At 42.9% G+C, this 59,924-nt stretch overlaps 2 protein-coding genes across 8 annotated transcripts in view; one reads left to right on the forward strand and one right to left on the reverse strand.

Moving 5' to 3' along the window:
- Positions 1-877: 877 nt before the first annotated feature.
- On the reverse strand, positions 878-31,204 carry Syap1 (synapse associated protein 1). 2 transcript variants are annotated; one of them, XM_006973219.4, is made up of 9 exons: positions 30,777-31,204; positions 30,263-30,381; positions 29,974-30,040; positions 26,251-26,324; positions 14,134-14,273; positions 6,251-6,396; positions 3,634-3,692; positions 3,063-3,210; positions 878-1,092 (listed from the first exon to the last, which is right to left on the reverse strand). In XM_006973219.4, exons 1-9 carry the CDS (start codon positions 30,967-30,969, stop codon positions 965-967), a joined length of 1,074 nt encoding a protein of 357 aa, XP_006973281.1. In that variant the 5' UTR covers positions 30,970-31,204; the 3' UTR covers positions 878-964. The 2 variants fall into 2 exon arrangements, with proteins under 2 accessions (XP_006973281.1, XP_042124809.1); XM_042268875.2 differs by lacking the exons at positions 3,063-3,210; positions 3,634-3,692 and having other exon boundaries at positions 30,777-31,162.
- An 8,178-nt stretch (positions 31,205-39,382) lies between these two features.
- Positions 39,383-59,924, forward strand: part of Ctps2 (CTP synthase 2) — a 125,660-nt gene continuing 105,118 nt past the window's right edge. Inside the window, exons 1-4 of one of the 6 annotated variants that reach the window (XM_042268977.2) lie at positions 39,383-39,516; positions 54,165-54,369; positions 54,917-55,087; positions 58,542-58,642. In XM_042268977.2, the coding sequence (XP_042124911.1) occupies positions 39,514-39,516; positions 54,165-54,369; positions 54,917-55,087; positions 58,542-58,642 (480 nt within the window). In that variant the 5' untranslated portion in view covers positions 39,383-39,513. Of the gene's footprint in view, positions 39,517-48,297; positions 48,428-48,522; positions 48,892-49,125; positions 49,605-54,164; positions 54,370-54,916; positions 55,088-58,541; positions 58,643-59,924 lie in introns of those variants that run through there. The other 5 variants (XM_042268980.2, XM_042268978.2, XM_042268979.2 and 2 more) reach the window with 5 other exon arrangements.

Below are 59,924 nucleotides of genomic sequence, written 5' to 3' on the forward strand. Positions count from 1 at the left end.
CCTGTCTACCTTTTGCCTCAGGGCTTTTATCTTTCTCTATTCCTGTATACCTTTTCTTTCCTTCTTACTGCATGTCTGGCTGTTACGTCCTCCTCCTTTCTCTCTTGTTCTCTGATCTTTCTCTTGCTCCTCCCAGATTTCTCCTTTTATTTATTCTCTCTGCCTGCCAGCCCTGCCTATCCTTTCTCTTGTCTTTCTATTGGCTGTACAGTTCTTTATTAGACCATCAGATGTTTCAGACAGGCAAAGTAACACAGCTTCACAGAGTAAAACAAATGCAACATAAAAGAATGCAGCACATCTTTGAATCATTAAACAAATATTCCAGAGCATAAACAAATGTAACACACCTTTACATATAGAAAAGTATATATTCTACAACAGGCAAGTGCCTACCATATCCCTAATCTTGCACAGTGTTTCTTAACATCAAATTGGGTGATGTTTATGTCATTCAAGTGAACTTAATTATCTCAGCTTTTGGCTTTCAGACAGAATTTTAGAAAATATCTGGCAAGAAAATAGTTTTGAAAGTGCTTTCTCTTGTGTTCTTTGGTATAATTTGGTCATTCTGATAGTAATTAAGCCATTAAGTAAGTACTTTAACCATGTAACAACAAAAAGGCAATGAGTATATATGCTTAGAAAATCATGGCTAAAGAAAAATTATGTTGCAACCTTGTGGAAAACAAACTCTCTAGTATTTTACTTGTGTTTCTGTGGCATAGCTAGCTTTGCTGCCTATAACAACATTGCTAATTTGATTTATATGAAATGTTACATACAATATCCTGTTATTTTTGATTATTACAACAGCTGTTCTGCATACTTTAGAAGAGGCAAGTTTTAGCTTGAAAAAGAATAATTTCAAACTGCATAAAGTTAATTATTTATTTTTTTGTGCCTTCTGATTCAGCGAGCATCGACATGTAATGTCAGCACAATGTTAAGAATTGGTTTGGGACTAATTTTCCTCCTGCAGCATCTTTTCAATTTCTTTATCCCAGTTTTCATCTCGCTTCTCAGACTCTGCTACCACTTCATACTCCTGAAGTTCCTGTTGTAGTTCCTTTTCCCAATCGGCAGAATCTTCTACAGAAAACAAAGGGAGAAGCAAAGAAAGGTAGGTGCTCTTTGAACTCGTAATACTTGTGGTAACAATTCACTCAACTGTAATACTTGACACAAGGCCTAGCCATATTTTTTCTTTGTAGTTCCAGGCATGGGAACCTAGGGCCTCAAGCTACATTTCCAGCCCCCATTTCCTCCTCATTTTAAAACTTGTGTGTGTGTGTGTGTGTAAGCACAGGTATACAAGTGTCACAAGGTTATGTGTGGAGGTCAGAGGATATTTTCCAGGATTTGGTTCTCTCTTCCTACTATGTGGATCCTAAGAATCTAACTCAGGTCATCAGGCTTGGCAGTGAGCATGGTTACCTCCTGAGCCATCTCTGGCCCTTGTCTTTGAGACAGAGCATCGTGTATCCCAGGCTGGCTTCCAATGCAATACTGGCTGAGGATGATCCTGAATTTCTAATCCTCCTGCTTCTACTACCTTAGTGTTGAGATTACAGGTGTGGCCACCATGCCCAGTTTTATCATGTGCCTGGTATTGAACCCAGCACCTTGAATCCAGTATGCAGAAGCTAAGGCAGATATTGCAGAGTGTTATAAAAATAAAACAAAACATGGCTATTTAAAAAGGAAGGTGAGACAGCATGGTGGGATACCTGTAATCCCAGTACTCAGGAGGTGGAGAGGCAGGCGGTCAAGTCCAACAGGCTATACAGGTGCTCAGTAAGCATTCTACCAACTGAGCCACACTAAAGCCCTGTTTTGTATTTTGGGGGTAGGGTCTTCGATGTAATTCAGACTGATCTGGCACTTTGTACGTAGCCTAGGCAATCCTTTCCCTACCTCCCAAGTGCTGAGATTACACATGTGCACTGCCACATCTGCTCTATATTGATATTGTTATCCTTATAATAATCCTTAGACAAGATCTCACTACTATCCATACCTTAGGGATGTGTGGAAACAGAGACTTAAGAGAGATTATGCAACTTGCTCACAACAGGGCTCTTGACAGAGACAAACCCAGAGACTCCATAGCCTGTGCTTAACCACTATACCAGCAAAGATCCAGTCTCTCCAGATAGTGGCAATGGACACCAGCATCCAAAGCCAGGTGACCTCTCCCAGAAGCCTGGTCTCTGTGGAACTTACCTAGAGTTCTCATCAGTCCTCTACACTAAGACTTAGAGCTGAACCCTTCCATTCATACACTCATTTACCTGTGTGTCTGTGCGCACACTTATTAAAAGTGTGTGGAAGATAAGGCAGATACTGTAGATGGTTAGAAAAAAAAGAGTAAACAAAATATGGCTATTAAAAAGGGTAAGGCAGCATGGTGGGTTACCTGTAATCCCAGCACACAGTGAGGTGAAGAGACAAGAGGTCAAGGCCAGCAGGCTGCACAGTGAGACTGAAACCAATCTGGGCTACATGACAACCCGTCTCAAACAACACAAAGCTAGGGTTGGGGAGAAGTGAGGCATAGCAAACCTGCCTAGTATATGCAAAGCCCTGGGTTCAATCCCCACCACTGTACAAAATGTAAAGCTACAATTCATTTTCAGGTTGTTTTTGAGACATATAGTGATTATATATCACTATAATGCTCTGGCTGGCCTAGAACTAACCATATAACTCAGGATGGCTTCAAATTCATATCAGCTCTGCCTTACCTTTCTAAGTGCTAGGATTAGAGAGGTGTACACTACCACGCCTAGTTTGTTGACTGACTTTATTATTTTTCTGAGACAGGGTCTCATGTGGCCAAGACTTCAAACTTCTGCTCTTTCTGTCTCTACCTCCTGAATACTGGGATTACAAGTGTGCACCACCATGTATGGTTCTGTATGGTGCTGGGGACTGAACTCAGGGCCTCATGCAGGCTAGGTAAGCACTCTACCAACTGAGTTACATCCCCAGCCTCTATCTACCGACTTTAAAATGAGATTGGAATTAGGAAAAAAGAACAAAGCCACTGTGTGTGTTACCTTCTAGTGCAATTGTTTCCACTTGCTTTTTATCAAGTACAAGTTGTTCCATTTCTTTTCTTAAATCCTCCTGATTTAAGTTGCAGGCATCGAAGGCATCACTGACAAACTCAGAAACGCCCGGGCTGGTAGAGATTTCCTCCTCATCCTGAAATGCAACCAAAGAGCTCTTGGAATGGCTTCTAAATGACACCTATGTCTCATAATTTAACACAGCCTCATTTTTTGTTCTTCTCTGCTAGCTGTAAGACAATGCTTCTGCTCTCCAACCTCCTAACTGGCAGTTGCTTGGTAACAGAGTGAGTTACCACCTGAGGCTATTATTCTCCCTCACTGTTTAGATCACTCAAACCATTCTCTCTGATTCCTGATGAGCACATCTAGAATTATTTATGCCAGGAAATCACCTCAGCTCTCAGCTATAGGCCCTTGACTATTCAAGTGCTGGACTCCTCATCTTACAGACATAAGACTGACACTCTCAAGCAGTTTTAAATGGTATCAGAGATAGTTAACCCAGTAACTTCATTTTCAGACATCATTTACTAGGTATAATGTAAAACTGTATTACCTCTTGAGTTTTAAGCTGAGATTTGATTACGACAGGTGGTGTTTTGGGCCGTACTGCCTCTATGAAGTGAGAATAAAAGAGACAATAATTGCTTGATTTACTTCTGAATGCATAACATAAGAACAGCTAAAATATCCACAGATATGCTATTAAATCATTTTCAGAAATGAGCTTTTATGGTATATTTTTAGCTCTCTTTAAGTTATGATATGACATAACCAGGCACAACCATGTCAACCTCCTACTTTGAGTGTCCTTTTGTTTTATCTATTTAGATATAGGATCTCATTATGTAGCCCTGACTTCCTTGGAACTCACAGAGATCCACATGCCTCTGTCTCTTGAGTGCTGGGATTAAATATGTGCATCACCACGCCAGGCAGGCATGCCATTTTAAATCCACAACCATATTCAATATCCTTATATGGAGTTTCCATTAAGAATTATCTTTGGACTTCAGTGTAAGCAAAATTGATTCTCTGTTTTCTTTTAGGATACTAAGAATGAAGCTATTTATCAAGCTTCCTTGAAGCTGTTATCAACCTGGTTAGAAAGCACAAAGGAAAATATAATGCCTCATCTTAGCATTCTTCTGGTTATCCTATAAAGATTTAATTGTCTGTGTGTGGCTGAGTTTGGGTATGTGTACCTGCATGTGGTGTCTTTAGAGGCCAAAAGAGGGTGTTGAATCCCCTGGTGCTGGAGTTGCAGGCAATGTGAGCTGACTAATGTGGGTGTTGGGGACTGAACTTGAATCCTCTGTAAGAGCAACCCTCACTCTTAACTGCTGAGCCATCTCTCCACCCCTTCTGCTCTTTATCGTATTAACCATGCTGACAGTCTTTATTGAATTACTTTTAAGTCCATTCTGTTAAACAGGCAGTCTTTGGGAAAATGGATTTCTTTTTTTTCTTTTTCAACAGTGCTGGGTATTGAACATATTATTATCTGCACATATGCTAGGTAAGTGCTCTACCACTGAGCTATATTCCCAGCCCAGCACTACCCAATAACATTAATTTAAGGAAGCCAGGAATGGTAGCCCACGCCTGTAATCTTAGCATTTCAGGGGCAGAGAAGGAGGATGGCTTAGGAATTCAACACTAGCTGGGGTTACACAGTGAAACCCTGTCTCAAAAAGCTACCCTCTAAAAACAAACAAACAAACAAACAGACAAAAAACCCAACCATAATTTAAGGATATGCTAAAGAACGAAAGTTCGCTGGTATTCATACCTATATGCAACTTGACTTTGAGTAGTTTCAGAGCCTCTTCTAGTAGTCTGTACAACCTGTGTCTTATGACATACTTAGCTAAAATTCCACAAACTAAATTGCCCCACTTATCAGATGATTCTATTGGTAATTAGAACATATCTATAAACACAGCAGGCACGCATGAAAAAAATAGAAGGACTCTGGATATAGCTCAGTAGAGTTCCTGCTTAGTATGTGCAAGGCACTGGGATCCATTCTAGTGCCATAAAATAAATATATAAAATATTATACAATATATATTTTAATAGTTTTTATTTATTTTGTTTTTTGAGACAAGGTCTTACTCTATATCCCAGGCTAGTCTGGAATTCTCTGTGAAGACCAAGATGGCCTCCAACTCAGAGATCTGACTGCCTCTGCCTTCAGGGTGCTGGGATTAAAGGTACCTGCAACCATGCCCAGCTTTATTTTTATTTATGTCTGAGTACCCATGGAGGTCAGAAAAGGCTATCAGATCCCCTGCAACTGGAGGTACAAGGGACTGTAAGCCATCCATGTGGGTGCTGGGAACCGAATCTGGGTCCTTTGGAAGAGCAGGAAGTGCTCTTAATTGCCAAGTCAACTCTTCAACCCTATATTAATATCACAGTTCATCAAATAGTTGCTTATATCATAAAACTTGTTCCCTAGCAAACAGGGGTAATACATCACAGGAGGAAAGTGCCAAATGTTTAATAGCTTAGCTCAGAGCTAGATACTTGTTATTGGACTAGAATAAGAGCTAGAGTACTCTAACAACCGTAAGTCCTAAGGAAATCGGGATAAATAGAAGTCTGAGAAACATCTGGCCTTGGTAGCACATGCCTGTAACCCTAGCACTTGAGATGTGTAGGCAGGAGGATCAGGAGCTCAAGGCCAGCCTGGACTACATGAGATCCCTCAAACAAAGCAAAGCTCAAAGGGGCAAGAAAAGAGAAGTAGAGAAGAAGATTGCTGTTCAAGAGTAATAAAAAGCAAAAAGAAGCCTGTTGGTGGTAGTGTACACCTTTAGTCCCAGCACTTGGTATGCAGAGGCAGGTGGTTCTCTGAGTTCAAGGCCTGCCTGGTCTACAGGACAAGTTCCAGAATATCCAGGGCTATGCAGAGAAAGCCTGTCTTGAAAAAACAAACAAAAAAGAACCAAGAATAAGATAGCAAAAGAACATTTGGGGAAGACACATGTAAGCTGGGTCAGGAAGGGCAGCAAAGAAAATTTCCTTTAAAAAGAAAAGAATTTTTCTGTACAGAGATGTCAACATTTTTGATGCATACAAGATGACAAGCTCATTAGCATCTCTAAGCAGGAATATTTTACATTAATTCTTTTCTTCCAGAATGATCTCTTTTCCCCGGAATGTACCTGTCAGTGGCAAATCATCTTCTCTGTTGCTTTTCTCTTCCTTTCCAGAGGCTTGCTGCTGGGCAGCCAGTGCTGTGAGTTGGGCCGACTGCTTAATCAGGGAGATGCGGTAGAAGTAGTTCCTCCAGAATACTTCTTCCTTTACACTTTGATAGACAGTGACATGTGGGAGGGCACACAGGTTAGTACAGCAAAGCCTACAATGGACCATTATTTACTTGGCTCTGGGGAGGTAGGGTTTCCTGCGTGCCAGGCAAGCCAGCATTCTACTACCAAGCTAACGCTCCAGCCCGAGTGCTTTCCATCCTTGTGAAGGCCAAAGGAAATGGTCATTCGCTTTACAAACGAAAGCTAAATAACCGGGTAAGCTGAACTATATTCTCCACAGCAGCAAGAGATGAGCTATATAATGCTCATGAACTATCAGTATTTCCTGGTGCTTTTATTTATTTTGTTTTGTTTTGTTTTGTTTTTTCGAGACAGGGTTTCTCTGTGTAGCTTTGGAGCCTATCCTGGAACTCACTCTGTAGACCAGGCTGGCCTCAAACTCACAGAGATCCACCTGGCTCTGCCTCCCGAGTGTTGGGATTAAAGGCGTGCGCCACCACCGCCTGGCTTGTTTTTATTTATCTTACTAATTTTATTCTATGTGTACAGGTGTTTTGCCTGCACGATACATGTGCAAGGCCCATGGAGGCCAAAAGAGGGCATTGGATCCCCCTGGAAGTAGAGTTACAGACTGTTGTGAGCTACCATGTAGATGCTAGAAATTGAATCTGGGTTGTCTGGAAGAGCAGACAGTGTTCTTGACTGCTGAGCCATCTCTCTAGTCCGTTTTTAAAAATTACGTTTATGTGTGCATGCATGCAGGATCCATAGACAACTTTCAGGAGTTCTCTTTTTCTGCCATGTGGGGCTCGAACTCATGTGCTTTGGCAGCAAGTGCCTTTACCTGCTGAGCTATCTCAGTGGCCCCCTATTTCCTAGTATTTTATTACATAGATATGATCCTTGACAGAAGGAAACAAGGCATTAATGTGTGGCAGTGTGACTAACCAGGGGGACTATGAGTCCTTTCCTGTTTTTTAAAGGATTATACGCTTTTAGGCAGTGGGAAGAAACCACTGTGGATGTTGTTCTTTTTTGTTTTCTACTTTTCATGTGTTTGTATGTGTGGGTATATATGTCTGAATGTGTGTGAGCACATATATACATGTGTATGTGGAAGATCGATCTTGAATATGGGAAACCATCTTCAACTGTTCTTCTACTTTATTAAGTACTGAGGTAGGATCTCTCAATCAAACCCTGAGCTCACTGATACAGCCAGTCTAGATATGGATAGTCAGGCTGGTCAGCTGGCTCCAGGATCCCGTGTCTTCTTTTCAAGGCTGGGCCACACCCACCTGGCATCTATGTGGAATCTGAGCATTTGAATTCCAGTCCTCATGCTTGCCAGGCAAGTGTTTAACTGATGAGCCATCTCCCCAGCCCTTGCTTGTTTTTTTAAGATTGAGTCCCATGTATCACAGACTGGCCTCAAACTCATTACATAGCTAAGGTTGACCTTAAACTCCTGATCCTCCTGCCTCCATCACTCAAGTGCTACAATTTCAGGTATTTGATACCACACCTGGCTTGATGTTATTCCTTAGGAAATACACGAGCTGGCAGCTTGCTAAAGTAGCTAGGAACTAGTAGAAACAGAATGAGAGATGGTAATAACAGCTTTGGGTGTTGGGCAGAATTGGGGATAGAGCCCAGGGCTTTGTAAAAACTGGGCAAGCACTCTACTACCAAATTACACCCACAACCACCTGGGAGATGGTTGATAAAGACAAGTTCTATTCAACCTGAGAACTGACAGTGGTCCTCGAACTTGGCTGCATATTGGACTTGCCTGGCTTAAGGCATTGGTGCCAAGTGGAGTATGGTGGGTATACACAATAGGTGGTCTAGAAAGGGCAGTAAGAGTGGTGTCTGAGTGGGGGATGTAGGGAATCAGAAATGAGAGCTTAGTGACATGCAGGGGATTGAAAAAATAAACATTAAAGGTCAGAGAACCAGGCTTCTCACTGCCTGAGCAGGGAGTTACAACACACAGCAGAAGAAAATGAGCGTGATCTTTAGTGGGAGGTATCCCTGTGAATACAGGGTTCATTCCACGGAGACACAGATGAGCATGTGTATACTTCCTAGCTGCATCCTCTCCTGGTGAGGAGTAACACCCAAATGGTGCTCAGTTCTTGCTTTCTACATGTCATGTTCTGAAAACCAACATTATATTTAATTAATATATGCTAATAAGGAAGAATAAAATTTCATTTTTCACTAAAAGGTGCCAGCACTTTCTGAATAAATGGTGGATCCCAGGGTTAGAGAAAGGTAAAAAATGAGCTTGGAGCTTGGTGTGGTGGCAAATGCCTTTAATCCCAGCACTCAGGAGGTGGAGACAGGTGATCTCTGAGTATGAGGCTAGCCTGGTCTATGTAGAGAGTTTCAGGACAACCAGGGATACAGGATACATAGTGTGACCCTATCTCAAACAAAACCATCACCAAAAGATACAGATTAAGTTTTGCTGGGCTCCCACCTGTCAAAGGGATAATGATTTGAGCATCAAAATAACAACATATTACAACCCACTGCATCAAATGCATGAGACTATATGGATATAAATACAAGAATATATGGAAAATTTGATGATGAATAGAATGAAGTTTCAAAGTTCCATCAGGTAAAGGTACTTGTCATATAAACCTGGTGACCTGAATTTGATTCCCAGAACCCATGTAAAGGTGGAAGGAGAGAATTAACTCCATAAAATTATTCTCTAACCTCAAAACTGAAGCCAAGACACTTGTACTCATATGTACACACTGGGCATACACATGCACACACACACACACACACACACACACACACACACACACACACACACACAATAAATTACAAATGGTCTTTGTATTGCATTCAAATCTAACTTTTCATTGTTTCAAAGTAATTTTTAAAAATTGATGACCGTTTTCTCAGATTATAATCTCTGGTTTGGAAGACAAACCTAAACCGAATCAAGGGTGCACACTTGGGGATGGAGCTCAGTTGGTAGGGCTTGCTTAGCCTGGCAGGCACAAAGCCCTGGGTTCTAACCCCAGCACCATATAAGCTGGACATGGTGGCCTAAATCTGTAATCCCAGAACTTCAGGGTGGAGGCAGGGGAATCAGAAGTTCAAGGTCATCCTCCATTATATACAGCATTCCAGGCCAGCATGGAATACATGAGAACCTGTTGCCAACCAACCACATAAAAACAAAAACAAGCCATCATAAACAAATATGGAGCTTCTAAGACTTTTCTTCTCTGAGTGTCCTTCTGATCACCTTGGATACTCTTTCTGAACCAACGGTCACTATCTAGGGACACTTTAGAAATTGAAGGACTGGCCTTATATTTCAAAATGTCCATTAGTATGTCAGCACTTCCTTACAGCAGCCTGAACGCAGCCAGTGCCCTGCTGCTGCGTCACAGATATACTTTGAAGCCCTCTGATAGCAGGGGAGAAACTATCAGTCTTTTCCAGCCACAGGCTGACATATGCCCAGTGTTCTCATAGGGTGTCCACAGGCTTCTAATGCCTCAGATGCAACACAAAAGCAAAATAGATTCGTGTTTGGGAGCTACAGCTGTGCTCAGTAGTTTCTTTATCAGAGGACCTTTTGGAACCTTTACAATGCTATCTGGAGTGTGATTCTTTCCCCAGAGGGTGATGCACAAATTTTCTGCAACGTGCCTGCCTCTTACATCAAGAGGGAGGGAGTCTGGCAAAGAAAGAAATCCAAATAGTTGTTTTTGTTCATCAACAGAGCAAACAGAGCCCATGAGTCACCACAGAGACATTAGTACACCCAAGGTTCATTCATGTGAGATGTTTCACAGAGTTCAGAAATAAAAGGCCTTGAAGATACTTAGGCAGCCCACTTCCTCACAACTTTTTTTCCTTCGAGACAGTTTCACTTAGCCTGTAACACAAGCTTTGCCTGGAACTTACTATATAGCCTACACTGGCCTCAAACTAGTAGCAGTCTTCTTGTCTCAGCCTCATAAATGCTCAGATTATAGGTATGTGTTATCACACTTAGCTGCAATTTCACTTTTGCCTGGCTCTGATGTTTTGACTTAAGAGCCTGGGACTTACGAGGTAAACAGGCCCAATTAGTTCTCCCAAGTCTCAGTTTCTTTCCACAATGTAGCCCCCAAGGACTTAACTCAGGTCCTCAATCTTGGCAGCAAGTGCCTTTACCCACTGAACCATCTCACCAGCTCAAGCTAGATTTTTTTAAATAAATTATTTTATTTGAGCCAGGTGGTGGTGGTACACACCTTTAATCCCAGCACTCGAGAGGCAGAGGCAGGCGAATCTCTGAGTTTGAGGCCAGCCTGGTCTCTAGAGTGAGTTCCAGGACAGCCAGAGCTACACAGAGAAACCCTGTCTCAAAAAAAATTTTATTTGAATGGGTACTTTGCCTGCATGTATGTTTGTGTAGCATGTATATGTCTGTGCTCACAGAAGCCAGAAGGCATGAAATCCCCTGGAATTAGAGTTACAGATGGTTCTAAGTCACCATGTGGGTACAGGGAATCAAACCTGGGTCCCCTGGAAGCACAGTCAGTGCTCTTAACCACTGAGTTATCTTTCTAGTCTCCAAAGCTAGACTTTTTATAGGGCTGATCTCCAACTCTCTATCTTCAGCCTCCTGAGTATTAGGATGATAGGGGTACCACACCGTGCTCAGAAATAATTCTTGTGACCATCCTTTAAAACAATAAGTCATTTCCTAGGGTTTTGTGAGCACATGCAGTAGAGGAGTAGATGGTACGTTTCTTTATATCCTCAACTATAAATAGCTATTTAGCTACAGTCTAAAGATATAATTTATAATGTGATTTTAGCTATATTATATATACTTTTCTTTTGGAAGAGAGATGTAAAACTGTAGAAATTGATCTTAGCACTTAGATTGTGGAGTAAGTTGGAGGAAGGAGGATCAAAAGTTCAGAGTCATCCTTGACTGGTTCCATAGCAAGATTGAAGGCAGCCTGGTATATAGAAAAACAAGTCTGAAAAAAAAAGGATGGTTGTGATGATTCATGCCTCCAATCCCAGCACCTAGCATATGGGAAGATGAAGCAGGAGGGTCCCTGAAAGATTGAGGCTGGCTAGCCTGGTCGATCACACAGTCTCAGGCCAGCCAGGATAACTTGGTAAGACTGTCTCGAGTGGTATGTGCTTGTAAACCCAGCTTGTGGGAGGTGAAGGTAGGAGATCAGGCATTCATGGTCATCTTCAGCTACATATGGTGTCTGAGGCTAATCTGGGTTATATGAAAACCTGTCTCAAAAACAAAAACAAAACAAAGCCAAACAACAATAAAAAGGAATTTGCCACCAGTATTTTGATAGTTATGGAAAGAAGAGTTTTACTATAGAGGAAAACACAAAGAAAAGGTTCTATATAACTGTCTTCCCAAGACTAGAAGAACTTTGCCAAAGTAGTATTCTCATATAGACAAAAGACTTGAGCTGTCATATGGTTCCAAGGACTACGAAATGCTTGTCAAAATCCCTATGTGGTCAGCTAGACATTGCATAATGAACATGAGCTCACGTATAGTCCCTCTGAAAACACCCTAGAAATCACAGAAGAGGAACTCCGTAGATAAATCCTATAGACAGTGGAAGCTGAAAAGGCAAACAACAATGTACTGTGTGGAGTTGTTGGGTGGCCAGCAAGAAGCAGGCCTGCAGACAGGTGCCTGTGAGGAGTGGAGAGATGGCTCTATTCTCTCCCAGCTTGCCCTGCCCTTCCCCTGAGATAGATCCTAACAGTTTCCCATGTGGGGTACAGGCTCGCCTGGTACAATTGAGACTGGGGCTATGATGCCGTACTAAAGCTACAGGGCACAGCCTACACACGGGTCGGTGTCAGGCCAGGCCCTTCTTGTCTTGCCTGCGGCTGGCCAGGAGGTTGACGAGTCCTCTAGCAGGGAAGCTACCTACTTAGAGCTAGTTAAGTCTCTCTAGCCACAGAAGCCCGTCAGTAGAGTGTCACTGCTGCAAAAGACAGGGGAGGGAGCCTGCAACCAGAAGGCAGAGGAGTCCCAAAAAGCTTCTGAGGAGGCCGGGCGTTGGTGGCGCACGCCTTTAATCCCAGCACTCGGGAGGCAGAGGCAGGCGGATCTCTGTGAGTTCGAGGCCAGCCTGGGCTACCAAGTGAGCTCCAGGAAAGGCGCAAAGCTACACAGAGAAACCCTGTCTCAAAAAACCAAAAAAAAAAAAAAAAAAAAAAAAAAAAAAAAAAAAAAGCTTCTGAGGAAAAGTGCACAGCAAGACATTTTGAGAGAACTATAAATTGTACCCCTCTGGGAACAGGAAGATTTTGCAACCATGAAACAAGAATAAGAGCATTCTAAAAAGAGGACTCTCATAAAGTAAGGAAAAATGCCAGCTTTGTTTGTTTTGATATTACGTTTTTGGACAGGGTCTCACTCTATAGCTTAGGCTGGCCTGGAACTCACTATATAAGCCAGACTGTCCTCAAACTCCTGAGTACTGGGATAACAAGTCACAATGCCCGCCTTTATTTTGTTTAGAAACAGGGTTTTCCACTTATGATCCAGGCTGGCTCTCACCATCCTCCTGCCTCTGCCTCCCAAGTGCTAGGATTATAGTCCTGAGCCAAGCCCTGTTTGGAAATCTGACTTCAAAAAATATGAGGGTTGGGGATTTAGCTCAGTGGTACAGCGCTTGCTAGCAAGCGCAAGGTCCTGGGTTCGGTCCTCAGCTCAAAAAAAAATTATAAATGAACTAAAAAATCGTTTGTTTGTTTATGGTTCTACTTTTTTTAGCCGGGCGGTGGTGGCGCACACCTTTAATCCCAGCACTCGGGAGGCAGAGGCAGGCGGATCTCTGTGAGTTCGAGGCCAGCCTGGGCTACCAATTGAGTTCCAGGAAAAGGCGCAAAGCTACACAGAGAAACCCTGTCTCAAAAAACAAAACAAAAAAAAAAATATGAACAAAATAAAGAGCAGTGACAATCATAATCATAATAAAAGCCAGGCCTGGTAGCTCAGGCCTGTAAACCTAGTTACTTGACAGCCTGAAGCAGGAGGATTGAAATTTCAAGGCCTGCTGAGGATATGGAGTGACTTCAAGACCAGCTAGTAAGACCCTGTGATAGAAAGTCAAAAAGAGGTCTGGGGATATATTTCAGTGTTTAAACATTGCCTGGTGTGAGCCAGGTCCTAAATTCAGTTTCCAGTACAGCAAACACAACAACAAAAACCCTGCATGAGAGTCAGAGGTAGACAAAGCCGCAGGGATACTGCAGAAGGGAAGGCCGCCCTCTGCTGGCAGGCTGATGGCAAAGCATCACGGACTACTGCTTGTGCTCAAGCTTAAAGGGTAACTGGGATTTTATGGGTAGGGAAGGGCCTTTCTTTGGTGGAAGAAAAACCACAAGAAAAAACAGAACACAGCTGCTGCAAACTGCTGCAGAGCCTGAATACAAAACACTGGATTTTTGGGAAAAGGCAAGGGGCCTTTACAGATCTGATTTGATCTGGGTCTATGTGTCATTTCTGAAGGAAACATGTTCTACCTTGGCCAAAGAGCACATCTCCTTCCCATTCTGACTTTCCTGCCAAGTCTTCCCTCCTTTTCTATTTTGGGGCATGCTGCCAAGTACACAGGGTCTCTGAAGGGCTACAGGGCCTGTTTGGATGAACAGATAGCATCAAGAAGGTTCTGGCACTGTGCATATAACTAGAGCCCTTAGGAAACTGAAATCTCTGAGCAGTGTCTGACTAAGAACACGGTGCTTACAGTTTAGGAACAAGGGCAAATCTCATCTTGCTTAGTAGCTCATCTTCTTGGAGCATGACCAGGGCGACAGGGTACATCTGATCAAAATCAAAGTTAAACTGCACACCAGCTGGTGGGTCACGAAGGAAATTCCTCTTGTCCTGTGATGAAAAATGGAGGCAAAAATTGGTGGGGGGAATCACAAAATGCAATTAATAGGTTATAATGTATCATGGATTTGATATACTTATTTATTTTTTTTGAGATAGGGTTTCTCTGTGTAGCCCTGGCTTTCCTGGAACTCAATCTGTAGACCAGGCTGGCCTCGAACTCAGAGATCCACTTGTCATTACCTCCTGAGTGCTGGGATTAAAGGTATGCACCACTCAATTTTTACCAAGCCTTCAGTCACAAGGTCCACTGAGCAGTCGCTGACTGGCTCACTTAAAAGAGAAAGAACAATCCATCCTTCCATGTGTTTTTGTAACATTTACTTGGACAGCAGCTCCCAGGAGGCCAGACAGTTCACTCAATTGGTTGAAATCACATAATTAAAAATCATAGGCCGGGCGGTGGTGGCGCACGCCTTTAATCCCAGCACTCGGGAGGCAGAGCCAGGTGGATCTCTGTGAGTTCGAGGCCAGCCTGGGCTACCAAGTGAGCTCCAGGAAAGGCGCAAAGCTACACAGAGAAACCCTGTCTCGAAAAACCAAAAAAAAAAAAAAAATCATACAAACATGTTTATTTTTATTGGACACCTTTAAGTATGTGAAAGCTATTAGACACATTCCAACTCAAGACCAAGCACAGTGTGGCAGGCCTATAATCCCACCAATTGAGAGGTAGAGGCCAGGGGATTAGGGCTTCAAAATTAGCATCATCTATATAGAGGTTTAGAAATCAGCCTGGGCTACATGAGATCCTGTCTAAAAAAGATAAGAAACTGGGCTGGTGAGATGACTCAGTGGGTAAAGGTGTTTGCCACCAAGCCTGATGACCTGGGTTTGATCCCTAGGATCCACAGAGTGGAAGGAAGGAAGCAGATGGGGCTGGAGAGATGGCTCAGTGGTAAACTGCACTGGCTGCTCTTCCAGAGGACCTGGGTTCAATTCCCAGTATCCACATGCTGGCTCATAATGTCTATAACTCCAGTTCTAGAGCATCTGACAGCTTCTTCCAGCTTCCTCAGGCACTGCATGGAAGTGGTACATGTACATAGAGGCAAAGCACCTGTACATATAAAATAAAAATTAAAAACCAAAAATCAAGCAACAGAAAAAACAACAAAACCACCACAAAACATTTAAGAAAAGCACGGAATGAAGAATCCTAGGACCAAGAGCTAGGTATGGGACCAAATGCCTGTAATCCCTGTACTTGGAAGGTAGAAGCAGGAGGCTTAGAAATTTTTTTTTTTTAAGTTTAAACACTTTAATCAACTATAACAAATCAATTATCATATATAAAAATTCTGACTCATGCATCAGAGAGGCTTAGAAATTTAAGGCCAGCCTCTGCTGCAGAATGAGTCCAAGGCCAGCCTGTGCTATCCTAGTAAGTTTGGAACTAAATTTGCCCGCCTCAAAACAAAAACTCAACAAAGTAAAACAACACAACACAGAATCCTACTAGTTACAGCCAACTTCTGGCTCAATGTAACACTCTTCTGCACCTATGTCTCCAATAGACCTGGTGCCTCTGCAAGTGTGGTAGCTAATCTTGACTATATCTGGAATCAACGAAACCAAGCTTCTAGGCACTGCTGTGAGGAATTTTATTAATCACATCATTAGGAAGACCCACCCCAAATCTGGCAGTTCACATAAAAGGATACAGGAGGAAACCTTGCTTTTTGCCTGCTTGCCCTCACTCTCTACAGCAAATTCATCTATCCTATTGCTGTAGCTGGTATTAAATCCAACTTCTTCAGGATTCCAGTGCAGACTGAAGACCAGCAGCTATATTCAGGAACCTTCTGGGACTGCAGCACCAGACAGGAACTGCAGAGAGATCCAGCCTTGTGGACTGGACAACTAACAGATTCTCAGCTTTCCATTGTGAGACAGCGGTTGGACTATCTGAACCACATCCCGAGAGCCAGTCTAATAGATCTGCTTTTAATATGTATGTTCACTCTGTCAGTTCTGTGCCTTAGAGAATCCTGACTAGTACAGCAGGTAAGATTTCACATAATTAGGAAGGAAGGCAGTCCATACATTGTGATTAGCTAGCACTATGCTTTTTTTTTTTAAAGATCTTGTTTGATACATAAGGCATTTTCACTTTTCAAAAACCTTTTTTCTGGCCTGGAGAGATGGCTCAGAGGTTAAGAGCACTGGCTGCTCTTCCAGAGGTCCTGAGTTCAATTCCTGGCAATCACACGGTGGCTCACAACCATCTGTAATGAGATCTGGATCTGGTGCCCTCTTCTGGCCTGCAGACACACATGCAAACAAAGCACTCATACCTAAAAAGATACATAAAAACCAAAACCCAAAACCCTTTTTTCTCTTTTTAAAAAAGTTTTTATGTGTACAGGTGGTTTTACCACCATCTATGTCTGTACACCACATGCATGCCTGCTGACTGCAGAGGTCAGAAGAGGGTGTAAGATCCTGAGACTGGGAGTTACTACTGATGCTTGTGAGCAGCCATGTGGGTGCTGGGAATCAAACTGGGTCCTCTGAAAAAGCAGTCAGTGCTCTTAACCACTGAGCCAACTCTCCAGTCACAATTTTTTGTTTTAAAGACAGTCTCCTATAGCAACATCTAGCCTTAAATTCTCTCCCTATTGGAGGATAATCTTGAACTCCTAATCCTCCTGCCTCCACCTCCTGACTGCTGGGATGACAAGCATGAAAGCTGACTTTCCTTTTTAATTCAAGGTCATGAACAACTTTCTAGCTCTGACGGCTAAATCAAATGAGCACTAACTTACCATAACTTACTAAACCAGACCTGTTTCCATAGTCATTTAAATAGTTTCTAACCTTTTGGAAAGAATTCTGAAAGCCAGGTATAATGGCACACATCTGTCATCCCAGTACTTGGGAGGCTAAAGCTGGAGGATTGCCTAGAGTTTGAGACCAGCCTGGGCTATATACTGAGTTCCAGAATAAGATGCTATCTCTAAAAAAGGAGAGTTTTTATTCCTTTGTAAAGTGATCTTTCAAAATTTTCAATTTTATTTATCATTAGTGTGTTGGGGAGATAGAGGCACATACCCCTGTGACACAGCTTGTATGCAGAGGTGAGAGGACAACTTTGTGTATTTGGTTCTCTCTCCCATCTTTTATGTGGGTCCAAGGGATTGGACTCAGGTCACCAGGCTTGTGAGGCAAGAGTTTTCTTTACTCACTAAGACATCTTACTGGCCCATAAAATGCTATCTTTGAAGAAATTCCCATAAGTGGAGTTTCTGGTCCATGAGTACAATTATTTCAATGACTATTGTCCAGGCTTTCCTGTGGAGGAGGTAAAAGCCAAGAAGACTCACAAATTTTTACCAGAAAAAAAAAAAAAACAATAGAAGTGGGGGTGCTGCCGGGCGTGGTGGCACACGCCTTTAATCTCAGCACTTCGGAGGAAGAGCCAGGTGGATCTCTGTGAGTTCAAGGCAAGCCTGGTCTACAGAGCAAGATCCAGGACAGGATCCAAAGCTATACAGAGAAACCCTGTCTCAAAAAACCAAAAAAAAGTGGGGGTGCTGGTGGTATAGCTCAGTGATAATAGAGCACATAAATAGTACAGAAGGCCATGAATTCAATCCCTAGTGCCAAAGTGGGTGGGGTTAGGTTAAAGAGTGTCCAGTAAGATAGATCAGAGGTCCCTGGGACCCACATGGTAGGAGAGAACCAACTCCCTGCATGTTATACTATGGTCTCCACATGTGCTGTGATGTGTATATGCACACAATAAATAAATAAATAAATAAATAAATAAATAAATAAATAAATAAATAAATAAATAAATGCAACAAAATTTTTCACAAAAAGAAAAAGTAGGTTAAAACCAAAAATGCGCCTTGAATCCCAGCACTTGGGAGGCACAGACAGGTAGATATCTAAGTTCTGAGCAAGCTGGAGCTATGCTATAATACCTTGTCTCAAAAACAAAGGTGGTGGGGGAAGTGCTAGAGAGTTGGCTCAGCAGTTAAGAATACCGACTGTTTTTCCAGAAGACCTGGGTTTGAGTCCAAGCACCCATATAAAGGCTCATAATTACCTGCAACTTCAGTTCCAGGGGACCCTACACCTTCTTCTGGCCTCCAAGGCATCAGGCATACATGTAGCACATAGACATATATGCAGGCGTTAATGCCCACATAGATAAAAATAAACAAAAGTGAAAACTATTGAGCATAGTGAAAATATGGATTCATGAAGTCATGTGCCATGCCTTCATCAAAGCTGGCCTTTGCTCTCTGAGAAAATACAGATAAGTAAGCATAACATTAGAATCTCAGCCCTTTCAGTGTGCAACAGGGATAAAAGCACTAGCTACACTATAGTCATGCTGGGAGCTTCAAAAGATAAGATTATGGGGACGTTCTTTCTGAAACTGTTCTTTGCAACATCACTGCTTGTGGTGATATTTTGTTTGTGCTCTAACAAAGCTTGCCTCAAGATCAGAGGGTGGAGTTAGCCATTAGTTAACCATAGAAGTCTGGAGGTCTGTACAGACAGACAGGAAGTGATATGGCTGGGTGGAGAGAAGAATATAAAGTGGGACAGAAGCTTGGCCCTTTTCAGTAGGAGGATTTGGAGAGGTAAGAGGTGACTTTGGCTACTCCTTTAGTTCTCTGATCTTTCAGCCTTTACCCTGCTATCTGACTCTGGGTTTTTATTATTAAGACCAATTAGAATTGGCGCTACATCTGGCACCCAATGTGGGGCATGAATTCACGAAAAAGCCACTTGCCTGTGGCTTTGCAGCCACCTGCACAGGTAGAAGCTGCATGTGGCCAGAGTCACTACCCTGCTGGCTAGGTTTTTCTTTCTTTTTTCCCTAAGCCTCTGAGCAAGTTTGGGATTTTTTTTTCTGTTGCAGCCTCTCTGCAATAAACTCCACAGGTCCATGGGCTCAATATGCTGCCAGAGTTAGCCCCTCAACACCAGCCAGCTCTGCTTTTAGGCAGTTCTTGCTGCACGTGTTTATTCCCCACAATTCCGTGTGCATTTTTCAGCAGCAGCTTGCCTCTCCTGGTGGGTTGTGGGCTTTCCCTGGAGCTCCTCTTTGGGCTGCTGCTATACTAGGTAGCTGCCTTGACACCTGCTCAGGCTTCTACTGTTCTATGAAGCAGCAGTCAGCCTCACACTTCACTGTCATCTGAATCATCATCTTTGGCAGATTTGGTGAGACAACTGGGAATTCTTAAAGGGTAGAATTAGTTAAATCAGAGTTTTTCCCCCACATTATAAAATGGGAATTAGGTGTCTGTTCCAGTTTGAAAATGGAACAATTAAATGAAAAGATAATTTAGTGAGATTTATGTAATGTCATTTATAAACATTATTGCTTTAATCATTTTTGTTTTATCACTAAAAAAGTTGGTTAATATGAGTGCCAAGATATAAGTTTTAGAAAAATTTATCAAAACAGATCATAGAGATATTCAGACCCAGACAGAGGGATTTAAAGGAGAAGCAATCTCAGAGTTGCATTATAAGGTTAGAGAAGAACAGCCTAAGGTTTCCAAACAGCCAACCTTAATTTATCCGGTAACCTTATAGGAACTGCCAAATGATAGATATCCCTCAGTATGAGCTGAATGGACTCCTGTGGAAATGTTAGATTTAAGGAGATTCAAGGAAGTGATAGTCTTACATGGCATACATTCACCTTTTGTGAAGCAGATGTTAAACTCATGATCAACTTGTAATAGAATTATCCCTCAAGACTGGACAGACTTGGTTGTTGGAGCCCACTAGGTTTCCTAGTGGCTGGACTGCACAAGAGGTTGCCTGGGTACCAGGTGATTGTAACTAGCAAGAGGGAGGACTTTTGCCCCACCCCTTGGCATTGTTATAAATAGACCTTTGGAATAAAGTTCTGGGCCGGTGGTTAAGGATCCAGGCCCACCTGAGTCTATCCTGTGTTTTCTCTGTTTCTCTTCTCTGTATTTCTAACTAAGTCTCTTATCCCTCATTCCTCAAGAGTCCCGGGGTAAATAAGTGTGGGAGATGGTCCTCTACAGATGGTACCACGAACAGGGACCAGGGACTTGGCGAAAGGACTGTAGGGGGTGTTGTGAGTGTAGGCATGCTTATAATGAATTGAAAAATGAAGGCAATGGTATTTTATTCTCGGGTGTATAGGGAGGCGGTGAAGGAAATACCGCAAGGCTGCAGCGTTAGAATTCTCTATAGATCAATTTCTCTCTCTGTCTCTTTTCTATCTATAAAAGATAAGGCTTATAAAGTAGACCTATAAAGTAGTCCTATCTAAGGTAGTCCAATAATAAGCTTGTAAGAAATAGTTGTAAATATAAGTTTAAGAATATTTAAGGTAGTCTATTAGGCAGTCTTAGTCCTATAGAATGCAGGTTTAAATAGGTTATAGATTTAGTATAAACTGAGTCAGAGAAATGTAGGTTTAGAATATATAGGCCTTAGGTTTAAGGATATGGTGAAAAAAATAATTTAGAGTAGGTTTTTCCAACCTGGAAGCGGAGAGCAATGTTCATAGTAGACTATGGACTTGGCAGTTCCAGAAAGCCACCAATAACAAGAAACAGTCCCAGAGACTGCCAGCTTCAGAAAATAGCAGCCAGAGGGTCTCAGAAGCTAAAACTCTCTAGGCATCAACGCCATGCAGGTGGCAGATGCAGGAGGGTCTACAAGCTTTCTACTGAAAGAAAGCCACGGTGAAAAATGAACAAGCCAAGCCACAAGAGAGGCTAAGGACAAGCAGCAGTTTGGAAATACCTGCAGAGATGCTGCACTGCGGGAAAGGTGAACAGCAAGAGTCTGCAACCTTTGGGGTGCTATACTGTGAGAAAGGCAAATGGCGGAGAAAACCCAGCAGTTTGCGTCACCTCGGGGAAAGATGAACAGTGAGTGAGTACAACAGCAATGAACAGTGGAGCTGGCAGAGACCAGACTGCTTCCAGGACCAGAGAAGCGGTGTCAGTGCCAGACAAACAGCTGAGACAAGATGGAACTGCCGAGTGCTCCAAGCTAAACAGCCAGCCTGAGACTCTGTGGGAACTGCTGAGACCAACTGCAGCCCGAGCTTCCAGCAGCGAGGCAGCCATGCAACACGACAGACAGCGTATGGAGGATTCCGGGGACCCAGTTTGCTGAGCACTTGGACTGTCAATGGTGCAGGTAATGGGTTTTCCTCCCAAGGCCAGGGTTGCCATGGGAAGGCCACAGTTTCAGCTCATGGCAGCTGAAGGAGCCTTGAGCTGGTGTAGCTATGAGGTAAAGCTCTCTAGCCTGGTCCAGGACTGGTTCCGGAAGGCTACAGACTGCAAAGCATAGCAGTAGCTGAAAACGAAAGTTTTAAAGAGACTTGCTTGAACTGAAAAGTCTTGGTTATGGAACTTTTCGCATTTGGAACTGTTTGCTTCAGAGTCATTACGACTTTGACAGCTATACACAGACCTAAGGGCAGCTGACAAGCCAGGCCCTGACTATGAGCACTCAAAGGAACTTTTAGGAATGGCACCAAAACTGTTTTTGAATTTTAGAACTTAAAAAATAAAATGGACAGTAATGATTTCATTACAATAGGACAGTTTAAATTTACTTGTGCATATAGACTCTATCAACAATGATGACTTATGAACTGCTTATGGAACTGTTATGTAAAAATGGAACTGTTTAAATAGAAATTTTTTTTTTAAAGAAAAGGGGGAGTGTTAATATTCCTCAGTATATTTAGTTAAAAAAATATTTTTGCCGGGCGGTGGTGGTACACGCCTTTAATCCCAGCACTCAGGAGGCAGAGGCAGGCAGATCTCTGTGAGTTTGAGGCCAGTCTGGTCTACAAAGTGAGTTCCTGGTCTACAAAGGTGCAAAGCTACACAGAGAAACCCTGTCTCGAAAAACAAAAAACAAAACAAAAACAAGAGGGACTTATTGGAGCCCACTAGGTTTCCTAGTGGCTGTACCCAGCAGGATTGCATAAGAGGTTGTTTGGACCATGGGCTTGGGTACCAGGTGACTGTAACTAGCAAGAGGGAGGACTTTTGCCCCACCCCTTGGCATTGTTATAAATAGACCTTTGGAATAAAGTTCTGGGCCGGTGGATAAGGATCCAGGCCCACCTGAGTCTATCCTGTGTTTTCTGTTTCTCTTCTCTTTATTTCTAACTAAGTCTCTTATCCCTCATTTCTCAAGAGTCCTGGGGTAAATAAGTATAGGGGATGGTCCTCTATACTTGGTTACAGCAGTCCTGATGTCTGGTTCTCAATTATAGTAGAGGACCTGGTGGAAAGATGAGGCTAAGACCATTGAACAACAAAGTAGGGCTAGAGGTATAGAAATCTCCTATGACCAACTTCTTGGAGAGGGAGATTATACTTATGTACATAGGTAATCTCTATATTATGAACATACCATGGCTTTATGCCATGCAGCAACTTTGAATGCTTGGGATAGAATTGAAGTAGGAAAGAAAACTGAGTCATTCACTAAAGTTATAAAGGGTCCAAAAGAAACCTTCACTGATTTCTTTCAAAGATTGACTTCAGCAGTAAATAGAACGATACCAAATTCAGAAGCTACACAAATAATAATTGAATCTCTGGCTTTTGAAAATGCTAATGCACATTGCAAAAGGTAATTAGGCCGATAAATGCAAGATCAGCACCCTTGGAGGAATGAATTGGAGACAGTTAATATCGAATCTCATAACCATGATAATGCTTGGATAGGAGAGGTGATTTCTAGAGGTTTGAAGAAAAATTGAAATGTCAGGTGTCCTAATTACAGTAAATAAGGTTACTTAAAAAGGGATTGTAAACAGGGTGTTCCAGAAACAATGTTTTTTTTTTCTAAGAATAATCCAAACAGAATGCCCTCCCTTCTGGAGTATGCAGAAGGTGTGGCAACAGCAGACATTGGACAAATGAATGTAGATCAACAAGCAACAGTCAAGGTAATCCTTTTCCATCAGGAAATGCCTTGAGGGGCCTCTCGCAGGCCCCCATGTCAAATTCCGTTCAGTTGTTTCCTGTCATCGTGGAGAAAACTCCTTTCCAGAGCAATTAAAGGACCTAATGTCTATTGTAAAAAAAAAACATACTGTTCTGGATGATAGAACAGCTTTAGAAAATAAAACAAAAATTTTTGAATTTTTGAACTTAACTTAGGAGAAAACATAAATCAAAATTGATAAAGATTAGATTTGAACAAGAGAGACCTCTTAATTAGAAGAAGTGACAGTGCATCAATCAGTGTAACTAGTCAATTTAAACTAACTTATATGACTAACAAATGCTTTTCATTTGATCAGACCAGTGTGACCATCCAATTTAAACTAACATATGACTAAAAATGCTTTTTATTTGATCAGATATAAATTGCCATAAGGGAACCTCCCCAAAATTAGGGCTGGGGAAGGGTGCTGGGGATGTTGTCTGTGAATGTGTTGCTCTGATTGATTGATAAATAAAATGCTGATTGGCCAGTAGCCAGGCAGGAAGTATAGGACAGGTGGGACAAGCAGAGAAGAGAATTCTCGGAAGTGGAAGGCTGAGTCAGGAGATGCCAGCCTGCCATCCAGGGAGCAACATGTAAAGGCAACAGGTAAAGCCAAGGAACACATGGTGACATATAGATTAACAGAAATGGATTAATTTAAGATATAAGAACTAGATAGCAAGAAGCTTGCCACAGCCATATAGTTTATAAGTAATATAAGTCTCTGTGTGTTTACTTGGGTCCAAGTGGCCGGCTGCAGGGCTGTGGGAGCTGAGCCAAACCAGGAAAACTTTAGCAACAGAAGGGTTTTTTTTGTCTTTCCAGGAGAATGAAGGCACTCAGCTAAGGAATCTGAAGACCACTGGACAAATGAGACAGCTGAAGAAAAGGAACAAATCATCCAGAGAAAATGTCCCAAGAAAATGAGTAAATTGGCCTATTGGTATATCACATTTCCAACAGGATAAAATTTCATATATCTTCCCAAATGATTGTTTCTGCTGTTCTCTACAAACACATAATGCAGATGGTCTTTTTGTAGTCCCAGTTCAATTGAAAATTAAAACTGGTTTTGGAGTTGGAGTGTGGCTTTCTCCTTCTCTAAACCCAAGCATGATTGTTAAAGTAAAACCCAAAATCTGTCTCATGTCAGAAGAGCCACCTGATATGGGATAGAAGAAAAAACAAATTTAGGGGCTATTCTATTGCTACTAATCTCATGATCCTTTGGTTTTATTTTGACACTTTGAAGCTTTTCTTAAGGTATTAATATTATCTGACTCTGGGTTTTTATTATTAAGACCAATTAGAATTCTCTCAACTGCTGTCTGGTATAGTTACATTTCCTGAAGTCCTGAGATAAAGTTTTGTGGGCCAGCAACTGGAATTCTGTCTATATCAATGTCAATACAACATATGTAGGTAAAGAGAAAATAAGGAACATAATCATTTCATTCACAAGAATTGTACTGCTCCCTCAAAACTTCCTATGTTACTATATCTCAAAGATTATCAAATCATATAAAAGAATCTCTTCCTTTTTTGAAACAGCCTCATTATATAGCCCAGCCTAACCTCAAATAGGTGACAATCTTCCTGCATCAGTCTCCCAAGTAATAGGATTACAGGTATGAGCCTCTATCTTTTTAAGGCTGAAACAATGACTTGGCATAATAGGCTATACTTTAATGTAGTAAAAGAAAAGTATAAGCTAACTCAAAGTTTGAAAAAAGGTCAGGCTAGGTGGCCTTTAATTTCAGCACTTGGGAAGCAGAGACAGATGGATCTCTTATCTCTGTGAGTTCGAGGCCAGCCTGGTTTATAGAGCCAGTTCCAAGGCAGCCAGAGCTACACAAAGAAACCCTGTCTCAAAAAACTAAAAAAAAAAAAAGTCATGGATCAGTGAGAGACTGTCATAGGGCCCCACCCCTGCCTAAAGATCTAAACACATTTTCTTTAGTGGTATAGCCATTGGTAAGTTGGTCATGTTCCTGTAAATAACTTCTCACCACGCTCCTGTAAGCAATCCTAATGAAACTCATTGAGTCAACAAGAACAAAGGCTGGGGATACAGCTCGGTGCTAAAGTACTTATTTAGCATGTCTGACTCAGTACTGCAAAAATAAAACAAAACAATTCAGGAAGTTACTACAAAATCATGAAAGTTAGCATGTATGTTCTTAAACTTTCAAAAAAAATTTTTTTTTGTTTTTTTGGAGACAGGGTTTCTCTGTGTAGTTTTGGTGCCTGTCCTGGATTTTGCTCTGTAGACCAGGCCTGGCTCTGCCTCCCAAGTGCTGGAATTAAAGGTGTGTGCCACCACTGCCAGGCCTCAAAAATATTTTTAAAAACTATAAAAAAATGTGGTAGCACATGCATTTAATCCCAGCATTTGGGAGGCAGAAGCAGGCAATATCTGTGAGTTCAAGGCTAGCCTGGTCTATACAGTAAGTTCTAGGATAGCCAGAACTATATAGTGAGACCCTGTCTCAAGTCAAACCAAACCAACCAAGCAAAACTGTAAAAGCCTGGCATGGTGCTACACACCTGTAACCTCAGTACTAGGGAAGCTCAAACAGGAAGACAGTTGTAAGCTGGCCTAGGCTACATAGTGAGTTCAGGTCAGGTTAGGCTACATAGCAAAACCCAGTCTCAAAAAAAAAAAAAACAAATTCAAACCCAAATAAACCAAACAAGAGCATGTAAAATTATACATAAGAAAAAGAATTCTGCCAGGCAGTGGTGGTACATGTCTTTAATCCAAGCACTTGGTAGGCAGAGGCAGGCGGATCTCTGTGAGTTTGAGTCTAGCCTCGTCTTCAGAGAAAGGTCCACTACAGCCAGAGCTACATAGGGAAAGCCTGTCTCAAAAAACAATAACAAAAATAAAAAAGAAAAAGAATTCAGCTGAAGAGAAAGTCCTATGAACAGAGATGTACTATGACAGGAGAAAAGTGTTACCTATACAGGGTATTTACAGGGTACTCACAGCTGATAAAGCCAAAATCTGCTGTTGAATTGTTTCTTCATCGTGACTATCAACCCATGGCGGCACAGCGGCTTCTATACAGGAGGGAAAAAAAAGGTTATTGGGGCTGGAGAGATGGCTCAGTGGTTAACAGCACTTGCTGCTATTGCAGAGTACTGGGTTCAGTTCCCAGAACCCACATGGCAGCTTACAACTGCCTATTAATTCCAGTTCTAGGGGATCTGACACCTTCTGGCCTCTGAAGGCACTACATGGTTACAACAGTTATACTGTAATCTGTCATTTAGAAAAAAAGGAAGGTTTTTACAAAACCACTTAAAATATGACTATTTACTGTAATACCCAGACTTAATTTGTAAGCTTTATGCATGTATGTATTTCATCAACAAATACTCCCCTTGAATGATACAGTATAGAAATCTGACAACAATTTAATTCGATAATCAAAATCAGTATCGGTGGGCACACAAAATGTGGGTAAAGGTGCATACCCACAAGACTGAAGACCTGAATTCTATGCCTGGGACTACATGGTGGAAGAGTCCGTTGACCTTCACATGTGCAAAGTGACACACAGATTCACAAAGAGTAGGGGAGAAACACACTGTGGATCCCTGAACATGTTATTTCAAGAAGGACAGAACATCAAGAATAGACGATCCTATTCTAATCATGAGAAAGTATCAGACAAAGCTCAAATATACAAAAGTCTATTAAGAGGGGAACAGTCCACCCTCATCACTTGGAGGTGGAGTCAGGAAGACCAGGAATTCAAGGACAACTTCATACTATATAGCAAATATGAGGTCAGTCAGGACTAAGACCCTATCTCAAAAAAAAAAAAAAAAAAAGACAAACGTTGTTAGAGCATTCCAGACTCAAGAAGGCTAAGAGAAATGACAGAATATAATGCCATATCTTCAACTAGTTTTTGGACTTAACTAGATTCTGGGGGGAAATGTTATAAAGGACACCATTGGGTCAAGTAGCAAAATGAATAGGTGTTAGATTTGTGTATTATGTCTCTAGGCATGGTGGTGCATGCTTGTAATCTTGGCACTTGGGAGGCTGAGGCAAATAACTGCTTCAAGTTCTAAGCAGCCTAGGCTATAGTGTGAGATCCTGTAAAAAAAAATCTGGGCATGGTGATCCACTTTAATTCTAGCACTTGGGAGACAGAGGCAGGCAGGTCTCTGTGCAGAACTCTTATCAGTTCAAGGCTATCCTGGACTACACAGCAAGTTCCAGGCCAGCCAGGGTCACATAATACAACCCAGTCTCAAAAATAAAAATAACAATAAAAATAAAAAGCTGGAGAGATGGCTCAGTGGTTTAAGACTGCACAATAAAGTGTAAAGATGGCTCAGAAGTTAACAGCACTTGCTACTCTTCTGGGAGGATACAGGTTCGATTCCCAGTACATATGTAGTGGCTCACAACTTTCTGAAATTCCAGTTCCTGGGGGATTTGATACCTTCTTCTGACCTCCTCAGGTGCCATACTACTCTTGCAGAGGCCCCAGAGTTCCTAGCATCCATTGTCAGGTGGCTCACATCTACCTGCAACTCCAGATCCGAGGAACATACCCCTATCACACATAGACATAAGTAACAATAAAAATAAATAGAAAGGGCTACTGAGATGGCTCAGCTGTTAAAAGTACTTGCTGTGAACCTGATGCTATGAGTTCCATCTTTGGAACCCAAATGGTAGAAGGATAGAAAACACTCCTGGAAGTTGTCCTCTGCCACACAAAGGCCAGAAGTAAATAAAGGTAATAAAAATAAGAGAGGGAAGGAGAGGGGGAGGGCAAAGGGAGACAGAATGAATCTTGAGTGAAACCAAAGTAAAAGACAAATTAGAGGCAATAAATGATAGGGCTGGAATCAAATTGTCAATGAACAGTTAGAAGCTGAATGCGGAGGATACCAAGATGACATACACTTACCTAGATATGATTAGGAAGGGTATCCAGGACTCCACTCAAGCACCCATCTGCTCTTTATAGTAGATTCTAACTGCACTAACCCCCAATACATGTCAGACCCAAAGCAATCCATTCTAAAGTAAAGAGATAGTTCCACATTTGCCTCATACACAGTGATGAGGTGATGGTCGCAGTTAGTGTTAGGCTGGGGATATAGCAGCTCAGTTGGTAGAATGCTTGCTCAGCATGCACGAGACCCTAGGTTCCATTCCCTGCACTGCACAAACCTAGTATTGTGATACCTATAATGCCACCACTTGGGAGGCAGAGGGAGGAGGGATGAAATTCAAGGTCCTTGTTGACTATACAGCAAGTTAGAGGTCAGCCTTGGCTATGTGAAACCCCGCCTCAAAAACAAACCAAGGAAAAACAGTTGGTACCAATGCTAAAATGGCTTTTTGCAAAGACCTGTCAACACTGGGATCCTTACCTGCAATGCAGAGGCTAGAAGTCTTACCCCTTTCACAGCTGCCGCCCTAGCTAAGAAGATGAAAGAAGACTCTGACAACATAGGCCATTTGTTGCTGATGATAGTGTTTTAGTTGTTGATTGGTTTTGAGACAGTATTTCATTTAACCCAGGTTGGCCTCCAGCTTACTATGTAGCTGAGGTTGGCTTAAACTCTTGATCTTTCTACCTTTGCCTCTCAAACACTGGAGTTACAGGTCCCAGCTAGGTTTTTATTTTTGTTTTTAGAGTAGGTCTTGCTAACCCAGCTCTCAAACTCCTGGCAATCCTTTTGCCTTAGCTTCTTGGGCACTGGAATCACAGGTGTGCACTTCCAGGCCTGGCTTGGCTTTGGTCTTTTTGATTGACCCTCTTCTCTATCATGCTCAGTAAAAGACTGATTTTTTTTCATTTTTTAAATTTATTTATTAAATTTAATTTTACATATCAAAGACTGAATTTTTGTGTGTGTTTGTGTGTGTGTGTGTGTGTGTGTGTGTGTGTGTGTTTGTATTTTTCTTTTTTGAGATAGGGTCTCTCTACATAGACCTGGCTGTTCTGGAACTCACTATGTAAATGAGGCTGGCCTCGAACTCTCGGCAATTGATCTTTCTCTGCTTCCCAAGTGCTGGGATCAAAGGTATGCACCACCACATTCGACTATTTTTTAATTAATTTTTTTTTTCCAATTTGTAGCCCAGGCTGGCCTGGATTTACTATGTAGCTCAGGCTGGGAGTACAGCCTCAAACTCATAGCAATTCTCCTGCTTTAGCTTCCCAAGTGCTGGGATTATAGCCACTATGCCTAGCTGTACATATAAACTGTATACACGCTGGGCGGTGGTGGCACACACCTTTAGTCCCAGCACTCGGGAGGCAGAGCCAGGCGGATCTCTGTGAGTTCGAGGCCAGCCTGGGCTACCAAGTGAGTCCCCGGAAAGGCGCAAAGCTACACAGAGAAACCTTGTCTCGAAAAACCAAAAAAAAAATAAAAAAAAAAATAAAAAAATAAACTGTATACACTATGCACATGCTCTACCACTGGGCCCCATCCCAGTATTAGACATTTTTTGTATTCCTAGAGCCTTAGTATAGGTTCAGCATATAATAAACGCTCAATACAACCTGATAGGGAAGCTGGGGTTGTAGTTCAGCAGCAGTGCTTGCCTAGCATACATAGCATGTATGTACAAGAACCAGGGGTTGATCCCTAGAACCACAAACCGACACATACATATTCACACACACACACAAAATTTGACTGAGAAACTAACAAACCTATATCATACCTGACTTCTTTGTGTGTTGTTCTTCAACAAATTTTTTCTGTTCTTTTTGAAAATCCCCTATAATGGTCTGTTAGAAAAAACACATGAAAAGTCAAATTACCTTGAAGTTTACTATTAGGTAAGAATTACAGTCAAGCTACATGGGTACATGTATGAAATTGTCCAAGAATCAAGAAAGATATTCTAAAAAAGTTCCATCAGCATACTATATTTTACTTGCGTTAATGAGATTACACTAGCTACTTACAACTTTCATAAATTCCTCCTTTTACAAGTTTTCTAAATATACCTTATCAATGATGTCGTCTATTTTTCCTTCTTCCACAGACTTCTTTATTGTCTGAGCTGTTTCAGTAACAGATTCTGTTATCTTCTTTGTGGCAGCACTCGCAAAGTTAAACAAGTAATCTGTGAATGAAAAAAAAGGTCTGTGCTTCATTCAAGTACAATGGTTATCACACCTTCCCACCAGTATCTGCAGGGAGTTCTGCTCAAGGACCTTCTTGGATACCAAAATCAAACCAACTCTAGCTGGGAGACGGAGGTGGAGATTCAGGCGCAAGTTGGCAAGTTGAACAAACCCAACTGTTTGTCAAAACCCCGAAAACGGTGGCACACTGCTCGCTTTACCGCGCCTGGGCTTTCCACATAGAAATCGACAGGTTCTTAGGGACATCCCGGACACGACTTGACGGCTTGGTGATGCTTTAGCGTCGCCCGTGACCGGGAGGACCGACCCCGTCTCACCCACCTCCATCCCCGCGTCCCCTTCCAGCCCGCCTCGCGTCCCGGAGGGGACTCACTTCCGAGGCCTCTGGCCTGGTGTAGGAGCTCTGGGTCCTCGGCCGGCTGCGGCTCCTCCTGGGTGGGCTGCTCGGGGTGCTCCTCAGGAGGCGCGTCGCCCGCAGACAGCCCGTCCCCGCTGGGCGGCTCTCCGACCGCCGCCGCCCCCTCGGGCTGCTTCAGGCCCAACCAACTGCTCAATCCTCGGAACATGCCGCCCGAGGGGTCGCCGCCGCCGGCGCCGCCGCCACTGCCACGGTCTCCTCACCCAAAAGCGCGAACTGCCCTGCGACCTGACACCGCGGGTCTTTGAGGGCTCCCACCCGGCCGGCAGCCTGAGCGACACTGCCGGTGCCAGGCCGCCCGGACCCTACCCTCTATTATGGCTCCTCAGCTGGCCGCGCATGCGTCACATCCGGACCGAGCTCCGCCCATTCTGGCGTCAGGCGGGTGCGGGTGGAAAAGGGGCAAAAGGCTAAAGGGCTTTCCCAGCCGAGCCCCGCCCCGTCTCTGCCCTTTTTACTCTTTCCCCAGCTTTATGAGCATTTGGACAGCATCTTTTTGGGCTTGTCCTACCGGGTCTTAATTAGTGATTGCCTCGAAGTGACAGCTTCGCCTTTACAGCTCCAGCTGGACCATGTTACCCCCAGTCCCCGCTTCCCGCCCCCCCCCCCCGCCCCTTGGAAATGGAAAAGTCACCTCCTGAGCCTAAGTAACGCAAGCTGAGGGCAGTGTTTCATACCCGAAGTCCCAGCATTTGGGAACTGGAGGAAGGAGGATCAAGAGTTCAAGGCCAGCCTTAAGTACATAGTGATTTAGGCTAACCTGAGCTACATAAGACCTTGTGTTAAAAGCACAACAACACTTAAAAAAAAACCTGGGAGCTGGAGAGATGGCTCAGAGGTTAAGAGCACTGACTGCTCTTCCAGAGGTCCTGAGTTCAATTCCCAGCAACCACAAGGTGGCTCACAACCATCTGTAACAAGATCTGATGCCCTCTTCTGGCCTGCAGACATACATGCTGTATACATAATAAATAAATAAATAAATAAATAAATAAATAAATAAATAAATAAATAAATAAATAAATAAATAAATAAATAAATAAATCTTTAAAAAAAACCCCAAAAACCTAAAGGAGAAAAGAAAACAAAAATTTGCAAGCAAGAAGTTGGGGTGGAGTACGTATAGATTAAAAATGGTTTACAGTGGGTGGGTGAGATGGCTTAGCAGGTAAAGGTACTTGCCACCAAGCTTGTCAACCCGAGTTTGATTCCTGGTACCTATGAGATGAGAGAACTCACTCTTAAAGGTTGTCTGTCCTCTGACCTCCACACATGCTCTGTCGCTACCCATACAAACATTACAATTGAAAATATTTTCCACAGTAGCTCAGAGAACTGGGACTATCACTCAGTGGTAGAGTGGTAAAACACGTGCCCAGCACAGCAGAATGTGAACACACACGCACACAAAGAACTTAGCTGAACATAGTGGTACATATGTGTACTCTCAGCACTCAGGAAGCTGCGGCAGGAGGATCTTGAGTTCAACACCAGCCAGAGCTACATGAGACCCTTTTCCAAAACACAAGAATGAGGGAAACAGAATATAAAACGCTGATGGATTACATGGCTCATAGGTAAAGGTGCCTGCCACCTTGCCTTGACCTGGGACTCACATGGTAGAACCACCTATTCCTGTAACTTGTCCTCTCATTGCCACACCTGTACCATAATATGTATTGTGTTTGCCCCGCACCCCCATACAGTAAATAAAATGTAATAAAGATTAAAAGAAAAGAAAACGTTTGGATATTTGTGCTTTCTTTTTTTTTTTTTTAAGACAGGGTTTCAAGGCCTGGTGTGGTGAGACCTTTAATCCCAGCACTTGAGGGGCAGAGGCAGGCAGATCTCTGTGAGTTTGAGACCTGTCTTGTCTACATAGGACAGCCAGGGTTACACAGTAAGTTGTTTTTTTCTTTTTTCTTTGTTGTTTTGTCAAGATAGGGTCTCAAGTGACCCAGTCTGGCATTGTCTTGAACTCTCTGCCACACTCACCAAGCCCCACCTCTCTTGTTTTCTTTGTTTTGTTTTGTTTTTCAAGGCAGAGTTTCTCTGTGTAACTCTGGATGACCTAGAATTCGCTCTGTAGACCAGGCTGGCCTCAAACCCACAAAGATCCACCAGCTTCTGCCTCCCGAGTTCAGGGATTAAAGGTGTGCACTAGCACCTCCAGCCTCCTCATCAAGTCTTTCTTATCTGCTTCTGGGAATCAAACTCAGTGCCTTCGTCATGCTAAGTATGTATTCTACCAACTGAGCTACACACCCACACTCTACAATTGTGCATTTTATTTGGATACTAATTCAGCAAACATACTTAAAAAGATTATGATACTTATATAGATGGCAATTTGGAGCTTAAGGAGCTAATGAGATCAAAGAATTGTGAGAATCTATTTAAATTATAGTCAAAATTCAAAATTTGCCATCAACTATTTTGAAGTCAGCAATTCAGTAGGATTAAAGTACATTCACATTACTTTGCAACCAGTCTCCATAATTTTCCTGGGATTAAAGGCGTGCGCCACCACCGCCCGGCCTAATTTTCCATCTTGTAAGCTAAAATTCTTATACAACTTCCATTCTCTTCATGTAAACCTCTACAAAACATCAATTTACTTAATCTCTATGGACCTGCCTACTGTAGATATTAATGTTCAGGGCTGGAGTGCTGCAAATGCTAGAATAGTAGATCTCTTGCCTAGCAGGAAGGAGGCCCTAGGTTCAAACTTCAGTACATGGAGGAGGGGAAATTGGTATAATCATACAATATTTGTCTTTATTTCTTTATTTTTTTTGATACAGAGTTTCTTTGTGTAGTTCTGGCTGTCCTGGAACTCACTCTGTAGACCAGACTGGCCTCGAACTCACAGAGATCTGCCTGCCTCTGCCTCCCAAGTGCTGGGATTAAAGGCGTGTGCTACCAGTAATGGTATTATTATGTGGCTGTGGGTATAGGTTGCCAAAGAAGTTCTTTTCTTTTAGAGAGTCATATTGCAATATTGGAGGACAAAATGAAAACCTGGTCAGAGATTGCTTCAAATTAATACCAGAAGCTCTGGAGAGATGGCTTAGTAGTTAAGAGCACTGACTGCTCTTACAAAGGACCCAGGTTTGATTCCTAGCACTCATGTGTTAGTAGCTCATGACTATGTGTAATTTCAGTCTCAGGGGATCTGATACCCTCTTCTGGCCCCCACAGGTACCTGGCAGGTATGCGGTGCACAGAAAGGCAGGTAAAACACACATATACATAGAAATAAAATAAATCTTTAAAAAACTACTACCAGAAGTGGGGAAATGGTTGGGGATATAAATGAACAAGCTTGTCCTTGGGTTTGGAATTGCTGATGCTGACTGATTTTAATTTTATGTCTACTTTTTTTTCTGAGACAGGGTCTCACCATGTAGCTCTGGTTGTCTTGAAACTCACTATATAGACCAAGCTGACCTCAAACTCACAAAGATCCACCTGTCTCTGCCTCCCTAGTGATGAGGTTAAAGGTGTGTGCCACTATGCCTGGCTTATGTTTATTTTTTTATGTTCTTGTTTTTTCTGTAATAATATTTCAAACAGGGAAAACTGACAAGGAATTGATAAACGTATTTTCCAAGTTCAGACTCTAGATATTTGGTGTGGAATGATGCCCTGTGTGGAATATTCCTTTATACTGTGTGAATATGTGCCACTGTGATTGGGTTAATAAAGAAGCTGACTGGCCAATAGCTGGACAGGTAGAGGTTATGAGGGACTTGCAAAATAAAAGAGAGTGTAAAGAAGGAGAAGAGAGGTCTCTCAGAATTGAGAGGGGACACAGAGAGAAAGAGATGAACTTGTCGTAGTGAAAAAAGGTATTAAGCCATGTTGCAGAGTGTGGATAAGAAATATGGGTTAATTTAAAATGTAAGAGTTAGCTAGTAACAAGTCTGAGTGATTGAATGAGCATTTATAATTAATAATAAGTCTCAGTCTGGTTATTTGGGAGAGGCTGCTGGGACACAGAGAAACTCTGCCTATATATGGTGCCCAAATAACTGGCACCTACATCTACATAAGACTGGAGAGCTTAAAAAAAAGATTCTAAGCACACAAAAATAGAGCCCAACATCAGCTTCCTGATAACCATTTTTTTGATGGGTGATATCACTTTGTATGCTGTGAATGTGTTGCTCTGATTGGTTGATAAATAGAATGATGATTAGCCAGTAGCCAGGCAGGAAGTATAGGTGGGATAAACAGACAAGGATAATTCTGCAAAGAGGAAGGCTGAGTCTGGAGACGCCAGCCTGCCATCCAGGGAGCAGCATGTAACATAATGGCACACAGGTAAAGCCACAGAACATGTGGCAACATATAGATGAACAGAAATGGGTTGAGTTTAAGTGTAAGAACTAGTCAGTGGTAGGCCTGAGCTAACGGCTGAGCAGTTTTAATTAATATAATCCTCTGTGTGTTTACTTGGGTCTGAGTGGCTGTGGACTGGGTGGGACATAGGAAAACTTTCAGCTACAATCTTTTCTTGGATAGGCTCAATACTAGTGAAAAACAGAGGCATGGCTCCTTTAAGAGGCAGCTTCCTTGGCTCCGTGCTAGTGTTAAAGATAGGCATGGCTCTTTTAAGAGGTTCTGTGGGGCTGGAGAGATGGCTCAGAAGTTAAGAGCACTGTCTACTCTTCCAGAGGTCCTGAGTTCAATTCTCAGCTCACAACCATCTGTAATGAGATCTGGTGCCCTCTTCTGGCCTGCAGTCATACATGCTGTATACATAATAAATAAATAAATCTTTTTAAAAAAAAAGAGGTTCTGCTACCAAGCACTTAAATGGGGTTTATGAGCAGCAGGAGGTGTGCTACATAGTGACAACATGGACCCAACAACTTCCCAGAGCTTCAGCAGTAAACATGGCTCCTATCAGTACCTCCACCATGAGGCTAAGCCCACAGGGAATCAAGCGGGGAGGAGCCAGCCACCAACCACTATGGGCTACCACCATACACTAAGGTTCACAGTGCTTGCAGCTGACATAGCAGTATAAGATTCATCTCTTGTGAATACATTTTTGTATTAATACAAGTACAGACTGTGTGTATACAAGTTAGCCAAAGATGATTCTTTGTTTTATGTCTGAGCAGGTAAAATATATATTACATTTTTGTAGTTTTTCTAGGTTTATTTCTTTATGTCTGTAGCCAGGATTTTTAAGGGGGTCTTCCCCAATCAAACCTGATCTCTATCAACCTGGAATGAATTCACAGTCTCTCATCTCCTGTGGAAATAAAAGTATAACCTCTTCCCCAAAGTAGCATATTTTTGACTTCCATTTTGAAGTCAAGGCATTTTTTTTTTGTTTTTTGTTTTTGTTTTTTTGAGACAGGGTTTCTCTGTGTAGCTTTGTGCCTTTCCTGGAACTCGCTTTGTAGACCAGGCTAGCCTCAAACTCACAGAGATCTGCCTGCCTCTGCCTCCTGAGTACTGGGATTAAAGGCATGTGCCACCACTGTCCGGCAAGACATTTTTTTTTGTTTTTTTTTTTCGAGACAGGGTTTCTCTGCGTAGTTTTGCGCCTTTCCTGGAGCTCACTTGGTAGCCCAGGCTGGCCTCGAACTCACAGCGATCCGCCTGGCTCTGCCTCCTGAGTGCTGGGATTAAAGGCGTGTGCCACCACCGCCCGGCTACAGCAAGACATTTTAAAAATATAAAATATAAAGGTTGGTTTAATAAAGCAGTTTTCATAATTCAATGTGTCTTAGCAGCTGTTGTTCCTTCATTAGCAGTCAGAAAATCTAAAGACAACACAATAATATACAAAATCCAGCCTCTCTGTGCATTTCCCATTTTTATGTGGCTTATTATATTTTTCATTACTTTCTTTTTAAGGACTTTATTATTTTTAAACTATTTTTAATAGTTTATTATTTAACTATTATTTGACTGTATATATACCCTTATCTATTCTCTCTCCCAAGCCTATGTATATTTTTAAACACACTGTAACCCATTTAGAGGTTTTTTTCATCTGGATCTGTCTTTACTGAGCATCCATATTGATAATTGGGAGCAACTGCTGAGACATAGAGAACCTCTGCCTGCACCCATGAGTCTGCCTTCCCCTACCATTTTGACAATTCCAGTGATCTTTGGAAATAAATGGAGGAACTGATTATAATTCTGATTTCCCAGTGGTCTAGTTCTCCAGACTGACCTGCATTTACTTTTTATTCAGATCCTGGACTTCAGCTTGACATGCCCAAACTATCACAACTCCTAATAGGTTTATTGAAATATAATTCAAATATCTTGCAATTCACCTGCTTAAAACATACAGTAAAATATTTATGTTTATGTGTATATGGATTTAAATATTTAAAAATATTTGCTTATTTATTTTTATGTGTATATATGTGCCTGCATGAGTTTATGTGAACCATGTGCATGTAGACACCCTCAGAGGCCAGAACACATTGGATTCCCTGGATCTGGAATTATAGGAAGTTGTGAGCCACCTGATGTGAGAGTGTTGGGAATTAAACCATGGTCCTTGGAAAGAAGAGTGAGCATTATTCATTGCTGAGCCATATCTTCAGTCTTCTGGCTTTTAAGTTAAAAAATTATTAGTGTGTGTGTGTGTGTGTGTGTGTGTGTGTGTGTGTGTGTGTGTGTTCGTGTGCGTGTTTGTGTGTCATTTGGTGGCAACTATCTTTACTTTCTGAGCCACCTCACCTGCCATAAACTTATTATTTATTTATTGCACATGTGTATGCGCTTGTGCATACTCACATGCTATGGCACATGTGTGGAGGGCAGAGGACAACTACTCTTCTACCATGTGGGTCTTAGGGGCCCAATTCAGGTAGTCAGGCTTTGCAGACAAACTTTCTCATCAGGACTGCGAGCTCACAAATTGTGGGGCGTTTAACCCCCCCCCCCAGCTCCCCAGAGTTTTCTTGAGTGCGATCAGCAGGAAATATTAGATAGAAGGATTTATTGCAGAGAATATCGCGGCGATAAACAGATAGAAAATAAAGGACAGCCTCGAGAGGGCCTGGAACCTATTCCAACGGGGCCCCAATTTGTCTCTGGCCCAGGGTTTTTATAGAGACGCCAAGGGGTGGAGCAAAAGACCTCCTCCCCCAGCACAGCCAAGTGCAGATCATCTCAGACACCTGCACTCAGGCCCGTGGTCCTGATCATCCTCTATTCGGACCTGCTGGGTAAAGCCACGAGGAACCCCAGAACGGGCTCCCACAACAAATAATGACAGGGAGACTTATTATTCATTATGAAAGCTTGACCTTAGCTTAGGCTTTCTCCTAACTAGTTCTTATAACTTAAATTAACCCATTTCTTTAGCTATGTTCTTTTATGTGGCCCAGTTACCTTTACTCTGTACTCTGCCCATCCTTGATTCCTCCATGTCAGGTTGATGACTCTGTCCTTTTTCCTCTCTGAGTCCTCTCTGTCCCCAGAAGTCCCACCTAAACTCTTCCTGCCTAGCTAAGAATGGCCATTCAGCTCTTTATTAAACCAATCACAGTGACAAATCTTCACACAGTAAAAAAGGAATATACCACAACAAGGCTTAGCAGCATGCACCCTTACGTGCTGAGCCATCTTACTGGACATAGAGATATAATTTTAAATTACTTTATTTTATTTTTGAGACAAGGTTTCATCATGTGTGTTTGCCTAGCTTGGAACTGACTGCCTGGCCTTGACCTCATAGGGATCTGCCTGCCTCTGCCTTGCCAGTGCTGGTATTAAAACCATGCCCCAGCCAGTATTACCCCCTTTTTAAAAATGTTACTTTTATTTATTTTTAATTATATGTATGTCTGTGAGCACGTGCATGCGAGAGCAAGTGCCCACAGAGACTAGAAGTGTTAGATGCCTTGGAGCTGAAGTTACAGGTGGTTGTGGGTGCTGTGAATAGAACTCCGGTCTCTTGTTAGAGCAACAAGCACACTTAACCTCTGAGCCATCAATCCAGCCCCCCCCCACCAATTTAAATATATATATATATATATATATATATATATATATATATATATATATATATATATATTTATATAGATGCAGTAAGCTGGCTCAGTGAGTTAAGGCACTTGTTGTGCATGTCTGGTTACCTGAGTTCGAGCCTCGGAACTCACCTAAAAGCAGGAAAGACCCTTCTCCAGAAAGTTGTCCTCAGACCTCTAGGTGCATGCATACACAGCTCTCCACTCATTATGCACATACACACTAATACTAAATAAAACTTTTTTGTTTGTTTTGCTTTTCGAAACAGGATTTCTTTGAGTAGCTCTGGCTGTCCTGGAACTCGCTCTCATCATCAGAATGGCCTCGAACTCGGAGATCCGCCTGCCTCTGCCTCCCGAGTGCTGGAATGAAAGGTATGCACCACCACACCTGACTATTAAATAAAATTTATTAAAAGGATTTTTATTTTATGTAGAAAGAGCTAGCGTGATCTCTTTCAGTGAGCAGGCATCTTTGAATAATCCACGTTAGAAAAGTCAGGTGCTTCGCACTTCCGGCATGTGGTCAGAAGGTATTTCCGGTTCAGACAAAAGCCATTTGTTTCGTCATTTAAACAACTTTAGAGCCCTAACGACCGGATTTTCCTTGAGGGGCTCCGGCGGAGCTTCGCCCATGTCCTGCTCTCCCTCAGACAGCCAAGGAGGGAAAAAAGACAATGGTATAAGTATTTAACATACTATTTACTTTTAAAATTGTTGGGAAATGTAACAAGACTTGCCATTTTAACCATTTTAAGGGTGCGCTTTGATGGTATTGATGACATTCTATTTTTTTTTTTTAAATTGTAGTTATTTATGGGTGGCGGGTGCCAACTATGGCACTTTCTGAGATCTGAGGAGAACTTTGGAGAATCGGTTCTCTCATTCCAACACATGAGTCCTGGGAATGTAGCATGGGGGTATCAGATTTGGTGCAAGTGCTCTTGTGGGCTAAGTCACCTCACAGACCCTCTAACATGTTTTTAAGGTTGGGGTATTGATTCAGCTTCAAAAGCTAGATGTCGTCTTAGGATCAGTGCCTGTCTTGGCGGTTCTTAGGATCAGTGCCTATCTTGGCGGTTCTTAGGATCAGTGCCTATCTATCTTGGCGGTTCTTAGGATTAGTGCCTATCTTGGCGGTTCTTTTTTCTCTGGGGACAGGGTTTCTCTGTGTAGCCCTGGCTGTCCTGGAACTGGCTCTGTAGACCAGGCTAGCCTTGAACTCAGAGATCCTCACCTCTGGAGTGCTGGAATTAAAGGTGTATGCCACCACACTCAGCTTCTTGGCTCAAAGTCTGTGAGAACCTGAAATTATTGACAATTTTCAGCAAATGGTGTTTAAGCACAATTGGAAAGAGTGTAGAATTGGATTCAGAAGCCCAAGATAGGGGTTCTAATCCTACCACCATTTAGTAGGTGAATAATCTTGACATTTTGGGTCTTTTGGGGTGGCGAGCGTGCCAGAGAGTGAACTTTGAAAAGTAATTTAAAAAAATTATTATTTATTTATGTATATATCTGTGTATCTTCGTGAGCTAGACAGGCAGGGCTACAGAGAAAAATCCCTGTCTTGAAAAACCAAAAAAAGGGCTGGAGAGATTGCTCAGGGGTTAAGAGCACTGGCTACTCCTCCAGAGGTCCTGAGTTCAATTCCCAGCAACCACATGGTGGCTCACAAACTATCTGTAATGAGATCCAGTTCCCTCTTCCAGCCTGCAGGCAGAACACTATATACATAATAAATAAATAAATCTTAAAAAAGAAATTATTAGCAATCAGCATAATGATGACTTTCTAAAAACCATCTTGAGAGTCTAGCACAGTGTTATGTCAGTAGTAGTTATGAATAGATACACTTTGATTTTTTTTGAGGTGTTGGCAATAAAACCAAAAGTCTTGGGCATAGCTAGGCAAGCCCTGTTCCACTGAACCACATCCTAAATCCTTAGGTTTTGTGTGTGTGTGTGTGTGTGTGTGTGTGTGTGTGTGTGTGTGTGTGTGTGTGTGTGTGTGGTTTTTCAAGACAGGGATTCTATGTGTAGCTTTGGGGCCTGTCCTGGAACTCACTCTGTAGACCAGGTTGGCCTTGAACTCAAAGAGATCCACCTGCCTCTGCCTCCCGAGTGCTGGGATTAAAGGGCAACTTCTTTTAATTAATGTACCTTTGATTACCATTTCACATTGCTGAGGCTCAGGTTCTTCATTCTAAAAGGGGCATCAGCCAGATGTAGTGGTATATGCCTGTAATCCCAGCACTGAGAGCTGAGGCAGGAGGATGAAGAATTTGAAGGTCATTCTTCATATGTAGGACCCTTACCCTTCATATGAAGGATCTTAACCAAAATCAAACCAAAGCAAATCAGAGAATCATAGTTTTTTTTTTTCTGCTTGTAAACAGGAATTGAAGTAGTAAGATGTGATCCAATTTTTTTTAAAAAAAATTTCTATTTGTTTTATTGACAGTAATTGTAGGAGACCACTTCCAACCTGTTGAAGGGTTCCTGGGGGAGGAGTGAGGAATGAGGAAGCATTAGATAGAAATATAGACGGAGACACAGGATAGCTTTGTCGCACCGATTTGATTCATGATGGGTTTTTGAAACATCGGCAAGGGGAGGGGCAAAAGACCACACCTTTCAAGGTTGAGGTTTAAAGTACCAACAAGTGTAGACCCTTCAAAACACCTGGTAACCTGGTAACCATGCCCTTGGCCAAATCATCCCATTATGCAGCCCTGCTGGGCAAAGAAAGCTTAGACTTTCTGATCTTGAGCAAGGCCTTACTAGGGAGCCTCTGTGGACCCCCACAAGTAATACTGTTTTATCTTTTTCCCATGGATATTTGTGGCTCTTGCAAGGATACCAAGTGGAGTGATACCTCTGTGTTTTTTCCCAGAAATTGACTCCTCAATTCCAAACCCTTGCTGTTTTTGGTAAGGCTGCTTTTTCATCCTCCATGGGAAGAAATTGCATTAATAAATCTTTGTCTTTTTTTTTTTTTTTTTTTTTTTTGGTTTTTTGAGACAGGGTTTCTCTGTGTAGCTTTGCGCCTTTCCTGGAACTCACTAGGTAGCCCAGGCTGGCCTCAAACTCACAGAGATCCGCCTGCCCCTGCCTCCCGAGTGCTGGGACTAAAGGCGTGCACCACCACCGCCCAGCCAATCTTGGTCTTTTGTTATGCAGCCAGAGTCTACCTTCCTGCCAATATTAGGGGCACTCGCTTACATTCTGCGAAGTGCCTTGGCCTCAGATAACCCCTTCAACTTCACTATCTTTCTGCCTTGCCACTTTCCACCCTCCCACATCCAACACCACACAGGCAATGCTGTTCAAGACTTGATTCCAGGGATGCCTTATCTCAATTTTCTTTACATTGTGTGTGTGTGTGTGTGTGTGTGTGTGTGTGTGTGTGTGTGTGTGTCCGTCCGTACGTCCGTCTTTGTGGGCATGATTTGCTAAGGGATGTGTGTATAGGTCAGAGGTGGGTTCTGGAGACTGAACTCAGGTTGTCAGGTTTTGCTATAAGCCTCTTGATTCTTCTTGTTGCTTCCCTCCAGCTCCACAAGCCCCATCTGATTAAGTGGCGCAATGTTATTTATTAAGCAGTGCTGTTTATCATGCGAGAGAAGCCACGAGGCACAACGAAACCCACTATAAGAGTTTATTAAGGGAAGGGAATAGAAGGGGTGTGCAGAGGCCTATGGAATGATCGTGCAGGAAGAGAGCAGAGGAATAGGTGGAACCCACTTTTATAGCCCCCCCACCACACATGCGCATATGGGTTTATGTAGCTATGCAACGCATGCACATAGATTGTGTGACCACACTGCGTGCAGATTACGTGATCATTACGTGGTCACGAAGCACAGGGATTATGCAGGATGTAAGGCTCTAGGATGGCTGAGCATCTTGCCTGGCTACTGGACAGTACATGCTGGGTCTTGTAGCTGGGGGAGTGGCTAGGAATTCTAACACCATCCCTGTCTCAGTTTCCTTTCTTTTAAAAATGTATTTTGTTTTGTGTTTGTGTTTATATAGCTATGTGGACATGCCATGGCTCCTGGAGGAAGGACAGAGGGTAATTTTCAGGAATAAGTTCTCTCTTTCTGCTCTGTGGGTCCCAAGGATCAGACTCAGGTCTACAGTTTTGGTGACAAGGACCTTTACTGGCTGAGCCATCTCCTTGACCGTTTATCTCAAATTTTTATTGCATTTCAGCTGGTGTACCCTAAACTGTCTCATCTTTGGAATTGCTTCTCCTTTTAAATCTTTATTTACTTGTATTTATTTTTAAAATTATTATAGTATATGTATATGATATGTGTGTTTAGGGGAATGTGTGTGGAGGTCAAAGAACAACTTTTGTGCAGTTTGTGCTCTCCTTCTACCTTTTTTTTTTATTATGGATTTTGAGTATTGACCTTAGATTGCCAGGTTTGTGCTGCAAATGCTTTTACCCAATGAGCCAACTTCTTTGACCTTATTTATTTTTATTCATTTTTTTGACAGGCTCTCACTCTGTAGCAAATTCATGGCCTTGTTTTCTTTTATCTTACATATATATATATATATAGTCATAAATTCTTACATATTTATATTCATATATATATATCTCCATAAATATATAAATACAACCTGCCCAATCTCTATAACGTTATGTTACCTGTGTGTATATCATCTTAGGGCTGACCATTTGGTATTGGAGAACCTATTGGGGCTCTTCTCTGCGGAAGACCTTTTCTCCCGCTCTCTACAGTCCCCAGTTGCCCGCAGTTCTTTGTCTAGGGTTGAAGCCCCCTGAGCTTTCTTCCCTCCCATGTCAGCATGTCCTTTGGTGTCACTGTTGTTCAGGTCCTGCTTAGGCAGCTGTGACGATGAGACTTCATGGGTATAAGCCCCTCTGACATATTTCTAGGAGACAGAATCTTACAGGAAACTTCCTGTTTGGCTCTTACAGTCTTTCAGACTCTCTTCCAAAGTGATCCCTCAGCCTTAGGTGTAGGAATTGTGTTGTAGATATATCAGTTGGCACTTGACACCACAGGATCTCTTATTCTCTGTATTTTGATTGGTTGTGGTTTTCTGTAATGGTCTCCAGCTTTTGTAAAGAGAAGTTTCCTTGGTGAAGGATAAAAACTAAATTTGTCTGTGGGTGTAAGGATAAATATTTAGAGTGTAGTTAGGGATTATGCTCCCCCTCACTTTTCTTTTTTGTAAAGTAGTGGTTGTTTCTCCTCCAAGACCCATGACTTTACTAGCTCTAGGTGGTTGACTAGGTTTCCAGTACCAGGTATGATTTCCCTCCTGTTGAATGAGTCTTAAGTTCAATTAGAGAGCTGCTGGTCACCACCAACATGTGCCTATTATAGATATGATAGGATAAAGAGTAACAACTCATTTAAAATGTTTTACATTGCTATGGATTTTAGTTTATTGATGCAAATTTGAAGTTAATTTTGTTATATGTATATTTCTACTCTTGTTTAATGTATTATGTTTGTGCAGCTCATTTAAAATTGTAATGTTTAATTAAAAATACAGATTAATAATTAGTCATCTATAATAGTCAAACTTATAGCCATGTTAGTTAAGTTTTCTGGTATACACAGATATATTTCAGATAGATAGGTAATCTTCAAACGCTTCAAAGACCTACAGAATATGGCATTTAAAATATTTTAATAACTTAGACTTTCCTGGACAATAAGATGCGTCTGCTCCTGCCAGTACCATTTTACTTCAAAGAGAAAGATGGGCGTCGAAAACATTCCATATGGAGTTTATCTTCTTCTTGGCAAAAATAGCCATTTGGGCAAGAAACTGTTCTTGCCTGGAATGCTTGACAAAATGTTGTATTGACTGGACATTCAGGACCCATAGCAAGGTGATCACTGAACTTTGCAAGGCGAGATGGTCCTTCAGGTTCCTGCTTCGCAGAGGAGACTGCCAGACATTGTATAGGACACAGAGAGATGCAACTGGGAGACTCTAGGCTGAAGATGGATGCACCAACGTTACAGAAGACTGAAGACTGTCCAGGCAGGCAGCTATGTCTGTCATTTCCAGAATTTTGGAAGTTGCTTACAATGCTCTTCCTGTTTACTTAGGTAATATTATATTCTTCTGAGGTCTTTGATGTATTTGAAGACTAGATAGTTATGATTTTCCTTGGTTATGATAAAAGATAAATTAGATATGAAACCTTAGACTCACAAATATAGGATAGATAGAATATTTTCCTTAATTTTGCCAAATACAAATAGATTAGATATTGTAACTATAATTCATGCTTGATAACTGTTCTATTATGTTAAAGTTAAAACTCTCCTTTTTGATTAGACAGAAAAGGGGAAGTGTTGTGGGATATCTTTCTGTATGATGTGAATATGCTCTGATTGGTTGATAAATAAAATGCTGATTGGCTAGTAGCCAGGCAAGAAGTATAGATGGGGTAAGCAGAGAGGAGAATTCTGGGAAGTGGAAGGCTGAGTCAGGAGTCGCCAGCCAAACACAGAGGAAGCAAGATGACAAGGCAGAACTGAGAAAAGGTACCAAGCCACGTGGCTAAACATAAATAAGAATTATGGGTTAATTTAAGTGTAAGATCTAGTCAGTAATAAGCCTGAGCTAATGGCCAAGCAGTTATAATTAATATAAACTTCTGAGTGATTATTTTATAAGCGGGCCATGGGGCTGTGAGGGCCTGCTGGGACCAGAGAAGCCTTCCTACTACATGTACCACTCCTGTACCCTTAGGTTATTGTGCCATGCTGGTCCTTGTGGTTCATAGGTGTTATAGCTGAGTGAGACTGTCGGTGTTTCCTTCCTGGAAGCTTGCATGGCACCATGAAAGCTAGTCCTCAGGGAGGAAGCTTTTAGGTCAGATCCAGCTCAGGGATTTCTGGGCCCTGTTTCTGAAGTTCATCGTGTCTTCTTCAAAAGGGATTTACTTCCAACTGGGAGAGGCAACCAAGGGCAACATCAATAGCTTATAATGTTTTGGGAGTCTCTTGGACAACCTGGACCAACAATTCAAAAGGGAGCTTCCCATGCCTGCTGTTGGAGTTTTTGTTAGATGGTCTATTGCTCTTGGAGGGAACATTATCAGCCCAGATGGAAAATTTTCACTTAAACTGTATAAGTATGGACAGAGTTATATGTATTACATGTAATTTTTGGTAGATAATAATATGATGCTTTATGACTTTTGGAATGTATCTTTACTATTATTTTAGTCTCCACCCTCCTTCTTCTGTATTTATCTCTCTCCTCTCATTTTTTTCTATGTTTCCCTTGAAGGACATTTAGGTTATTTCCATTTCCTAGCTATTGTGAACAGTGGCAATATTTATTTTATTTTGCCTGTATTTCTGTGCACAGCATTCATGCCTGGTGCCTGCAGTGGCCCGAAGAAGGTGTAATATCCCCTGGAACTGGAGTTACAGACTGTTCTAGGCTGCCATGTGGATGCTGGGAATTGAACCTGAGTCCTCTGGAAGAGCAGCCTGTTAACCACTGAGCCAGCTCTCCAGCCTCTCATGTATTTATTTATTGTTGACACAGGTTCTCATGTAAGCCAGCCTTGCTTCTAGCTCACCGGGTAGTTGAGGATGACTTTGAACTTCTTATCCTCTTGTTTCTATCTCACAAATGCTGGGAATACAGGCCTGTACTACCACACTGGCTTTATGTGGTGCTTGGGAATCAAACTCAGGATCTCATGTATGCCAGGCAGGTACTCTCTACCAAGTGAGTTATAACCCCGTACCCTTTTAAAATTTATTTTAATTTTTTAAAAGATTTATTTATTTATTATGTATGCAGTGTCCTGCCTGCATGTACGCCTGCAGGCCAGAAGAGGGCATCAGATTTCATTACAGATGGCTGTGAGCCACCATGTGACTTTGGGAACAGCAGTCAGTGGTTGTTAATCACTGAACCATCTCTCCACCCTTATTTTAAAGAGAGAGAGAGAGAGAGAGAGAGAGAGAGAGAGAGAGAGAGAGAGAGAGAGAGAGAGATTGAGATTGAGATTCTGTTACAGCCCCCATGTGTAAGTCAAAGGACATCTAGGTGGAGTTTGCTCTCTCCTTCCAACATGTAGGTTCTAGGAATTGAACTCAAGTCCTCAGGTTTGTATGGAAGTGTCAAATCACTGAGCCCTCTTACTTACCCCTCCCCCATCTGTTTTATTTTTAGTTTTGTTTCTGTGTGTTGGTGTGTGCAGATGCCAGGTGCGAGTGCCATAAGGGGCTAGAGGAGTGGAATTCTTCCGGGGCTGGAGTTCCAGGTGGTTGTGAACTGCTTGTCTGATGTGGGTGCTGGGAACGGAATTTGAGTCCTCCGCAAGAGCAGTAACTACTCTTAACCACGGAGTCATCTCTCTGGCCCTCTATATTTTAAAATTTGAGACAGGGTCTTGCTATGTATCCCCAGCTGGACTGGAACTTGCCTTTCTCTGAGTCCTAAGTGCTGGGATGACCGACGTGAGCCCCCAAGCCTGGCTTGCCTTTGAAATCTTGACCTTCAGCATCACAGTCTCTGCTGCTAAACTCACCTGTGCTTTTGCTCCCTTCAGGCCCCTCTTCCCCTCTCTCTGCCCGGTAGGCTCTCGCTGCCTTCAGTCTGTGTACTCTAGGACTCGACCTTTGGCCTCCACTACAATGATATGCTTTAAAGAGTCTCCCACTTGGCCCACTTGACACCACCAGCAAACTGGTCTTAGCAGTCAACTATATTTATATATCTTATAACTGGACATCAGTGCACAATTGCCTTTCTAAACTCCACTAGGTCTTCAAGGAATATTTGTCTAAGTGGTGAGTCTTGTTTTATCCTGGTTATTCAAAAATTTCATGATCATTTGGGAGGCAAGGGGAGGAGATTGCTTTAAGTTTGAGACCATCCTGACCTTCTACACATAGAGCTCCAGGTCAGCCAGGGTGAACATAGTGGACCTCTTTTCTATTCCTAAGGTCTCACATAACCGAGGCTGGCCTCGAATTTACTAAGTACCCAAGGAGGATCTTGAACTTATGATCCTCTTGTTTCTATTTTCCATTGCTGCGATTATAGATATGTGCCGTCGTGGCAGATGGATGCTGTGTGTTGAAGATACGATATGTGATCTTGTGTTTGCTAGGCAAGCACTCTACCAAATTAGCTGCATCTCCAGCCCTAGCCTGTCTCAAAAACCAAAAGAGAAACTAGCCAACAAGACCCCAAAGGAACAACAAAAACAACCAAAGAAACAAAACTTACACGGGTTCCCTAAAATTTCAGCTCCCTTCAAATCTGTGTCTAGTTAGTGCCTTCCTTTTTCAGCTGTTTTCTCCCTTTCTTCACCTGAAACCACGTCTGGTGTCCTTTGCCACACTTATCTTTTCAACACTCCCCCACCGTCACTTTGGAAGCCTTCTCTCCTACTTTCCTCCGCTCCTCCCCTCTCCCTAACTTCGTGCTAAGGAAGTTCATTTACCAATGGACATGTAGATGGGCGGTGAGCCCCTAGGCAAGAATTGGGCTTTGTTTTTCTCCTTTCTCAGCTTTTGGCTCCCGGACGGCTCTGTGGTGGGACGCTCTAGCATTTGTGGTGAGTGAAGTTGGCGGGAGAGCGAAGGGGCTCTGCTGGCCAGGTTCTGAGCTGTCCAGAAGTCGTAGTGGTTGGGCTGAAGCTAGCTCACCACCGGAGGGAGGGAGGGGCAGGCCCAGGCTGAGCGTGGCCTGGGGCCAAGGGCGACTAGAGCGGAGGGTGATGGGAGTTGCCTGTGCCGTAGGGAACACTTTTTAGGCGCCTGTTCTGTACTATCGCTGGACCCCACCGCTGCAACACCCCCAATTTCACAACCAGCGTGAGTCAGCTCGGCCGGCTGCAGGACCGCCAGGGGAAGGTGGGTGAGGAGGGCTTCTCAGTTCCTGGGGCGGGCAGGACCCCGTGGTGACTGGAGCACCCTAGATGAGGTCCCTGCTCCCGCAGGACAGGTGAGCGCCAGGCCCAGCTGGCCGCTGGGTGGAGCTGCTTGAGCCACACTCCACGGCGTCCTCGCCACTACACAGGTAACTCCCTTCTTGGGCCTCCCCCGAAACCCCTCGGGCCTCGGTGCCCAGACCACCATATTTCCCCCGGGGCCATTTCGGCCCTGCCCGGAGCATACTTGGGGCCTGGATGCTTTTGTCCCCTTCCCGCTGGTGCCCACGCCCGGCCCACAGCCATTCGCTTCTCGCACACAGTGCTCGGAAACCTTGGCGATCGAGCAGGCCTTTGGGACTGGGGGACGCCCACTTGCTCCCAGTGCCGCGGTCGCCTGTCCCCTGGCAGTAGCTGGTGACATGGGGTCCAAATCGGCGCGTCCCTGGGGTGTGTCTCTCCGCACAGGATTCTGCACCCCCAATCCCTACTTCTCCCTGCTTTGTGGATCCCCGAGATGGCGTTGGCGGAAGCGAAACCGCCCGCAGGGATGATTCGGTTTTTGAGTAGGCTTTCTATATCAGCTCATAGGTTAAACAACAACCCCCTTAGCTGGCCTCAGCATACTGAGCACTACCGCCCGGGGGGAGGCCGACTTGTACTTTATACCCAAGAAATTTTCCGCTTCACCTCAGGTCGATGGGATTTAACTAGACTTAGCGGTTTCCACCAACCCACAAAGGTCCCTAGTACCCCCTTTCTAGTCAGTTCATTTCCCTGCCCACCCCCCTTGCACTGTTTTGATGATCATCGTCTTGCCTTAGTTTTGCCAGTCACAAACGTCGTAAAAGGGGCTTATCCAGTAAGTACTTTTTTTGTGTCTGATTTACATTACTTTAAAAATGAACATCATTAGAAAGATGTCTCTTGGTGTTTCTGTTGCTGTAGGCCTGCACAGTGGAATGGAACCACTGGTCATGTGTGGCAAGTTGGAAATGAGATGTGCTTTAATAATGTGCTTGTTTTTTCCCCAAGGCTTAGTACAAAGCTGGTGACATGTAGCTCACAAGTAAATTGTTGCATCCATTACAGCGTTTCTCTTTTCTTTAAGACAGGGTCTTATATAGAGCAAGTTGGCCTCAAACTCATCCTCCAGCCTCCACACCCCAAGTGCTTGGATTGCAGGCCTGCACCAGCACTCTAAACAAATTATTATAATTTTGAACTCATTAGGTTAAAAAAATATTGTAAGACTTCTGGGAGGTGACTCCTAGCACTCCCACTGATGAGTCTGATACAGAGGGACAGTGAGGTGGAGGCTAGCCTGGACTACAGAGTGAGATTCTCTCATCTCAAAAATCTAACAACAATGCCATTGTTATTAAGGGATGGGAGTGTAGCGGAGGCAGTAGGATACTTGTCTATAGTTTGTAGGAAATCCTGGGTTTGATTATAGCACTGTGTAAATCAGGGATGGTGGTCGCCCATGGCTGTATTTTGAGTTCAAGGCCAGACTAGGCTACTAAAAATGGAAAAGATGTATTTATTGTTAATGGCATCTCTTTGTTGCTCTGTTTCTTTCTTTTTTTTTCTTTTTCTTTTTTTTTTTTTTTCCGAGACAGGGTTTCTCTGTGTAGCTTTGGAGCCTGTCCTGGAACTTGCTCTGTAGACCAGGCTGGCCTTGAATTCACAGAGCTCCGCCTGCCTCTGCCTCTGCCTCCCAGGAGCTGAGATTATAGGTGTGTGCCACTACTGCCCGGCTCCTCTTATTTTGTTTTAATTAAAATATTTATTACATTATTTGTGGTGTGTGTGTGTGCAAATGTGGATACTCCTCCTATAGTCTTAATTTTTTTCCCCCAAACTTATTTGCTCAGGAAAGGTAGAAAGGATTAGGATAGGTATGTAACTCAGTAGGTAGGATACTTGCATAGCATGCACATGAAGCCCTGCATTCAGTCCCCATCACCGCATAAAACCATAAAAACCAGCTGTGGGGCTAGTGAAATGGCTCAAGCTAGTTAAAAGTGCGTTCGAAGCAAGCCTTGAGGACCTGATTTCAATTCCCAGAACCCGTGTAAAAAAGCTGAATGCTGCTGGGTGGTGGCTCACGCCTTTGATCCCAGCACTCGGGAGGCAGAGCCAGGCGGATCTCTGAGTTCGAGGCCAGCCTGGGCTACCAAGTGAGTTCCAGGAAAGGCGCAAAGCTACACAGAGAAACCCTGTCTCGGGAGGGAAAAAAAAAAAGCTGAATGCAGCTGGGCCTGGAGCTCAGTGGCAGAATGCTTGCCAAATATGTGTGAGACCTTGCATTCAATCCTCAGGACTGCAAAAAATCTGTAAAACTAAATCTGTAATAATATTTTTTTTCTTTTGCTGGGTGTGGTGGCATAGACCATGCCTCAAGACAAAGTGAAAGGTGAGAACTAACTTCTGAAAGTTGTCCTCTGGTCTCACTATGTAGGACTTTCAGAACTTTCGAAAACATGAGGATGTGAGTTTGATCCCCAGAACCCATATAAAAAGTCTGAGCATAGTATACATGTCTGTAATTGCAGTTCTGAGGAGATGGAAATAGGCAGATCTCTGGGACTCACTGGCCAGGCAGCCTAGCCTAATAGGTGAGCTCTAGGCCAGTGAGAGAGAGACCCATGTCTCAAAGGAAGACACATTGGAAGTTGTCCGCTGCTCTTGATATGCATCCCCACAGACAGGAATACAGGAGTGTGCACACAGAAGCACATGCAAAAAAAGCGGGGGGAGATGATGTGTTTTTTTCTTTTAGAGACAGGGTTTCTCTGTAACTTTGAAGCCTGTCCTGGAACTTGACCAGGCTGGCCTTGAACTCACCGGAGATCCACCTGGCTCTGTCTCCCAAGTGCTGGGATTAAAGGTGTGCACCACCACTGCCCAGCATGGGATATGGTGTTTTTAATATATAGAAAACTAACAGTTGTCTACAATTCACTCACCTAAATATACTAGCATGGTAGTTTGTTTTTTGACAAATTGGGAAATGGACAATTAAGATTTTCTTCTTCTTCTTCTTCTTCTTCTTCTTCTTCTTCTTCTTCTTCTTCTTCTTCTTCTTCTTCTTTTTTTTTTTTTTTTTTGGTTGTTTCTTTCAAGACAGGGTTTCTTTGCGTAACAGTTTTGGCTCTCCTGGAACTAACTCTGTAGACCAGGCTGGTTTTGAATTCACAGAGTTCCATCTGCCTCTGCCTCCCAAATGCTGGGATTCAAGATTTTCGTCTTAACTTGAAAAAGCATAGATGAGACGCTGTTATATTAATTATATATATATCACCCCTCCATGCAACCAAGTTATTTCTTTTTAGACAGTCTCATATAGTTCATGCTAGCCTTGAACTCCTGACCCTCCTGCCTTAACCGACCAAGTGCTGGGATTACAGGCATGCATCCTGCCTATCTAGGATGAGAGCTCATTTCTTTTTTAGGGTCAAATAATATTCCAAACTATTGATTATTTTATTCCACTTTCCAGATAATAAAACAGGCTAAGAAAGTGTAATTGTCTTGCCTACATACAGTTTGCACAGCTTTGAAACATTTTCCAGTGCTTCTAAATCTTAGGGAAATGTAGTTTGTCATGACAAAGCTAGGTACAGGTCAGAGTTGGCGTGGATGGAAAGTCAAGGGAACGAAGGCAGCTTCTTTTCCTTGTAGGAAATAGCCTTAGCTTTCTTTCTAGTGGCAGGAATAAAAGCCACAAAATCAAGGGAGGGTAGTAGTTGGCAATTAGGAATAAAAGTATAGGAGAGCTGGAGAGGCGGCTTAGTAGTTAAGAACACTGGCTGCTCTTCCAGAGCACATAGGTTCAGTTCCCAGCACCCACACGGCAGCTCACAACTGTCTGTAACTCCAGTTCCAGGCATCTGCAGGCACCGGACATGCACTTGGTGTATAGATATGCATGTAGGTGGAATAACCATATGTGAAAAATAATAATTTTAAAAAGGAACGAAAGTGTAATCATCCATGTGTATGAAAATGTCACAACAAAGCCCATTACTTTGTATGAAAACTGAAAAAGATAGAGCCTACAAAATAATACTTTGTCTGCAATCCCAGAATGTGGGAAGTGGAAGCGGGAAGGTTAGGAGATCAAGGCCAGCCTTAGCTACACAGGGAATTGGAGGCCAGCTTGGGCTACAGGAGACCATGGCCTGAAAGCAACAGGAGCGCAGCAGCAAGTCCACACGCCCCACCCCAGCAGCACCAGACTGGATGTGGTGGTGTGCACTTGTAATTCCAGACCTCGGGAAACTGATACAGGAGGATCATGAGTTCCAGGGTAGCTTAAGATAGATAGGGAAGCCCTTTCTCAAAGAAAAATCAAAACCCCCAAAACTTGTTTCAGTAGTTTTGAGCATTTAAAATGCTATGTGCTTTTGGAATTAGAGTTTGATATGCTCTCTACTGACTTGAGAGAATGTTTCTACTCTGTAACCCTTTAATTTTTTTCTCTTAGGATTTTTTTTTTAACTTTATAGGAGACACTGTAGCCAATGTTGGCCTAGTGTCTCAGTAATCCTCCTGCTTTAGTCTTCTGAGATTACAGGTTAGGTGTAATCTACCATGCTTGCCTTGGACTCTTGTTTATTTATATACCTTTTGGTTTTGTTTCAGGCAGTCTTGCTATGTAGCCCTGGCCTGATACTCCCTGTGTAGCCAGGTTAACCTCAAACTCTTGGCAGCCCTGCCTTGGCCTCTTGAGTTAGTTAGTTTGTTCATTTTTTCCTTCTTTGAGACAGGGTCTCACTGTGTAGCCATGACTGGCCTGGGACTTGCTCTGTAGAGCAGGTTGGCTTTGAGTTTAGGGAGATCTCTCTTGGCCTCCCGAGAGCTGGGACTAAAGGAGTGAGCCACCACACTAGCTAGCTTTCCGTTGTTGTTGGGACTGGGTCTTAGCACAGTCTGGTTTGGAACTCATTATGTAGCCTGGGCTGTGTTTGAACTCAGAACTGTCTTCTTGCCTCAGTCTCCTGAGTACTGGGATCATAGGCTTGGCTACCTTACCTATTTTTTTTTCAAACCTGATACTTTGTTTGTTTGGTTGTTTTTTGAGACAGGGTTTCTCTGTGTGTAGCCCTGGCTGTCCTGGAACTCATTCTATAGACCTGGCTAGCCTAGAACTCACAGGGATGCTCCTGCCTCTGCCTCCTAAGTGCTGAGATTAATGGCATGCGCCACCACCGCCCGGCTTCAAATCTGATTCTTTTTTTTTTTTTTTTTTTGGTTTTTTGAGACAGGGTTTCTCTATGTAGCTTTGTGCCTTTCCTGGAACTCACTTGGTAGCCCAGGCTGGCCTCGAACTCACAGAGATCCGCCTGCCTCTGCCTCCCAAGTGCTGGGATTAAAGGCCGGCCCCCGATTCTTAATTCTTAATTTTTTTTTTCAGATTTCATCTGGGTATTGGCAGCCACCCACTCACCCGCCAATGAAGTATATCCTGGTTACTGGTGGAGTCATCTCAGGCATTGGTAAAGGGATCATCGCCAGCAGCATTGGCACCATTCTCAAGTCATGTGGTCTCCGAGTTACTGCCATCAAAATCGACCCCTATATTAACATCGATGCCGGGACTTTCTCACCTTATGAACATGGTAGGAAAGGGAATCTTTTCCTTTTAAAGTGCTAAAGTAATTTGCAGTGGTTTCTTGTATGTGTTTAAATGTTTATTTATGTGTATATGTGTCTATATATGCCATGTGTATACAGGTGCCTACAAAGGCTGGAAGAGAAAGGTCCCCTGGAGCTGGACTTACAGGTGGATGTGAGCTACCTGCCATGGGTGCTCTGGGACCTGAACTCTGGTCCTCTGCAAGAGCAACAAATCCTCTTAACTGCTGAGCCATCTCTCCATCCTCTTGTCTTGTGTTTTGGGTAATTTCTCTAGTATAGGCTTCCAGAAGTAGACTTGCTGGATCATACCTTAGAAATGTTCGAAAGTTCTTACAGCTATTGATTATTCAATTTGAAAAATAAGGGTATTTCCCAAACTCTTTATACATAATGCGTGTGTGTGTGTGCACGTGCATGTACAAGTGCAGTGTCACAAGTTCTGGGATTATAGGTATGAGTTTCCTTGCCTGATTGAAAAATAATCTGTTGGAAGTAAGTTTTAATTTCTACATTGCCTTTTGATCATAGGTGAAGTGTTTGTTTTAAACGATGGTGGAGAAGTTGATTTGGACCTTGGAAATTATGAAAGATTCTTGGACATTAATCTTTATAAAGACAACAACATCACCACTGGGAAGATATATCAGCATGTGATCAATAAAGAGAGGCGTGGTGATTACCTGGGGAAGACTGTTCAAGGTATTTTACTGCATAACATTGTGGACCCTGTATGCTAAGCATCATTCAGAGGACACTGTATATTTAACAGAAATGAGAAGGTTGTGGGCCCTAAAATCTCTGCTTTCTTTTCTTTTTCACTCAGAAATGTAAAGATTGCTGCCCTCCAATGTTCCTGAATATATCTTCATCAGTTTTTGTTATTAGATAATATTTTTAATTTTTTTCCAAGACAGGGTTTCTCTGTATAACAGCCCTGGCTGTTATGGAACCCACTCTGTAGACCAGATCTCATAGAGATCTGCCTGCCTCTGCCTCCCAAGATTAAAGGTGCTGGGATTAAAGGTTTGCACCACCACTGCTTGGCAGATAATATTTTTAATTTTAATTCTGGTTTTCTTTTCTTTTTTTTTTTGAGACAGGGTTTCTCTATGTAGCTTTGCGCCTTTCCTGGAACTCACTTGGTAGCCCAGGCTGGCCTCGAACTCACAGAGATCTGCCTGGCTCTGCCTCCCGAGTGCTGGGATTAAAGGCGTGCGCCACCACTGCCTGGACTAATTTTCTTCTTTGAAGACAGGGTCTCATGTAGCCCAGGCTGGCCTTTAAGTTGCTATGTAGCCAGGGATGACCTTGAATGTGATGATCCTCCAGCCTCTACCTCTTTAAGTGCTAGGACTATAGGAATATACTACCCCAGCAGTTTATGGAATGTTAGGGATCAGACCCAGTACTTTGTGCAGGCTAGGCAAGGACTCTACCTGAGCTATATCCCCAGGTCCTGATTTTATTTATTTTGTTGGTTTTGAGACAGAGTCTCCTGTGTGTAGATCTGGCTTGCCTGGAACTTGCTATGTAGACCAGGCTGGCTTTGAACCCACAGAGATCCACCTACTTCTGTGTATTAGTCACCTTTCTTTCTTTCTTTCTTTCTTTCTTTCTTTCTTTCTTTCTTTCTTTCTTTCTTTCTTTCTTTCTTTCTTTCTTTCTTTCTTTCTTTCTTTCTTTCATTTTATGTTTTAAATAACATAGCTTCTTCCTGATCAAATGGAGGATTTCTAAAAAAAAATGATTTATTTATTTTTATTTTATCTGTATTGGTATTTTGCCTGCATGTGTGTCTGTGTTGGATCCTCTGGAACTAGAGTTACAGACAGTAGTGAGTTGCCGTGTGGGTGCTGGGAATGGAACTCAGGTCCTCTGGAAGAAGAGCTGGTGTTCTTAACTGCTGAGCCACCTCTCCAGCCCCCATTAGTCACTTTTCTATTGCTGTGATACAACACTGACAAATGTTATGGAATGGTTTATTTGGGCTTATGGTTCCAGAGGTCCATAGCCATCACATGGGGTGGGGACACATAGCAGCAGGTAGGCATGGCTGCTGGACTAGCCAGCTGAGAGCTCACCCCTTGAGCAACAAGCAAGCAGCACAGAGAGCATAGGGAATGGTGTGAGGCTTTTAAACTCTCACAGCCCCCCTCCAGTGACATGCTTCCTCCAACAAGGCCGCACTTCTGAAGTACCACCAACTAGGGGCCGTGTATTCAAATGCCTAAGACTATGGGGACCATTTCATTCAAATCAGCACACTCTGTTTTTCTGAGTGCTGGGATTAAAGGTGTGTGCTACCACTGCCCGGCTTTTTTTTTTTTTTTTTTAAGACAGTGTCTCATACAGTAGTATGGACTGGACTGGAACTTACTTGGCTGGCTTTAAACTCGTGGCAATCATTTTGCCTCAGTCTCCTGAGTGCTGGCTTATACCTGGTCTTGTTGCTGTTATTTTATTACATTTATTTTTATTTTTTTATTTTTTTGGTTTTTTGAGACAGGGTTTCTGTGTGTAGCTTTGCGCCTTTCCTGGAACTCACTTGGTAGCCCAGGCTGGCCTCGAACTCACAAAGATCCTCCTGGCTCTGCCTCCCGAGTGCTGGGATTAAAGGTGTGTGCCACCACCACCCGGCTTATTTTTATTTTGTATGTATATGCGTATGTCTTTGTGGATGCTTGCATGCCATAGTGCACATGTGGAAGTCAGGAGAACTGCGGGAGGAGTTGGTTCTCTTATTCCATCAAGTGGGGTCTGGGAATTGAACTCTGCTCTTCAGGCTTATTGGCAATCACCCTTACCCACGATGTCATCTCATCAAGAATTATTATTGTTGTAAACTATTAAGTTCATGAACTGCATGCACAATTGTAATCCCAGCATTTAAGAGGTGGAGACAGAAAGGGTAGGTGTTCAAAGTCATCTTAACCTACAGAGCAGGTTGTAGGCCAGCTTGAGCTATAGGAGCCCTTGCCTCAAAAAGAAAACCATCAGGGGCTGGAGAGATTATTAAGGGCACTTGTTCTAGCAGAGAACCCTAGTTTGGTTCCCAGCACCCAGAGGGTGAATAACAACTATGTATATCTCCAGTTCCAGGGGGATCCAATGTCCTCCTCTATCTTCTGAAGGCACCAGGCATGATGGACATACATGTATGCAAGCAAAACAGCCATATACATAAAATAAACTTAAAAAAGAAAACAAATTTATGGTATTTTTGGCTGGGCATGGATGGTGCAGAATGATAAAGAATGTACAGCCAGGTATATATAGCAAATTTCAGGCCATTCATGGCGACACAGGGAGACCCTGTTTCAAAAACAAACCAAAACAAAATAAAAAAAACAAGTTTTTATGATAATTTATTACAGAAGCCATAGAAAACTAAAATAATATCCAGATGGATTTTGATATCTCTGTGCTAGAACCCTGGTGAGTGGGGTGGGCTTTACCCTTGAACTGGACCTCTCTGCTGGCTGCTATGATCCCCAGGGTACTTACCCTGTACAGCTGCTGGGTGTCCTTCCCATGGATTCTAGCATCTGGCTTACCCAGAAGCCTTCCTTGCCCAGTTTTCAGATGGCATGGTAGGTAGTTCCTAAGGTTTTTTAATGATTTGTTTATATATATATATATATATATATATATATGTGTGTGTGTGTGTGTGTGTGTGTGTGTGTGTGTGTGTGTGTGTGTATGTACATGTGTACATATTATGCCACATGTGTGTGAGTGCCCTTGGAAGCCAGAATAGGCTGTTGGAATCCCTGGAGCTAGACTTACAGGCAGTTATAAGCCTCTGGATGTTGATGCTAGGAAGTGCACTCAGGTCCTCTGGAAAGGCAGCAAGTGCTTCTAACTGTGAGCCACCTCTCCAGACTGGCAAGTTTTCTCGTCCACATCGGTGATAACACTTCTTTCTGCTTCTTGTTCTGGGCATCTGGTCTGCTTCAAGAGCAACAGCCTATAATGGCAAGGAGTAGCCTTAAATTCCTCAGTTCATACTGGTTCCAGTGGTGGAGACAATAGCATAAAATCTCCAGCTGCTCTCCTTTGCCCGCTTGTTTTCACATCATATGGGAGGTCCATATGCTTCTTTTCTCATGAACATGAAGTAACCTGCTATGTTGTTTATTCCTTCTTTCTGCAGTTGTCCCTCATATTACCGATGCTATCCAGGAGTGGGTCATGAATCAAGCCAAGGTGTCCGTGGACATTAATAAGGAAGATCCCCAGATTTGCGTTATTGAGGCAAGCACGGGACTTTTCTTCATAAGCTACTTCCTGCTGGGTCTTTAAGCATCCAGTTTTCGTTAACTCTCCCCTCCTGGGTATTGTGAACTAGGCTGGGGGCTGGGGTTCCAGCAGGGAACAACAGAGATGGTCAAAGTCAGTTATTGAACAGATAATTACATATTCTCTTGGGGTGAGGATGCAGTGGTCTGTGTGTGCAGACAGGTGAGGAATGTAGTCAGTGTTGGGGTTGGAGCCTGGAATGAACAGTTTCTTCTGTCCCTGAGGAGCCTATGAGACCCACTGTCCATACCAATGTAGTGTATTCTTTTATTTATTTGACAACAGAAGCTTTGGTAGCCCAGGCTGGCCTTGAACTTGATATATAGCCAATAAAGCCTTTGAACTCTGTCAAGTGCTAGGATTACAGGCATCTGCCATCCTTCCTGGTTTATGTCATGCTGGGCATGGGATCCAGGGCTTCATGTGTGCTAGGCATGTACGCTACCAACTGAGCTTCATTCAGATCCCAGAATGTGTTTTAATTCCTTTGATTAGAGAAATATTCGCAAAGTGCTATGAAAAGCAGAGATTGGGTTGCGAAAGTCAGGTGGTGGAGGTGGGGGTTGATATCAACCATTTCGAGAAAGCAGTATTTGAACTTGCCACTTGTTGACTGCCTTGACTTTTCTTTCATTCCCGTATGTCTATATAATGTAGTGTTTTATACAAACTGTTTTCTACCTGGGTGTTTCTTCCTTCCTGGTTTATACCAAGGAAGTGCTTCCTCTTAAAAATGAATGTGTGTGTGTGTGTGTGTGTGTGTGTGTGTGTGTGTGTGTGTGTGTGTGTATGTGTCCCAGTGCTCATGTGGAGGTCAGAGGATAACCTTGAGTGTGGGTCCTCAGCTTCCACTTCTACCTTGTTTGAGACAGGGTCTCTATTGCTCACTGCTTTGTATACCAGGCTAGCTGGCCTGTGGGCTTCTGATGATCCTCCTGCCTCCACATCCCATGTCTTGGTAGGCCCACACTACAGTTACAGGCACTTGTGCTACTATGTCTGGTTTTCATGTGGGTTCTGGGGATCTCAACTCAGGTTGTCAAGGCTTGCACAGTAAGTATTTAACCACTGAGCCATCTCCTTAGCCCCAGGGTTTCCTTTTAAAAAATATTTTTAAAAGACAGTCTCATATACCCCTGGCCTCAAGCTCCACTATGTAGCCAAGAATGACCTTGAATTTCTGAACCTTCTGCCTCTACCTTCCACATGCTAGGATTACAGGCATGCATCACCATGT

The sequence above is a fragment of the Peromyscus maniculatus genome, chromosome X, assembly GCF_049852395.1.
Source record: "Peromyscus maniculatus bairdii isolate BWxNUB_F1_BW_parent chromosome X, HU_Pman_BW_mat_3.1, whole genome shotgun sequence".
NCBI classification, from domain to species: domain Eukaryota; kingdom Metazoa; phylum Chordata; class Mammalia; order Rodentia; family Cricetidae; genus Peromyscus; species Peromyscus maniculatus.

Coding starts and splice junctions, on each gene's coding strand:
- Syap1 (XM_006973219.4), bottom strand. CDS start 30,969: ATGTTCCGAGGATTGAGCAGTTGGTTGGGCCTGAAGCAGCCCGAGGGG. Junction 14,274..26,250: donor AGATTTTGGCTTTATCAGCT/GTGAGTACCCTG, acceptor TTTTCATCACAG/GACAAGAGGAATTTCCTTCG. Junction 6,397..14,133: donor TTTGCCCTTGTTCCTAAACT/GTAAGCACCGTG, acceptor TGTCTATCAAAG/TGTAAAGGAAGAAGTATTCT.